The sequence below is a fragment of the Rhopalosiphum maidis genome, chromosome 3 (assembly GCF_003676215.2).
Source record: "Rhopalosiphum maidis isolate BTI-1 chromosome 3, ASM367621v3, whole genome shotgun sequence".
NCBI lineage: Eukaryota > Metazoa > Arthropoda > Insecta > Hemiptera > Aphididae > Rhopalosiphum > Rhopalosiphum maidis.
The window spans coordinates 69,552,304-69,624,392 of NC_040879.1; the positions used below are offsets into that span (position 1 = coordinate 69,552,304).

The following is a 72,089-nucleotide window of genomic DNA, read 5'->3' on the forward strand; positions in this document are numbered from 1 at the left end:
AAACATGGACTCGCTGTAGACTCGTTGAAGTAGACTGAAAATGTTATATCAAAAGGCTTCCTTATATACGTGTTCTCTCCTGGTCTCAAGTAGTCTGAAGTTCATTATACGACCACACCCTCGTTATTACATTCTCCAAAAACAGGTTTCTTTTTTTTACCTATTTAATACATTAAGCAATAATAACGTTTTCTTATTTGCAGATATGCAGATTTCATATTTAAGTATATAATATGTAAATAACTCAAATTAATAATAGTTATGATAATTGACAGTATTCCCGAAACATGTTTGACGATGTTTTTGTATAAAATTCATTATTCGACCACGACCTCCTCGTTACTATAACCTTCAAACCTAGGGTGTTTTTATCTATTTAATATATTTTAGAATTTAGCAATAATCACAGGTAGTTATTTACAGATATGCGGATATCGTATTAATAATAACCTCCTACTCTTCGTGAATATATGAATATCATAAAAAATAGTATACTTTCTATTAACACAATTGATTATAAGATTTTAAAGAGATGGAAATTTTAGTATACGAAACGAAATTTATGGGCGATACTGTAATGAATTGAATTTATTTTTACAAAAGTGGATATATAATAATGAAACAAAACCACGGCAAAGCGATATATATATATATATATATATATATATATATAAAAAAGCACAGCGGAGTTTAAAAGAGGCGCACTGACGGAGGAGGGAACGTGACGAGCGGCTTGACAACCGGTGCAATGCCAGAATAACTCCGACTATTGCATCATAGGATGCGACAGGTGAGCCGGTCGGTACAATGCCGGAATTGCTCTGACTATTGCACCATTGATCGACTCACAAACCGCTCGACAAGTTAGCGGGGATGGCTTCTTTCCTAGTCGCGTAAGTCTGCCCGGGTGGGTCTTACTACGACGTCGGAAAGAAGCGTAATGGCTAAGTACACGCTCCGTCAGGCCTTTTATACCTGGTTCATCGGCGATTACACCGGGTCGGTCCCGTGTTCTGTGACAGAAAACACGAAACCCCCATAATGCAATCGCCGATGAATGCACAAACACAATATAATAATAACAATATCATGCATAGTAATTAACATAAGTATATACAATATTAATGAGGTTTATAATAAAAATAAGTAAATAATCAAAAATAAAAATTATAATGAGGGTCATGCATATAAAATAGAAAAATAATATATTATTATATAATAATAATAATATTTTAATGAGGATCATGCTAATCAAAAGATAATAATAATAATAACACGCGGCCTTATCGCGCACGGCGCAAACAAGTACTATATAATAAAGAATTCATTTTTTTAAAAAACCGTCAGTTTTATTGTGAACACAAGTGGACGCAGAACATCAACATTTTTTTCAAACATATCTACAGAAACCAAAATGTAAGTACTTATTGCTATTATTTCAGTTTTTATTCTAATATATAAAATTATTTATAATGAATCCAAAATGCATCTAAAAAAAATTAAATAGTTGGATATAATACCAACTTTTATCATAATAACGCTACAGTAATGTATTTATTTTGCCTATATTATACGCCATGTAACATTTTATTTAAAACAAAGTAAACGATAATAATATGATAAAATTCGATATTTTCGTTCTTAAACTGTGATATAAACTTGTTTTTTTTTATTATTATTAAGGATAAAAGAAATATTGATAATATTATAACCAATAAAAGAATATTAAAATGATCTAATAAAAGTTTTTTATTTTTTTAAATTTTTTCTATAGATCTATTTTATTTAAACATTGTCTTTTTATTAACGAAATAAATTAAACATTTTTTTAACAATTTTTATTACTAGTAATAGCCTCAATCTATATGTAACAATAAAAACAATGTATAATATATATATATATATATATTATATAACTAACAATGGAATCTCAAATCGAATATGTCAACACACTAATAGAGGAAAGATTAAATCAAAGACAGCAAAATGATGAATTTTCAAATAGGGAGGAAGAAATTAAAAAAGAAAAGATTAGAATAATAAATAAAAAGATTCGTCAGGTATATAAATGGAAAGTACCGAACCTAGTAGAAATAATAAATTTGAGAGATGAAAAAAATAACATTTTAAGCGAATACAATTATTTTAATTATATTGGTTTAAACTGCGATAGACGCTTACGCAAAAATCTATCATATTTGTATGATCAACTAGATGATCTATAAAATGGTAATTGCGAATTTGTTTCTAGATTATTCTAATCAACCGGTTTCAGTTCACTGGTTATTCAGTTAACCATATTTAATTCAGTTTTACTTTGATATTATTATTGTTTAAACTATTATTAATTGTTATTTTATAAATAAATATATCAACATTCTGAATTAATTTTTACTTTAACAAAAATAAAGAATATTAAGTATACACTAAATCTAAACAAAAAAATCTTTGCTAATGATATGAAACTGTTTTAATATATATATATATATAATTATAAAGATAAAGATAAAAAGTTTTTTGAAAAAAACAGAAATTTAAGTTAATCACGGAATAATGAGTACTATTTGTATCAACAATAATAGAAATATTAAATATTATAATTATGTTTTAATTTTTTTATTTGGTTTTTCAAAAAAATACTAACAGAACGAAGACTATAACAGATGAGGCTATGTATTCATGTGTCATTCCATACGAGCTATGGTGGGTTATAGCATATACATTTGCGTACAAATTTGATAAATACCGTCCATTCATAATATATAACATGTAATACATTTGGTTATACATTAATTTTTAATCATAACTCGTCAACTATTGATATGAATAAGACCAATATTGTTTTTGTAAATAGTTCATATATATGCAAAATTTTCATAGAATATGACCTTCTGTAGATGTGGTCGGTTGTATGAATCTAGCGTACAGATGGCAAAGCTCCAGTGACTTTTATAGTACCATATTACACTCGTTTTGTGTATCGCTTAGATGATTCGTTAACATTTATAACCGACCCGAATCCGATAATTCGGTGGCTACAACGGCGTGGAATAACATATGAAACTATTATATAAAAACTAAGTTTTATTCAAATTAATAATTAGTTTGTAAAATATATTTAAAAAAAAGTTTTTATAATTTTTCGGATAAAATATATGGTAATACAAAAAATAATTTTTATAGAAACATGGATATAGAAATGGATTATTCGCAGGATTTAATTAATCACATCAACAATGAAATTAAAAGATTAAAAAACAAAAAACGAGGATTGAGAAATACAAGATCAACGAGAAAAAATAAATACGTTAACTTTAATTAAGAAAGATTTAAAAATGTTAAAATATGAAAAATACTTAGCTAAAACAATTTCATTTGATAAAGAAAAAATAATAAAACTAAAGGAAACACAACAGCATGTAAAAAATTATTATGCTCTATATTCTTATACCAGTTTTGAAAGAGATAATTCAACCTATAACCTACACAAAAAATTTATTGTATTGTTACGTGACATAAAAGCACTAACAGAAATATATGATTAAATTAAATTGAATTAAATTGTTATAACTAAGTATTAATTTTATTAAAGTATCATTTATTTTACTTAATGCTTTTTATTTAATAAAAATAAAATATACATATATATTTAAAGAGAAAAAAATATGTTTTTTTATTATAGTCTCATTATGAAAAGAAAAGTAATCACAAAATATCAGCGTATGAATACGTATGGAACCGGACTGATTGAAATCGAAAGATTTAAAAAATGTGCAAAAACTTTCATCATCAAGAACTATAAAAAATATACAAATTATAAATCATTTTTTAGTTATATTCCAGATATGCTAATTTTTAAGTTGAAATAATCATGTCTAAATACATCCATAAAATTTAATATATATGTTGACACTGTTTACGAACGTCCAGTAACCCATGATATTCAGGATATTGCTTTAAAACTTTAAACATTTTAGCATGTAGTTCATCTGATTTTACTATTTTAGTGAACAGAATGTTTAATAAAATATTAACCGAGGAATCAGAATTTATTGCAAAAGGTTCAGGTTGGTCACTTGTATCAATAGATGGGTTACAATTAAGAATTAATTTAGTAAACCCTTTGAAAGGAAGTTCATTCTTGATTTACCTATATTTATAAAAAAAAGGCGATTATAAATGTTAGAAATAAAGATGTATATTGTTTTAAATATTCTATACTTAGCAAATATGATAAACGCTCGAATAAATCACGATTTAACTAAACGTATTTCAATATTCTAGAAAAAAAGTGGATTAAATTTTAAATGAATTATTTTCTGACACCAATAAAACAAATAAAAAAATTTGAACCGAATGTATGTGAGTTGTGCTGATGAATTGTCAGTGTATATGTTTGTAGTAAATCGTTATTTAAACGCGTGAATTTTTGTAAAAATTATAGCTTCAGACGCTCGTTAAAATTTTTTAATTGAATCGATCGCGAAATTTTTTTTACTTATTGTAAGAAAAACTTATAAACAACCTTGTATTCAATTTTCATTTCTTAACTTTGAATGTAAAAATATTTATATATTTTTATTTTTATATTTATTTTTTTTTTTTTAAGTTGAAAATTTTAATTAAATACAATATAAAAAGCTAAAAAAAAGTCAAAAGATTTCAAAAATTGTACCACGTATAGATGATTTCAATATAAACATTTGGTGAACATTTGAAGTATCTACAACTTTTGGTTTTTGAGAAACGGCTAAAAAAAATAAAAAAAAAAAATTCCGTCGAAAACTGGTTTTGCACAAAAATTACCATTTTTCCTTCATTTTTTGTTTGTTTTTCCTGCGGAATTTGAAAAGTTTTGAAATTTTTGCTTTTCACCTTTTTAAGGTACCTCCGATATAAGATTTGCTACCGAAAACCACCCATGAAATTCAAAATTGAGGCATTATTTCGACTAGTTATGGTGTACACAGACAAAAAAAAAAACACACATCATAGTAAAATCAATACATTTTTCACTTCGTTCAGAATCTAAAATTTAATAACTCACGCGTAAAGTTAGATTATACAGTTTACGTTATATTATATATTTAATTGACCTACTCTATGACCAAGGTCCACTTCACCCCTAACTGTACAGCAGAGAGAGTTTCCAATTTTTTTTTTTTGATTTCAGCAGCCGAATGCAAAGAGAAGTGGCGAAATCTACGTACAGTTTTCATGCATAAAATGAAACCACCTCCAAGTGGAGCTGGAGCAAAAAAAAGGCATATTATTAATTATAAAAACATTCGCTCCTCCATCAACCGAAAATTTGCCACCAGTACCACTTAACTCACCTGGTGAAGTTGTAGACGACACAGAAATATTTGAGGATAGTGCATCCTAAATGGATTTATCACAAACATCATTCCCTGACTCTCCAGTACATTTACCGTTTCAACTTATTCATTCAACCGAGAATTCAACACCATTTCAACAAACAATTGATCCACTAGTAAAGTTATCATCATCCACTCAAGCCAGGAAAAAATTGACTTTGGAAAAAAAACATCAGCAGCAGCCGCAGATCATTCTGTAGCTGAATATTTTAATGCCAAAAAAGCAAGGTTGCAGATAAATGAAGTAGAGAATAGCTCTCAAAAAATTGATAAATAACAGGGTATCAAAATGTTTCTACTCAGTCTAATACCAGAACTGGAAGATTTAAATGATTCTCAAATCAAATTATTTAAACGACGTTTTTTTAATATTATTGACGATATATCAACTCCTTTGCAGTACCAGCCACAGGTATCAACTTTCCAAACAATGATCCCATCAGCGTCTAATTCTTCTCAAATGTCTCACGTGCCGTGCCGTCGCCGTCTTATCAGTGGCCTACGTGACTAGACACGCGTATTCATACTTCACGGTTTTTAGTCGTCTACCGTCTGTTGTCAAAGGTACTTGTTGTCTATTTTTTTAGAAATAATTATTAAAAAAACATGGATATCGACACAGACATTTTAATCTCTGCTGTGGAATGCAGACCCATCTTATGGGATAAATCCCAAGAAATGTATAGGGATAGGAATGGAACAAAAAACGCTTGGGAAGAAGTGTGTGTTGAACTAAAATCTAATTTCAACAGCTTACAAAATAGTGAAAAAAACGAATTTGGTGAGTTTGTATATTTATTTATTTTTGAGTAGTTTATTTAATTTAATTTAAATTTAAAATATTTATGATATTTATGATATTATAATATTATAACATTTAAAATATTTACACTTTTGACATTTGCCACAGGACTGATCCAACGTTTACAAAATAGTCGCATAATTTTTGTCGTATATTGTTTGCTGATAAACCTCCACGAGATAAATATTCTGGTTGTAAATCCTCCAACCCTGTAATTGTTGTACTATCTTCAAACAATATTCCATCCCTCTCTCTCACAAAATTATGCAGAACAACACAAGCCTTGACGATATCAACTGCAAAATCTAGTTCCACGTTTATTGGTCGGTGGAAAATTCGCCACTTATTGCTTAAAATTCCAAATGCACATTCAATATATCGCCTCGCTCTACTTAAGCGATAGTTGAATATTTTTTTTTCTACTGAGAGGTTTGATCCTCCAAACGGCCGTAATAAATGTTTGTGTAATGCGAAGGCTTCGTCTTCAACGAAGAAATAAGGCACATTAGGACTATCAGTACCCGGCAGACATTTCGGTTCTGGAAGCTGGTGTGTTCCCATTGTAATAGATTTCCATATCTCACTTCGCTTAAAAATAGCAGAATCGCAATCTTTCCCATAACTTCCAATATTAACATATAAAAACCGGTAATTTTAATCAGCTATTGCCATCAATACCAGTGAATTATATTGCTTATAGTTATAATACATGGACCCACTGCCAGATGGGTAAATTATCCGAATGTGCTTCCCATCTACTGCTCCTATGCAATGGGGAAAATTAGCATTTCTTTCAAAATCCAATGCGATTGTTTCCCAGTTTTCTTTTGAAGGTGTGGGTAGAAATTCCGATTTCATTACTGATCAAATAGCATTGCATACTTCTTTTACTATCATGCTTGCTGTTGAAATACCAATTATATATGTATAGTGAAGATCTGTGAAAGTGCATCCACTTGCAAGATATCTAAAAAACGAAAATTATTAAGTTTTATTAACCTGCATTACATGCAAAATTAGTAATATAAATTCAATATAATAAAATATAATATAATATAATTGTGCTGAGTTTTATACAAATTCGAACTTCAAACGCTAATAAAATATATTTACGGGATATCGTTCAACTAATGTTTATATTTATATTAAGGGGCCTGCTCCCGACCTATTATTTTGCTCAAAAACACCCCCTTAATATCAACTTATGTAGAACATAAAATAAAATTAAATCGTAACACTTATTTTTAATAAATGCTTTCCTATAATTATATAGGTAAAGAAGTAATTAGAAGATGGACTAATGTACGGGATGCCTTTGCAAAGTCTTGCAAAAAAGAAAAAGAAAATAAAAAATCCGGTTCTGGTGCATTCAAACACAAAAAATACGTTTACAATGATCAACTGTTGTTTTTAAAAAAATTATATATAGAACGAGATGTAGTTGAAAACTTCGAGAACGATAACAATGATACCCTGAATTCTAATATTGATATTGATACTGATATTAACAAATAGTCGAAAACTTTGGATGATTAAGTTTCAACTCAAGCCACTCCCACTAGACGTGCTAGTCAAGATTTGGGTTCTCGCTCAAAAAAACGTAAGCCTGATGAAATCGAGATGAAGATGCTGAATGCTTTAGAAAATGATGTTAATCTAAACAGACATCTGTCTTTCTTTCGTCGAGTTTTGCCAGCATTGGACAAATTTGACGAAAACGAGGTTTTGAATTTCCAAATGGGGGTTTTACGACTCATTTCGCAAATCAACGATGAAAAACAAAGAGTTTCTCTACCTTCATTTCCTCAACAACATGCGTCAACTTCTCAACTATACCATTACATGATGCCTGTTAGTTATCAATCTCCACAAACTGCCACCCAGTGTTCCCCAAACTATGGTCAACCCTCCAATTCAAATACTATTACACCGCTAAATCGACCATTTCAAAGTATATCTCCAGCCCAGTCAAGTTCTTCCTGTTATAGTGAAATAGATTTTTCAACCAATTACAGCCAGACTTAATCTATGTTTTACGTTTAAACTTTTAAAGTTTTAAAATTTGACCTAAACAAGAAGCTTAAAATATTATTTTTATTTCTTAATAAAATGGTTTTTACACAGGAAAGTTATTAAGTTATTTTTAAATGAGTTGTATTAGGAAATATTTCAACTCACCTTTTGTTATTTCTTACTAATATGTTTTTTTATTATATAAAGTTATTATTTTATTTTTATTCAATAAACGAGTTGTAACTAAAAACATTTTGACTTACTTCAGTGTCACAGCTAACATTTCCTTAGGTTGAATACAGTCCCTCATTTTAGTATTCTGCCGCTGAATACTACATTTCAGCCGGTTATGGAGTTCGTCAAAGGATGAAATAGACATGCGGAAATAGTTGAAAAATTTATTTTCATCTGCAAGTAAATCTTCAAATAGCGAGTTAAATGTGCCCACGACATTTCTTCGTTCATTAATTGGGTGCACCCAGTACTTACGAACACGTTGTTTTCTACGTAATCGCAAACGACGGTACAAAAGCCACATGGCAATGATGCGTTTTCGACTCATGTTGAAATCCAACTGAGTTAAAAAAGATAAAATATAACCAAACGTAGACGATTCACGGGGGAAAAACCGTCTTGTGTGAAAACAATGTTCGTGCGGAGAAAAATCGTACGAATAAAATCCGCACGGACAAAACCGTTCTGTGTGAAATGGGCCTTACGCTCGAGACTGGAGAAAATTATGGCGGCCGTGTTAAACTGCGCGCATCGGCGACCGGTACGGCAGCAGATCATAGGCGTAGAATGGTGGGGGCTAAGGGGGCTATAGCCCCCCCAGAATTCTTCTAAGCCCCCCCAGAAATTTTTGTGTAATAGTTTACTGTCTTATACAGTTATACGTCCATATGTGGGAACTGAAAACATTTTCTATTATTTATTTTGATATCAGAAGAATACTTTATTTGATAATTCAAATTTTAAATTATTCATTTATTTATACATTACCTACAATATCATATCGACATTCGACATCAATAACAATAATAATATTTTGTTGTATACCTAGTTCTATCTTCTATATTATAAATTAGTAGATTATAATGACGTTATCGCCGTCCATCGATGTTTCTGGAAAAAATACTTATAGTGTTTACTGTTTAGGTTAAAAATAGACGGCGATAACACAGCGTTGACGATACGAGAGTATTCGTTAATGGTAAATCCGCTAAACTTGTAAACACTAAACAGTATAATGGTATAACTATTAACTACAGTCTACACTCTATATTATATACGCTGATTATTTTATAGCAAAATAAGTTTTCACCGTGTTCTCATCTTACGTTCAGTTTTTCTTAAAGTGCATTTAAACATAAAATATATTTTTTTAAATACCCGCAAGTTTTAACGATTGCGATGTTTAGTATATTTAAATTTAATAAAGTAAAGACCACGATTAATAACCCACCCGTTAAAAATGCCATTCAGACCACTAGTGATCTTGATAAACATGCTGATGAAGAATATGAAGAAGACAATCCAAGTTTTAATAGTGTTGACAGTGCAGAGGAAGAATCCAGTCGAGAAAAACTAATTGTATCCACTTGTATAGACTCAAGTGATGTAAAAACTTTAAAATTAGATCTTGGAATTTTAGACTCTGGACCAAAACAACCGATTTTAAAAGTAAATATTATATTATAGTTTTTATTAATTATACGATAGATAATACAAGATATTAATGATATTATACTTTTTAATTGTGTTATCTAAAATTTTTAATTAATTGTCTGAAAAATAAAAAAATTATTCATAGAACATATTATAGTATCTATAATTTAGTATTACGTTTAAAATATTAATTAGTAAATTAATACTAAATTTAATTACATAAATTAAAATTTAATAAATATAAGGTATAGGTACTTAACTAATAAAACTACTCAGTTTTCACATTTATTTTTTTTTTCATAATTACTATTTTTCAGAACTATCCAAAAACACTTTTTGGAAAGCAAAATCGATCATTTTCAGATGGCTATTTTAATCAGTATTCATGGTTAGAGTATAGCATTAAAATTGATTCTGTGTTTTGTTTTTGTTGCCGAATTTTCAATACAAATAATATTTACATAGCTGATAATACTTTTACAAAAACTGGATTCAGAAATTGGAAAAAAGTAATATTGTAATTTTTTATTGCACATAATATTGTATTTAACTATTAATTTTTGTTTCTCATGTTTAGCTAAGTGGTAATGGTTCCAAGTTAATGAGTCATGAAAAATCAAAATGTCATTTAAAATGCATGGCAAGTTGGTCTGGATATGTAAGTGCGAAATCTATTGGTAGTGTAGTAACACAAGTTTCAGCACAAAATAAAAAAGAAATTATAGAAAACCGAAACTATCTTAAAAAAATTATTGACATTGTTTTATACTTGACTCGTCAAGGGATTTCATTTAGAGGCCACGATGAAACAAAAGATTCTTTAAACCAAGGTAATAAGGTACTTAACCTAAGTGTAGAATGTAGTATTTTATGTCTGACCGTCTGCTTGTTATTAATTTGTTATTAGCTTATTACCACTATTATAAAAGTTTTATTTAATAATTTGTTTATTCAATATTAGGTTATTTTAAAGAAGCCTGCCAGTTAATGGCTAAGCATGATATACAATTTAAAATAAAACAAGAGAGTAAGTTTAATTTTACAAGTCCTGACATTCAAAATGAGTTGATAAATGTTTGCAGTGATGTTTTAAAAACTAATATTATTTCTCAAATAAAATCAGTTGGTTTTTTTGCTATTATGGTTGACGATGCCAGGTACATGACACTACTTGTTCATATATTATTAAATCATGTATTATACTATTACCATTTTAACAGGTGTCATAAAGTAGAATATATGTCTATATGTGTACGTTATGTAAAAGATTTAGAAGTCTATGAAAGGTTCCTTGGTTTTATGGATGTGTCTGAAAAACAAGATGCACAGACACTTGTTAATACTATTTTTCAATTTCTTGAGCATTCAAATTTGGGAAACATACCAATATTTGCACAGTCCTACGATGGAGCGAGTGTTATGAGTGGTAAAAGAAATGGTGTCCAGAGTAAACTTCTTGAACGATACCCATGCGCTATTTATACGCATTGCATGGCCCATAGAATAAATTTAGTTGTAGTAGACATGTGTAAGAATGTTGAGGTAATTTTGTTGAAATATATAAAATATTAATTAATTATTTTCTCTAAAATTCTTTGTTTTGTTTTTAGTATGCAAAAAGTTTTTTTAACAGTCTGGAAGCATTATACGTATATTTCTCACGACCATCTACAAATAAAAAACTAAAAGATATGCAATTAAAAATGGACATTAAAGCATCTTCTATTACTCGAATTTCTGATACTCGCTGGGTTTGCAGGTATAAAAACTGTAAAGCTGTTAAAGATAATTTTGAAGTGATACTAGAGGTTTTGAGAGAAGAAATTGGTGCTAATAGTAATCTAGATGTAGCACAAGCAATAGGTATATAATCTGTTTGATATTTTATTGTAATTTTGTATGAATTAATTATAAAATGTTATTAACATTTTATTTTATTTTTAATTAAAAAGGAATTGAAGCTATGATAAAAAAAGGACATTTTATACTATTTTTAATTATACTTGAAGATATTTTAACAAAAATCAATATTCTTAGTAACCTAATGCAAGAGAAAAAAGCAACTTTGGGAAAATCAGTAAATTTAATCAATAGTATTATAAAAACATTTGAAAATGACCGTTGCTCAGAAAAATTTAAAACTGTGTGGACAGAAGTTATAGCATTGGCTAAAGAGTTCAACATTTCATTAGAAATTCCAGCTAAAGGTTATTTAAAAATATTTATAAATTATATTTTATATTAGAACGAAAAGATAGTTTTTAACCTTAATTGAGAATTTATGTTGAAGTATTTTATGTTTATAATATATCTTTATATATTTAATTTGATACTTCACAGGCTCCAAACGTAAAAGAAAAGAAACAACAAATTTACAAAACTATTATGTTAGTCATACTACTGGTGCTGAATGTTCTTATGCTAATGTAGATGAACTCAATGAAGGAATGAATGATGAAGACACCCAGTTTGAATACTGGAAAGTTAATGGTTATTTTAGGATACTTGACTGTGTTTTATCAGGTTTGAGAAGCAGATTTTCAACAGAAAGCTTGAAAATTGGACATAGTATTGATAACTTTATGAAGTTAAAATATGATGAAAGTTTACATTTTATTGAACATTACGAGGTTAGTAAAATACATGAAAATATATTATATTAATGTTAATATAAGGTTTTTGTTTTTAGAATGCTTTATGTATTGATAAAGACCAACTTAAAGCTGAAATGCTAATTATGAAGAACTGTATTAATAAAGATGATTTTGACATAGGTGCTCTTGTATCAGAAATCAACAAAAAAAATTTTCCAAATTTATACAAGCTTTTACAAGTAGCACTTACAATTCCAGTAAGTTCTGCTTCTTGTGAAAGATCGTTTTCGGTAATGCGGCGAATAAAAACATGGCTACGAAATTCTATGTCTAACGATCGATTTTCAAATCTATCATTACTTCATATTGAAAGGGACTTTGCTAATAATATAACATCTGAAGAGGTTCTAAATATATTTGCGCAAAAAAGCAGGCGTTTAAACCTTACAATATAGTAATTAGTAATAATTTCCTATTTAAAATGTTTTTTTTTTTTTAATATTTAATTCAAATACAAAATATGTATTTGATAATAATATGATGTATGGTATATTATTTATTTTTATTTTACTTAATAATGTGCTTCTTTTGTCCTTTTAATATTTTGTTCCTTTATATTTTTGTATAGTTATATTTGTAGAATATAATATGTTCTGTACCTGAATCATTATAGCCCTTATACAAAGTGATTCGCAAGCAGTTTCGGCAGCGTCGTTGATACCACAAAAAAAAAAGGCTATAGCCCCCCCAAAAAAAATCATCACGCTACGCCTATGCAGCAGATAACACGCCGTCGTAATTTACGTAATACAATATTATATAAATCACACGAAAATAAAAATTATAATTAAACGAACAAAAACAAATATAAAAATAGTGGTTGTGTGTGTGTGTGTGTGTGTGTGTGTCGGACGGCGACAAGGTTTACACGTTGTACGTTCGCTCGAGCACTATCGATCATTATTGTTTTAGTGAAATTTATAAAAATCAGCCAGGTTATTTCAAAGATGAAATGGGAGAAAAGTTTTTAAAAGAATTTGTTTCATTAAGACCGAAATTATACGCTAACAGAACTGTAGACGACATTGAAGTAAAAAAAGCTAAAGGTGTGAAAAAATATGTAATTAAAAACATATGCAATTTAGACATTATATAGAAATATTAAATGTATACATAAACCATAAAAATGTTGATGATAAACAAACACGTAGAAATATGAATTTTATTCAATCTAATAAACATATTGTTCATTCTAAAACAATGAATAAACTTGTACTAAGTGCTAATGATGATAAACGTCATATAATGAATGATTGTATTAAGGCGGCTCTCAGACCGGAGCAATAGGCAACGAGCAACTAGCAATTAACAATAATCAACAGACAATACGTATTGCCCCTAGCTCTCAAATATAAGCAACGCAGTAGCAACCATGTCATCGTCTGATGAAGACGATATTTTATTATTCTGGTGGAATTTAAGAAGAAGAAAAATAAAAAATAAAAAACGTAAATATTGGATTAACCCAGCGTTTAAACAGCTTGCAAAATATGGTGCAAATGTCTATGCAGATGAACTTAAACTTCATCCACTGCAGTTCAAAAGCTGTTATAGAATGAGCCCAGATACATTTAAACAACTTTTGAATTTAATTGAACATAGTATTACAAAACGTGATACCAATTTCAGAGAAGCTATAAGTGCAGGAGAAAAAATATTAATAACACTCAGGTAATGTTAAATTTTAATATTTATTTTTATTTAAATAATATAACATACTATTCAGTAAATGTATGGAGGTAATTTTGTACTGTTGTCGGATTATTATTAATTCGTTCGTAGTCTTCTGACTGAAAATTTCCCAACTGTTGAAATCCGACCGTCCCCACGAGTGGCTCAGGACTCAGTGCTGAATATGAACTTCCGGAATAGCTGGATAAAGGTCGTTGAACATATGAAATAGTGTTCTGTGTTGGCGAATCGTCCAAAATTGAATCTATAGTATCAAGTGTTCTTCTCTTAAACTGTCTTTTTTGATAATCTGTCATTTTAGATATATCAGGTAATAAGCTTTTGAAAAAATCAAGATCGCTATTATTTTTGTTTGTCTGAGAATCTTTTTTTGAAGTAATATAATCAATGACGCACTTATCAACCTCATCCGTCGATGTTTTCATATTATATAATGCGCGTTTATTTATAGTATTCGGAGCATTAAATTTATCTTGTGACACATCTAGATTCCTTTTTTTATAACTTTCTTTTGATGTAGATTGTGTTTCATCGTGTAAAGATACATCGCTATTGTCTTGATTAATATCTGTATCTACAATATCAGTGTCACTATTTTGCTCGTCCTTATCTTCGGTATCTTTTAAATTGCTACTTTGAGACTTAACCTTCATGAACGGAAGAATAAACTGCATGACATCTTTCAAATAATAGTCTTTAGATCTTTTGTTATTGGCAGCACTTCCTGACGGGGGTTTTTTCATGCTTCGTGCAAAAGCTGTTCGTAGATTTTTCCATTTCTCCTTGCATTGTACTTCTGTTAAAATATAATATAACATATTATAATTGTAATATTATCTTATTATTATTATTATTATCTTATACTGAAAATTTGTTACAGATATTTGGCTACAGGATGTAGTTTTGTTGCTTTGTCACATATATTCAAGAGAGGGGACAATACGATAGAAATAATAGTGAAAGAGTGCAGTGAAGCTATCTGGCGAATTCTTCAACCTTTATATATGCCTGTTCCAAATGAAGAAACATGGAAATCGATAGCAAAACGATACTACGAATTATGGGACCTCCCCAATTGTTTTGGTTCCGTAGATGGCAAGCATTGTCGTATAAAAAAATTTGACAAAACCGGTTCACTTCATTACAATTATTACACTAGCGTATGGACATTATAAAATTAATAAATAAAAATAAATTACATACATTAAAAAATCTTTATTTTAAAATATCTGCTGACGATATCAACGAATTATGACTTGAATCGAAACCCATCCATTAACAAGCATTTTATCTTTAACTATTTTATAATACGCTCAATTAAAAAGGTGTTCAGGAAATCAGTTAATTTAATTTCTTGTTCATAAAAACCTCCTAGAATTATATAATTTGATTCATCCTTTAGTTGATAAGTAATCGGGTTTGTATGTAAAAACTTTTGTTATTGTAAAAATTTCCGTTGTCCAATTCGGTGTATATCCTTTACTAAATATATGTTTGTATTTTGATATTCTTACTTTATCATTATTTTTAAGTTTTGTTTTATTATCTTTTAATACATTTGATTTAATTTTACTTGTATTCATTCGAGCTTCATACGGTGTACACTTAATTGTTCTATGTTTTGTATGATCATAATTATAAATAATTTTTGATATTGTATTATACCAATTCCATGTAATAACTACGGTTAATTTTCAGACATGTTATTGATCAAATAATTATGTATTGTATTCCTCTTGGTTCACTTCACTCAAAGCTTCATTTACTGCTTCATAAAACTGTGCTGTGCCTAGACTGCTTGAGGTTCCTAGTTTGTTTAATTGCGATGTATTATTCACATTTGCATCCTGAGGTGTATGTATATTAAGGTGTCCCTTATTTTTTTTTTTCGCAATTTTGTCAGTCTCACCCACTTAATTTGTGTAAATGCATAAAAAAATGAACTACAAAAAGTTTCAAGTCAATATATTAAGGTTAACCCGTGCCGACTTTGACTATTTTAATTCATTCATAATTTAATGATACATTTTACATTTTTATATATATCTCATTAACAATTAAGAAAATTAAAATTTGTTACATAATATGTTTTAAATATAATAACATTGTCTATAAATTATGTTCTTACATACATCTTCTTATTTATTATAATTTACAAGATATATTGACTTTAGTGTATGAAAGTACTATTTTATCAAAATTATATTATGAATTTTTATAAATACACATTACACATTGCACACAATCACAGAAATCATCAGATTATTTGAACATTACAAACATCGTTATGTCAAATATTATAGTATTTTTTCTAGATAAGAATGATATGGATTACAATTCACGAGTCTAATAAATTTTTATTAATAATATTGTGCAGTCGTGTTCGTTACGGTGCGTGATTAGTTGAGTACCTCGTTTGTTGTTACGTTTTTTTTTTATTTTGCAAATATGTCAAGAAAATTACGAGCTGATGATCAAATATTTTTGATTGAGTCACCATCTACCCAAATATTAGGCTCAAAACTCCCGTCGATTGGACAAGTGCTTTCAGTATTTTTTTATAATGTGAGAACAGTAAAACTTAATACTAGAGAAAGTGCTTCGTTAGCCGTTCGTGAGTGCAATATTTTTTGGGAAAAAGCTCGAATTCCTGTCCGAGCAGTTCAACATTGCATTAATAAACTTTTGAATGTGTACGAAGAATGGCGTGCTCTACAAAAAAATTTACAAAAAGTAGGTGATTCATTTAAATTAAAAGAAACAGAATTCATAAGCAAACTGAACAATTTATTTGATATTGCACATGTTAATGCTTTAAATATAATAAAAATTGAAAATGACAAACAGTTTTTAATTAATCAAAGACTTCCTGGTCGAATTGGTTGTCTTGGTGGTATAGACAAAAAGTTACTTGAAAATGAAAACAAAGCAAAAAAACGTAAATGTAGTGAAATAGAAAAGCTAACAGATCGAAAACTTCAATTATCAAATTATAATGCAACTGAAATTCAAAATCAGTTATCTGATATGTCTTTAAGTTCATCGTCGTCATCGTCAGATTCTGAATACACACAATGCACTAGTATACCGATGACACTATCAGAAAAAAAAAAGGGGCCGCAAAAATTTTATTTCTCCAAAGCTTGTTGCTGCATCGATGTAAATTAAGTGTACGGGACTCAGTTTATATTATTCAAGCAACAGCTGAAGCATTGGGTAACAATGTTGATAATTTGGTTATAAATAAATCGTCTATACATCGATGCCGCGATGCTTTACGAGTTGAACGCGCCAATAAAATTAAAACCAATTTTCAAAGTTCTGTTCCTAGTTATATAACTGTACACTGGGATGGAAAAATACTACCGACGTTAAATGTTAGAGACTCGGGTATTGATAGATTACCAATTGTTTTAACCAGTAAGAATCAAAAATTTGCTTATTGGTATCCCAAAGTTGGAAAAATCAACGGGAAAAGAACAAGCTAATGCTATATATTATGCATTAGAAAATTGGGGCGTAACAGATGTTGTTCAAGCTCTATGCTGTGATACCACCGCTTCAAATACAGGGCGTTTAAATGGTGCATGCGTTTTATTTCAGCAAAAATTAGGAAGAGACTTACTTTACCTACCATGTCGCCACCACATATACGAAATAATTTTACGTGGCGTTTTTGAAACTGTACTTCCTCATACAACGACAAGTCCTGATATCCCACTATTCAAAAAGTTTCGAAACAATTGGAATAAAATTGATATTACAAATATAACTTCTGGTATAAACGACCTTGAGTGTTGCACTGCTTTAGAAGATGTACGAAATTATATTCTCCACTTTTGTCGATCTATGTTGCAAAATAAATGTTACAGAGATGACTATAAAGAATTACTTGAGCTATCTATAATTTTTTTGAATGGTAATTTGGACAACAAATTTAAAATACGTCCACCTGGAGCAATGCATCAAGCTCGCTGGATGAGTAGAGCTATTTACTGTTTAAAAATATATATATTCCGAAATTAATACTCTTTATCATCTTCTGAAAAATACGCTATTCGTGATATTTGTGTTTTTATTGTTCGATTTTATTTGAAAGCTTGGTTCAGCTGTACCGTAGCAGCTAGAGCACCGGCAAACGATTTAAATTTTATAAAATGTTTAAAACTATATGAAAATGAACACGCCAAAATTTCAAAAGCCGCTACAGCAAAAATTAGTAATCATTTATGGTACTTAACAGAAGAGACAGCAGCATTAGCTTTGTTTGATGACACATTATCAAACGAAATCAAAAAATTAATTGTACAGTCACTTTACAATGATGGAATTCTCCAACCAACTAAGCGTCTTATTGTTTCATTTCAAGATCTTGGTGAAACTTTTTCAGGTATATTATACTATTTATATTATCGTTTTTGATATTTAATTACGTAAGTAATATTATTAATAGAAAAAAATCATTTTTTTTTGTAGAAAAAACACTGGCCTCTTTTATATCAAAGAACAGTATGCAATTTTTTTCTCGATTTAATATTAATACGGACTTTTTGAATGATGATCCGAGCACATGGGACACTCAAATTTGTTATTTACACGGGAAAGAAATTGCATGCTCACTAAATGTAGTAAATGATACAGCGGAAAGAGCAGTTAAACTTATGGAAGATTTTCACGGAAGTTTAACCAAAGATGATAAGAAGTCTGCATTGCATATACACAAATTAAGTGGGTGAGACTAACAAAAATGCAAAAAAAAAATTTTATAGTTAAATAAGGGACACCTAATGTATATACATCATTTCAGAGTGTGTCGAAGGTGTAGATGAGGCTGAAAATGTATTTGAAGGTGTGTACTCTAAACTGTGTGATAAGATGTCATCAACAGATTGCCGGGCTCTTCGCTTGAAAACTCGTACTCCTTCGTCTGACATTTTGAGAAGATCTGGTAGCATGCTAAGTAAAAACATTTTCAAACCTTCTGTTTTTGGATCCTGCTTCATATGATCAGATGAATTTAGCACTCTGGCTCTTTTGGTTTCGAAGTATTCGAGGAATGCTTTATCAACTGGGTTCTTAAAGCCACGTTTTCGGTTTGGCAGATTTGATGGAAAAAGGCTCAGGCTGACTGTGAGTAGTGTTTTTCTTGCTTTGAGACATTTCAGTCATGTGTAGTGGTGTAGGTGACGGTGACGGTGAAGATGGATATGGTAGAGATGGGGTTGGCGGTTGTTGAAATGAACATTGCGGTTCCAAAACGTTTTCTTCGTTGGCGATCAAATCATTTCTTCAGATTCCTTATCTTCTTTTTGTTCTGGTGGGTTTGGTAGATTTCCCGAAGTTGCGCCTAATACCTTTATATATGGTACTGTGAATTGCATAGATTCCATTAAATAATATGGCCTCTTTGTTTTCGCTCCTGCGCCACTTTTGGCAGGTTTCATGTTTCGCACAAAAACCACTCGAATATTCTTCCATCTTTCTTTGCATTCAGCTGCTGTCACAAACAAAAATTATTAAATCATTATACAGGGTTTCAAATTCTTTTTAAATATTTTTAAAAACCCAATAAAATTATTAAGTTTAAATTGAAAAAAAGCCATGAACATTTTTGAAATATTGTAAATTATTTTTCAGTTAGAAATTCATAAAAGTTTTAATTTTCACAGCTTATATTAGGAATTTTAGTAGAAGCTCTGATAATATAATATTTACTATAGAAATTGTCTTAAACTACCCAATGTATTTTTAACTCTATGTTACAGATAGCTAAGTACTAGTGGGACATTTGCATCACTTGCAGTTTATTTCGCTAGAGGGGAGTCCACAGTTAGTAGGATTGTGTCGGACACATCAAAAGTGATTTGGGAAGTGTCGAAGGACAAATACAAGCAGGTACCTAATAGAGAGCGATGGACAGCAGTAGCGCAACGTTTTGAGAGTCTCTGGAATCTCCCGAACTGCACAGGAGCAATCAATGGCAAACACGTCAGAATTGAGAAGTTTGCGAAAAGTGGTTCTTCCAATTTTAACTACAAATCATATCATTCGACAGTGATTGGCTTGCTGTGATGCTGACGGTTTATTCACAATGATTGAAACAGGTTATGCCGGAAGAAATAGCGATGGAGGTATATTCAAGGCCTGAGCAATGAAATATTGGATACATCGTGGTGAACTTGATATTCATACCCTCTCACTATTGACTTATGATGAAAACTACAGCTCATTTCCATATTAATTTGTTGCCGATGAAGCATTTCCGTTGTCAAGATATCTAATGAGACCTTACCCTCGAAGAGTTTTGGATAATATAAAAAGAATATATAACTACAGAATTAGCAGAGCAAGGAAAACCATTGAATGTACTTTTGGCATGGCATGTGAAAAGTTTGCTGTTTTAAATGGTCCTATTCGCATTAGAGAGCCCGAAAATGTGAACTTCGTCATCAAAGCCGCATGCGTCCTCCATAACTATGTACGTAAACTAGAGGGACTTCCGTACGTATCTACTTATCCCCAGGACTGTGAACCCAATGACCACATCGATGTAAGAACTACTGCACAAAATATGACAATAAACGAAACCTCTTCTCTAGCCGCACTTAGAAATTATTTAGCAAATTATTTTCTTACCTCACGAGGATCTGTGCCTTGGCAATGAAAATATGGTATTAACTAACTTACTTATAATTAATTTTATTAATTTACTAATTACATAATTTTCTTGTTTTCATATGTGAAATTCATGTTAAACACAAATTAAATGTTTTACGTATTTTTAGCAACAACAGAACTTGTTTTTCCTTAAATTAGTATAATAATTGATAACAATAATCTTCGTAAAATAAAATAAAATAATAAAATAATAAAATAAATTAAATATTATTATTATTTTTTTTTTAATCAATTGTATCTATAATATCTAATATATCAATATTGGCGCCGATTCACGGTGTTCAGTCCTGGGAAAAACATATATTTAGCTGAAAATAGACGAAATTCAGTACCAATGTATGAGTGAACGATAAATTATATTATTACGTTGAGGCATTTGTAAGTTTCACTAATTAAATCGATTAAATTCTATATTTAAAATTAATATTATGAATAATATTTTTGTTACTGATGTTTATAAATAATATAATAATATAATATAATTACTAATGCCTACTTTAAAATAATGTAATATAACACATTATGTAGACAAGTATTACATATTATTATCTGTTTCACTTATTTATAACCAATAAATTGAAAAAAAAATTAATAATATTATAGGTTTATTATACCTGGCATTTCACAGTTTTTCCAACTTCATTCCGTGCTATTTTCGTCTCATCCTTCCTAGAATAGCCAGGAAGAGTGAAATTGTACAAAATCGGATGTTTCTCCACTTCTTCTACAAACTTTATGTTAAATTTTTGTTCGTTCATTGTTTAATTTATAAAGGAAAATTAAACAAGAAAATATTTGATTTTAAAAAAATCACACAATTTGAAGTGACTCGACAGAAGAATCACTTGGAACTGATCACTCACGCGTTAGTAACTAATTAGTAACCAGTAGCGCCGTCTGTTGTGTTCCATTGGACAACATAGTTAGTGACTAAACGTAAGCTGGTTAGTGATTTGCGTCAGTAATTAGTTTCTAATGAATAGCTCCGTGTGTAGAAGGCCTAAATTGACGTGTTCTCACAGGTCGAAACCGGACTGGAAAACAACTCAACTGTTTGAAAACTATTTTTGAGCAACTCGACGTGTCAATATCTCTGTCTAGTTGCTAGTGTGAATATTTGCGATTTTGTGAATATTTCAATTATTTGATTATTACTCTGGTTTATAATAAGGTACAATCAATTTAATATTTTGTTAATAATTTATTTAAGATGGCAAATGAACAAGCAGAAAATATAGCTTTCGTACAACTTATAGAAAGTCACCCATGTCTCTATGATATAACATCATCTAATTATACTCGACAAGACATAAAAGAAAAAGCATGGAATAACATTTCAAAAAAAAACAAACAATTCTAGTAAGTAAAATGTTGTCAAAAAATCAAAAACGTAATTACTAATTTGTTTTGTTGTGCCTCTGACAACGATCTTATCTCTATTACTCGTCTCTCGTGATTTTATTGTGCCTGAACTTGTCGATTTTCTTGTTGTGTGTCAAATATTTAAGGATGAGAAAATATTCCTTAATTGATACGAATATAATTATGTAGGACACAAGCAGCTTTTATAATATTATTTATAGTTTCTTCCTTACAACAAATTGGCCCTTCAAATAAACGAAACTTGGATACCAACATACCAAAAGCACACTCGACGCTTTTGCGGCCTCTAGAAAGTCTATAATTAAACACCCTTTTTTTATTATCCAAACTTCGTTTTGGATAAGGCCTCATTAAATATTTAGTGAGGGGGAAAGCTTCATTTGCGACAAAATAAAATGGAAAATTATTTTCATTAATACTTGAAGGTAAAGTTCTAGGAGGAGGTAATTGTAATATGTTTAAATTTAAAGCACGTCCAAGATTTGAAGTTCAAAATACAGCACCATCACTATTTCTTCCTACTTCACCAACATCTATCGTCATAAATAATCCATCGGCATCAACACAAGCCATGAGCACAATAGAAAAATACCCTTTATAATTGAAATAGGATGATCCTGTATTCGGTAAACATTTTATTCGAAAATGTTTACCGTCAATCGCGCCCACACAATTCGGGATATTCCATAGCTCAAAAAATCTGTCAGATATTTGTAACCATTTTTCTTGTGATGGCGAATCCAAATACTTTGGTTGTAGAACAGTCCAAATATTTTCAGTTGTATTTGAAATAATGGTACTAATTATTGTAAGTCCTCTCATAAAATGATATATCATAGCTCTATAACTTTCACCTGTTGCCATAAACCAAAAAAAAGTTTAATATATTATTTAATATTTATTTTTATTTAAACTTAATTTATTGAGCTGTGATTTAAGTTTTTGATAATCAATTACGGTTTTACTTACAAATTTCCAATTTGATTTTAGTTCAAACATGTAAAGAACGATGGAAAAATATAAGAACAGTATTCCTACGTCATTTGAGACAAAAAGTACCGAGTGGATCATCAGGCAGCCAAAAAAAAAATAATATTATTTAGAAGATAACATGCAATTTATAAATCCATTTGTTAAAAGTGGCAAGAAACAACAAGGAAATATATCGATATCATCGGATTGGAAAAGGACACTAATATGGAAGATATTGAAGACGAATCGAATGATGAAATAATAGAATCTGTTCAAGTGCAAGGATCATCTGAATTATTGAGTAGTCATCAAGATAAAGCAGAAGATCATGATAAAATAGCACATAGCGCAAAAAAATTAAAAGTAAATAGTAAAATAAGTGATGTCGATAATTGTTTTATGGAATACTTCGAAACGAAAAAGAAAAAAATTTCAACAACACCAGAATGTGCAGAATCAAAAATTTTTGTTGAGCTAACTACCGGATATACAACAAATAAGCCCCATACAAAAAAGACAATTCAAAAGAAAAGTTTTGGATGTCATCGGTTGCATTTTAGAGGATCAAGATTCATTAAATCCACCTTGTCATTCAAGTTCTTCTAGTTATTCTACATTATCGACAGTACCAGAGCCAAGAACTGATAATACAGGTAATCAATATCAACAATATGATCCAGAACAGAGTGGTTTTGAATTTTTTAATATATAATAAAAATATTTTTTTTCGCTTAATTTGTATAAAAACTGTTATGTATTGTGTGTTTTCACGGTAATTTATATTCAAATATTTCTAATTTTTTTTTTTTAATTTAATAAAAGATTATTATATTATTTTTCTTGATTATTCTAAAAATAAAAAATATAATAAAGTTTAGTTATATTTAATTTAATTATTACCTCATTGTAATTAGAAGTCTTTCCTCAACAGACACTGCTTTCCTATAGTTGGTATCTTTTTTTTGAATTGAAGTCTTAATTAGTTCTACTAGTTCTTGAAAACTTTCAATACTCATTCTATAGAAACCATGAAATTTAGCAGGGTCTTGGTCTAATTCTCTCATTAGTATAAATGAACTGTGGTTGACGTTAAGTGAATAGTATGGATGAACCCATTTTCTTTTTTTTTTTTTATACCTCAAATACATAAATGCTACAACCATATCCTCATCGGATAAAGACATTTTGATAACTGAATATGCATTGAAGTTTCATATTAGTTTCGTATACCTAGAACAACTATAAAATAGGCAACTCAACTAAAACTAGACTTGAATCTCTATCGCGTTACCGTCATCAGTTGCTTTTGGTGAGAAAACGGCCTAATATTTAATTTTATATTTTTTCATTAAATCTTGAAATTGATTATTACAAAATTCTGTACCATTATCTGTTTGTAATGATTTTGGATTAGCTTGTTTTAATATATTAAACATACCTTTTGTACATTCTTTTCCTGTTTAATTTTTCAATGATTCTACCCATACATATTTTGTGTATGTATCTATAACAACTAAAATATATTTAAAACCAAGATATTGATTAGAATGAGATTGCATGTCCATTAAATCAGCTTGCCAAAGGTCATCTTTAAATCGTGTTATTACACTACGTCTGTGAAATATTTTTCTTGCAGGTCAATGTAGCTCATTAGCTATACACTCTAATGTAGACATTATAATATTATATTCGTTTGAAGATTGTATTTCAAACTATTAGTATTAAGAACATGGTACGAAATTAAAAAGAGACTAGATTGTGGTGATAAAGGAACAAACGCGTTGGATACTGCATGTCACGATCACGATACTTTGCATGCAACTAGTAAAAATTTAGAAGATAGACATAAAGCGTTAAAACTTCGTGCTTGGAAAAGATACGCCTAGAATAGGGTTGCCATACGTCCCGGTACACCGGGAAATGTCACCAGTTCATGACTTCGGTCCCGGTCGTCCCTACAAAAGTCCCGGTTATGTGTAAATAATATTAGTACCAATAATTATATTAAATTATATTTTTATAAAAATTATATTTGTATTCTAAAACCATAGATTTCACATCGGACACTCTTATCTTATCTTCACTGATAATAATAATTGAACTGTGCTATTATGCCATTATGGTTAGTTAAATATAGAACATACAAAAATACTAATATGATACACCATCGGGCATCACTTCGTCAGTCAATATACATATAATGAGTTTGCATTAGTTCATATTAGTTCGAATCTAACCAACGTCGTGTGATGTCTATTCTCGTTTATCGTGATTTTGTATTTTTGTATGACGTTAGTTTAGTTTATGCGTTATTGTTTAGTTTTACAATTTACAAATAGTCAACAATACCAAAGAGAAAGTGTCATTTTTCAGATAATTACACCAAAGAATGGTCGTTCATAAAAAGGGGTCGAAATGAATACGAAGCACATTGCACAATATGCAATATATTTATTTCCATTAGTCACAGTGGTAAGACTTACATGATCACAATAAGTCTAATACTCATAAGTCCAATATATCGATAGCGTCCTCTTCACAAGATATTTCAAAATTTATGGTTAAGGAAATACTCCAGAAGATATTTTAGTTTGTGCCGCAGAATTAACAACAACTTACAAAGTTGTTATTATTTTATTCTACATATATATGTATATATAATTTTAATATTATAAAAAATAAAATGTTGTTCAAATTATTTTTGTAAATGTCCCGATCAGTACTTGAATTTTTATGGCAACCCTAGCCTTGAAAAGAGAAAATCGTTGCGTACACCTAACAGACGCAATGAAAGCTAAAAAAAAATAGGTATGGGTTGTAAACGTAAACGGAAACGTACTACAAAAATAAATGGCATACTATCAGCGAAGAAAAAAGAACGTTTAAAAAAAAATGTTGGTAAAAAGGTTAATTTTAACACCAGGTCAGACAGGAGGTGCAATTCCCTTAATACCTATTTTTGCAGGATTATCAGCACTTGGTAGTTATCTGGAAGTGCTAGTGTGTATAATGCAATACAAAATTCAAAAAGAAAGAAAGGTAATGGATTATATTTAAATAATAATGGATCAAGGAAAAAAAAACTGATGAATACGCTACCTAACAGACCACTAACTTCTAGAGATATTATAAAATACGTTGTTAAGTATAATATCAGTCATTTCCGCGGAGTCTTTTCGCGTTATAACTTACCTAAAAAACCTCTCACAATCGAATGTGGTATATTAAACTTCCGGTAATGTAAGTCATTGGGTGGCGTTTTATAAAAATAAGGATAAAGTTATATATTTTGATAGCTTCGGTGATTTACCTCCACCAATTGAATTACAAACATATTTTAAAGGAAACAATATTATATATAACTATTCAAATTATCAAGATTATAATACATTTAATTGTGGTAATTTATGTCTTAACTTTTTACAATGCATGAATCAGTCACTTTAAGTTTAAGTGGTAATGATACTACATTATCTACAAATTATTTTCCATTATTAAACGATAATGAAGATTCAGAAATAGCTTTGTTATGTTTACAAACGTTTAATTCATTTCCAAACATAAATTCGTCTAATAACAAATTAGAAATAGAAGTTATCCGGGACACAGTTAATAGATTTATTGAAGATACGAAATTTATATATATTTGAAGAAGGATATTATGGCATTGCATATATTAACAATAAAATTGCGAAAGAGTTATTAACCTTTAAAAAACTAAACGGGACTTATTTATCATTCAGTATAATTATGGATCATATAGATTTTAGATCATTTATAAGATGTGATCGAATACTACATTTTGATATTCTAAACAGTATAAGCTCTGTATTAGAGTTGAAAAATCAACGAAAAATATACAAAACCCTATATTAAGTCCTTCTACTTCTCTATCGAACGCTCCAATTGTAGTTATCGATACTTCAAAACAGAATAATTCAGCCACAGCATCATCAATAGATGTTCAATTGAAAATTGAAGCATCAGAATCTCTTACTGGTGTAACTACTTATTGTTTATTAATTCATGATCGCATTGTTGAATATGTACCTTTTACTAGAAAAGTAAGAAAACTAGTGTGAATAATATTACAAAATTGATTTATTTAAAATACTTGATGTTAAATACTATTAATTTATTTAAAATAAATAAACAAAATGATAATAAAAAAAATGTGTTTTTATTAATTTCAGAAATTTTAATGAAAATGATTCGTTTAACTAATAACTAATCATTTTTTATTTTCAGTAAAAGTAATGGGAAGATTGGTTGGAGAGGACATTCTCGCTTAAACTTTTTTCGTCTCCCTGTAAAAATGAAGACGGACGCCCCAAATTACTACTATTCTGAATAATCGTTGCAAATAGATAATAATGCAGATTTTTCTTCCGCATTAAGATGATCTATTCGTAAGGCTTCGTGTAAACGAGTTATTCTATTACTTCCTACATGAGTTTCTGATTTTTCTTGAATTTATGTTGTATGAACGTAAGCTTTGCTATATTCTTCGTGAACCAACTGTTCTAGATTAGGAATTCGAATTTGAACAGGGTTTTCTGTCGGGATTATTAGTGATATAAAAACGGATTTGTTTTTAACTTCCACATGATATAAATTCCAAATGGTCTCTGCTAAGTTTTGATTTTCAACCAATATTTGTATATCTTCTGCTATGTCCGGTGTTGGAACTGCCACAATAGTTTCTGTACGCAGTCGTAGTGTAATGTTTGAACGATCCTTGAGTGTTAACTCGTTGGTCTGATAATTTAGAATTGCTCCTTGTCCTACGATAAATGGTTTCCCTAATATTCCTTCATGTGGGACTAGAAATAATGGTTGTACAACATGGAATTGAACAATTCGTTTGACACCTCCAAATTTAATTTCAAGGTCTGTGAACCCTAAGGTATGAATACAATGTTCTGTGATCCTTTTTAGTTGATAAATGGTATTATCATACACCATTACGTTGCATTTAAGAGCTGAGAGTTTGATTAGATTTAAATCACTACCCGAATCGAACGAAAATCGGTTAGATGTTTTTATGGTCTGGGAGCTTTGACAGGTAATGTGATTGTCGTCGAGTTTTTGTTTTATAGTAGTCATTATGTAACAAAATTGAAAACATGGTTGTTTTCTGTATTTATTAACTCTTTTTTATTCAAAGCAAAAATTATTTCAGTCGTACAAAATACCAATATTATTTACAATCGTTTTAAATAATGAATACAATCAAAACAAAATAATACGATGGAATTTTTATAACGTAATATTTATATAAATAATAATAATAATAATATAGTACCTAAGCGGATGTGATGACATTAGGTAAGGAAGAAAATATATATATATATAGAGAATAATAGTTTTATGAAATTATTAGGCTTACCTGAATATTACGGGAATTTATATGAACACGTCGGTGTTAGTGATACGGGCTCGTAATACGGACGGTACTTTATCGCCTGCACTCACATACACGGGCACACCGATATATCAATGTCGTCTTGCAACACACGCTAGTCGTCGTTGCCGATACGGAAAATGTTGCGATCGAAGGTGTAGTGTGTACGGAATGTTATGGTTTTTAGGTCTATAGTCCCGTCTTGCAACGGCTGGTACACGTTGTCAGGACTATAGACAAAAACGGGTAAACGAAAAAAGAAAAGAAAAAAAAAAGAACGAATATAAATTTACGGTTTCACGTTTGTATTCCGTCTTACAACGGCTAATAACCGTTGCCAGAATATAAAAATAAAACGGGATAAATGATAAAGTAAAGGTACGTTTTCCTAGGAGCGCGTTTTTTGCGTCGTGTATAACGTATTACGCTTAGCGCAGTACGTCATCCACTTATTCTTTTGAAATTAATCACACTGTTTTCCTACAGAGCGTAACACGTTGCGTGTCAGCGTAATAAGCTCGGCGCGATTTGCCGACTGACGAGAGAAGCAGTCTATTGCGTTGCGCGCAGCGTTTTATAGAAATTGTGGTTTTCTATTTTGCTATTTTATATTATATTAAAGTGTTTTCAAAATAATAAAATGCATAAAAGTAGTTGTGTTGGGCCGAGCGTTCGTTTTTCGGGTGACGACGACGATCAGTTGATTGCATTTGTTAGTAATCATACAATATTATATGATTTGAAGAATCCGGATTTCAAAAACACATTAAAAAAAGATCTCATATGGGAGGAAGCTGGAAAAATTCTGAACAGAACAGATAAAAAGATATGTTTATATGTAGATTTTTTAGAATTATAATTGCATATTTATTCATAAAAACAACTACATTTTTTCCTCATTTCGTATTTACTTTTCAATTTACACAATTTAATTTTATCAATTCATATATTTAGTCTATTGTCGCAATGAAACCTGTTCCATATAATCCATATAAATAAAGATATTTTGTATTATGGCGATAATATTATATTCTATAATTAAATAACCTAAATAGTTTTAAATTGTACAATAATATTTTGCTGACCGTCGTCATATTTTACATGTGTGCAATGATTGTCACTTGTATCTATATAATATATTTTCCCAGAAACGACTGTGGTCTGCGATAATGCAATAACAACAATATTTATATGATAAAATAAACATTAAGTATATTATTACGTCTTGTTTTGTATTTATTATTAAAGTATTTATATAATATGAAAAGAATTACTTAATATTATTATTAATATTAATTTTTACACTATTTGTAACATTAAAAAATTAAGGTACTATACTAGTATATATACACCACATATATACCACTTATATTACTACTATTACACTTATATTTATATTTATATTTAAAAGTATGAATTTTATTGTAGTTAAGTATTCAATCTTCATAATTAGTAAAATCCTGGGTACTGAAGTAATCAGTAAATCTACTTCTCACTTGAAATCCGTCAGACTTGGTAAAACCACCTGTACCTGCTAAAGGAATCATATTTTGTGTAGGGAAATCTTCTACGTCTTGGTATATAACCAGTTGGGAGGGATTTCTATGTATATAATCATCTCTGAGCATGTTATGCAAGCAACAGCACACTACAATGACCGAGTCTACAGTTTCAGGTTTCAGATTTATGGGAGTGAAAAAAATTCTAAAAATCGCACACATAATTCCAAAAGCATTTTCAGATACTCTTCTGGCTTTGCTCAGTCGGTAATTGAACTTCCTTTTATTCGGATCTTCTAACATCTGTGCTTTGGAGTATGGCTTCATTATATGCTCACTTAACCGGAACGCTTCATCACCAACTATTACGTGAGGCAGCAAGATGTTAGAATGCGGGAGGAATTTCGAGGGCGGAAATATAGTTTCATTTTTTACCAACAACCCCATTTTCGACTTATTAAAAATGCCTGCATCGTCCTCCTTTCCATACGAACCAACATCAATAACTACAAACTTGCAATTAGCATCAATCATTGCAAGAAGTACAATAGAAAAAAATCCTTTGAAGTTGAAATACAAACTTCCTGACTTAGAAGGTGCCACTATTCTCACATGTTTGCCGTCAATGGCTGCAACACAATTAGGGAAATCCCAACGTTTCTTAAATTCTTCAGCCTTTTGGTTCCAGTTTATCTGGTCTGGTGAAGGTAGAAAAATAGGTACAAGTTGTTTTTGTATCGCAGCCAAAACCTTGGGTACAAATGTGCTTATAGCAGAAGGAGAGATGCGGTAACCAAATTCCAGCGATCTAAAGGATTCTCCTGTGGCTAGAAATCTGAAACGAATAGTTATATGTATATGAATTAGTTAGCACCATTTTACAGAATGTACATTTGCTATTTTTTGAATTTTGTTATATACGTTATTTTGCGGATTAATTTTCGGTTTTTGCGGATTACTAGTTTTTTTCACAAAATAATATATATAACAAATATAATGAGTATTATGTACATTGTACATTAGAGTGGTCCTTATAATGGCCAATATAAAAAAAAAAAAGAATAGAAAACTAGGTGTATATGTATCTTTGTGTTTGATTGTTATAGGAACTGAGTGCAAGAAGCGATAGAAAAGTGTGCGTGATCATTATAGGAGAGAAAAAAAGGAAGGGAAAGGAACAGGAAAAGCTGCTAAAAAAAAGAGAACTGTTTACTGGGATTGCTTGAGATTTTTAGATGTAGTGGAAGATGAAAGAGACAGTTTTTCAAACATATCCGAGCATGAAGTGACTGGCGTTGGCGATGAAGAAGATAAAGTAGTGGAAGAATGTGTTTCAACCGAGCAAGAGTCAGACCAATCAACTCTTCATATAACTTCTGTACACACTCCTCCTGAACATACTCAGATGTCAAGTGGTCTAAAGACTCCTCGCTCTGATGATTTTCAAATACCAAAATCAAATAAAAGGAAAGAAAATGCTTATATTAATAAATACTTAAAAGAAAAAAAAGGAAGATAGGGATCATTTTAAAAAGTGCTTAGAAGAGCTTACAACGAAAGCTTACAGCTTACGGACCTCACCACTAAGACAAAAGCAAAAATTTTTCAAATCACAACAGAAATGGAACTTTTGAACCAGCAGTCACTAAATATCGGATTCACTAACATTATTCACGGTGATAGTGAAAATTCCTACCACTCATCTGCAGCATCATCTACATGCACTACCCCATATACTTTTACCCCTGCGGGCACCGACTCGGAAACTTCCAATTTTTCCAGTCACATAATTAGTGATGCTATGAAGGGAATTTTAGATGATGAAGATTTGTAATATTTTCAATATTTTATAAAATTAATAATATTTTAATTTTTATTATAATTTTCATTCTTAACATTATTTATAATAATTTAATGATAAGCTACATTTATATGCATATATATATATATATATATACCTTAATGATTTTTTTATATGGAGAGTAAGATGTTCTAATAAATAATTTTAAAGATTATTTAAATTAAATGAATTATCATTTTTCATAGATCACTTACCTAAGAGTAAGAGCCAATTTTTCCGCAGCAGTTATAGGTGTTTTTACTCTGTTGTATGAGGCAGTTGTCAAATCCCCTTCTACAAGGTTCAAAATGTACGCAAACATCTCACGAGTTACTCGGAAATAACTTTTAAATCGTTGCTCTTCATCGACAAGGTGGTTATTTATCAACATTTTGAAAATTCCCTCGTTTTCTCGTTTATTATAAATCTCACTGACTTTCTTTCTTAAATTCCAATGTTCATGGAGCATATATTCTTCATCTTCGTCATCTATTGTTAAATGTCGAAGAATAAGCAGTGCAATTAGTTTTTTCTTCCTTTCAAGACGATTCATTGCAATTGCAAAATTATTAATTAATAATTATAATAATATAATAATAATTAATAATAATACTGTACTAGTAATATTGTATTTACTTAATAAATTATTACAAATACACTACACACTGATCACACTTCCAGTAGTCAACTGAATTGTTCAACGCGCCACCACTATATTTTATAGGAAAACACTTTTACGCCGCGTAATACGTTTTACGCTCACACCGACGTGATACAGCTATCACGTCAACGTGATCGGTTTCTGCGGCGCAAAAAACGCGCTCCTAGGAAAACGTACCTTTAGGGGCGTAGTTTGAAATAGCTGGGGATACGTTAAGCTTGTAAATATAACTACCGTATTGCAACGCCTTTTTTGGTCGTTGCCGGTATTGAAAATACAAGTGACCTCACCGTATCGCTTGCTCTTAGTCTAAGAAGGCTGTGGTGCCGAATATCGCAATTCTGGCCCACATTTGTAGGCGTGTTCGAGGGTACGGCCGGTGTTGGCCGTTTGAAAATGCAATAGTCGGTTTCGGAGTTTTATTGGGAGTATTTTTTATAATAATATAGGTATGATTGCCGGATATTTTATAGAATTAAATTTTCATATATTTGTTAGCTGATTTATTGCGAATTTCATCTGGTATTTGCGGATATTTATTACGAACTTGACCCTTAGGCCGGCCGCACACCAAAAGAGCAAAACTGTGTAAGTCATTGTTAGTCGTAAAATTTTAGTTCAGTATTTCAGTCACCTACATGTTTTCCGACGAAGAAGAAGTTATTGTTCCTATTTTGTGGTCTTTATTGTTAAATATCGAAGAGGATGAAAAACAAAAAAGAATGTGGGTTCATCCTTTAAATAAAAAACGTACAACAAATAATTTAATCAAATGTTTTTTACGTGAATTACGTAATGATGATTTAAAATTTAAAAATTTTACGAGAGTAAGTCCTGAAACATTTGATTACATTTTGTATATAATTTTTGAAGAAATTCAAAAAGCTGATACTAACTTCAAAAAGAGTATCAAACCGGATGAACAATTATTAGTCACTTTGTGGTAAGTAGAATTTAATTTAATTAGTATCGAATTCAAGCTTGAGAGGAAAAATAATTTTTTTGTAGACTATGGGTACCTATTACACCTTTATTTTAATGTAATAATCTAAATTATAATTTTATATAATTACTTATGAAATACATTTAACTTATTTATTTTTAAATTATCATATACATCACTTAAAAATTATTTATATGAGTTCTTGATATGAGTTTGAACTTTCTGAAGAAGACAATAATTCTGGACTTTGAGAAAAGAGAAACTGTGTAGTTTGAGGTGTGTTTTGATTTAATAGTTGGGGCTGAATAGTATGCTGTTGATTTGGCTGTACATTGTTTGAATATAATGTCGAAAAGTTACTTGTATATATCGATGTTGCAGAAGATGAAGTTTCTTGTTCATCAAGTAGTTGATCTAATGTACTTAAAACAGTGTTTTTAAATCTACGCTGGTTTTTGCTATTGAGCTTTTTAAAAGCTGGTACTAAACTTTTTAAAAATAATAGTTCTGGTGGATCTTCAATTGGATTGACTTTTGGAGTAGTTTTTGATTTTAAATAGCTGATCGTTGGTTCTGCAATCATCTCGCTTGTCAGAACTTTTTTAATTTTTTTTGGTTTCTTAAACTCGTGTGAACTTGAACTTTGTTCACTATCTATTTCTTCATCCACATTTACATCTGGGTTCAACTGAAGTGTTACATCAGGTTCTTCCTCAAAATTTGGAACTTCAGATTCTTCAACATTTTTATAAGTTATTTCATCCAAATCATCCGCAGTAAGGTTACTTGTCATAGTTTTATGTTGCAACATATAATCTTTTAAAAACGCCATGTTATCGTATAAATACCATTTCCTTTTTTTCGTTGCACCGGAGCCAGATGTAAATTTTTTTTCCTCGCGTAATTGTCTAGAAAACGAATTACGTAAAGTTGTCCATTTGGTTTTACATTCTGAAACTATAAAGAAAAATAAAGTTGAAGACCTTATAGTATGTTTTATTTATAATACATTAATATGTACTTAATGAATAAAAAAGTTACACAATATGGGTACGTTTAAAAATTAGAAAAAATGTTTTATATTAATTCAAAATGACTAAAAAATGTAATGGATTTAATTTAAAAAAAATTACTGCGTAATATTAGAAAATTATGTCAAAAAACGAATTTTTCTATGAATTAAATGTTTATAAAAATAAAACAATATTGTTGAGTGTGCACAAGTGTGTCACTTTTCCAGAGTTTTGTATTTGTGTAAAAAATGATCCATTATTATTTTATTTTAATTTATTCCTCATAATTTATGTTGTAATAAATGTTACAGTTATTTAGCGTCTGGTGAACGTTTTTAACAATTGCACTACCATTTTCGTTTGGGAGCTACAACCATTGGAATAATTGTTGATTCTGTATGCTTGGCGATATGGAAATTACTATCTCCTATTTATTTGCCATCACCGAAAAAAGAAGACTGGATAAAAATATCGAACGATTTTAATGAAATATGGAATTTTCCAAATTGTGTTGGTGCAATTGATGGTAAACATATTTCTATTATTTGTCCTCCAGGTGCCGGATCGGAGTATTACAATTATAAGGGCTATCATTCAATTGTACTACAAGCGGTAGTCAATGCTCACGCAAAGTTTGTTGTAATAGACGTTGGTGATTATGGTCGATCTAGTGACAGTGGGATTTTTAAAGAATCTTTATTTGGTAAAAAATTAATTAATAATAAATTAAATTTGCCTGAACCAAAAAAAATTGACCAGAATATAAACGAAGACTTCCTTTTTGTATTTGTTGGGGACGAAGCTTATCCACTTTTACCAAACCTAATGAGGTCATTCACTCGCAGACAGTTAACAAATGAAAAACGTATTTATAACTATCGTTTATCCCGTGCAAGAAGAATAGTAGAGTGTGCATTTGGAATTATGGTAAAACGATTTAATGTATTGGAAAATAAGATGTTAGTTGGCCCCGAGAAAGCTACTAAAATAACTCGGGCCATATGTGTACTTCATAATTTAATTATGACAAGGGAAGTAAACCTTATAGAAATTCATAATGAAATTGAAAATCATCATAATCAAATAGAAATAAGAAACGAAGCAAATATTGTTCATCATAACAGATCGTCTATAGCAGCTATCGAACAACGTAATAAGTTTATGGATTTTTTCAATTCAGAAGATGGTTCAGTTCCTTGGCAAGATAGATATTTAGTTTAAAAAAATAATTTTAGTTCTAACTTTTAAAATATAATGTAATTATGATAATATGAATAGATTTAATAAATTTATTTTTTTTTAATATAAGGTTAAAACGTAAGTTGAGATCCATTTTTATTTAGTACATTTGAAGTGCTTTATTTTATTTTTTCTATACTTTTATTTTATAACTATTCAATATAATTTACTACCTACTTATTTTTATAAAAATATATTGACCAATAATCAATTTTATTTTGTCCTATTTACTATACTAAATTATTTGTTTAATTATGTAGTGTGTATCAGACATATTTCATACCATTAAAATGGAAATTGAAAAAGTGAATTATTAAATGTAAAAAAAAAAATCTAAAAATATTTGATAATATATTCGGCTCAGCGGCGTATACCTACTATAAAATATAGTATATGCATGCGCAGGCGTGTCGCATTATTTTGTACAATAATAAGTTAATAATTTTGATTTCATATAAAAACATAAAATAATTCAAAATAACATAAGGGCTTGAGCAGGAAGGCGCTCAGCTGCGAAACCTAGAATTCAGTGGCGGCTCGTGCTATAGGGCACACGGGCACGTGCCCTACCTAAAAAATTGAGAAGAAGAAGAAAAATGTATATTCAATTATTAAAATTAATATTGAATAAGTATTTCTTCCATCATGATATAAGTTGGTACTTGGTAGTTTGAATATTATCGAAAACAATGTTTTATCAAATACGGGTGCTCCTAGATACGATACGTGTATACTATATATACGCATTGGGCGGCGGGCACAACGAAGTTGTTCCCGGATAATCCGATCAACAGTACTAGATTTCCCCCACTTTTCGACACGAATTAATACGGCATTGCCAGGCACAATCGGATTGTGCCCGAATTCTATTTTTATTACGATTTATAATATTTTGTCGGCTCTATTGCCTTCGTATTGTTATTGTCGACCGTCGCCGGTTTTGAAAACATGATAAGATAACAATTAATTATTATTTGTTCATTCTAATAATTCTGTTAAGTGTGTTTTGTTTATTTTATTAAACGTTTAGTACTTTTGTACTGTCATTTATCGCCTTATCGGTGCATTTTTCTATAATATTATAAAATAAGTATTTTTACTATTTAGTGTATGGTGCATAGTGTATAGTGATTAATACATAATTAATTAAATATTTTTATTATTTGTCATCATGGATACATATATTACGGTCGAGCATTTACTGAATATCCACTTTTCAAGTTTACCTCTTGAGAAAAAGATTGAAATAAAAAAAGAAGGTAGGCCAATGCCAAATTTAAATATAATACAAATTAAGAAAACAAAGTCTAGAGAATTTAAAAGAAGTTTTAATAAAGACATTTATTCAAAACATGATTGGTTATGTAGTTATTCTAAAACGAACCGTTTGTTTTGCTTTCCTTGTATACTTTTTTGTCGTACTTCTGGTGATAAAAATTGGTCACAAAACGGAATAAATGATTTAGCTCATTTGAACGATAAAATTAGTACACACATAAAATCAAGTTTACATTTAAATGCTCATTTAAATTTGAAACTTTTGGGTAAACAAGATATAAGGCAACAACTTTCAAATGCATTTAGGCTTAGTATACAAAAACATAATGAAACTGTAACTAACAACCGTTATATTTTATCTAAAATTATTGATTGTATTAAATTCTGTGGTGCATTTGAACTTGCTCTTCGAGGGCATAATGAGAAGTCAGATTCTGAAAATCCAGGAATATTTCGCGGACTTATTAATTTTAGTTTTGAATTGGATAACACTTTAAAATTACACCTCGAACAGTCTACAGTATTTAAAAGCCTTTCTAAAATAATTCAAAATGAAATGTTGGAATGTATGCTATTTGTTATTCGACAAAATATTAAAAACGAAATAAAAAACGCTGATTTCTTTTCTGTTATATCTGACGAAACGACAGATGTATCAGCACAATTTCAAATGTCCATAATATTTCGTTATATTTTATCCAATGGTACGCCAGTTGAGAGATTTTGGGGCTTTTTTAATCCATCTGGACATGATGCAAAGTCACTATCAGAGTGCATAAAATATAACTTAAAAGAAGTAACAGAAAACCACGACAAATTAATCTCGCAAAGTTATGACGGAGCTGCTGTGATGAGTGGTCGACTTTCCGGCGTTCAAAAACTCATAAAAGATGAATATAAAAATGCACATTTTGTTCATTGTTATGCCCACCAGTTAAATTTAATCTTAAGTCAAGCTACAATGCACAACCGTGATGTAAGAATTTTTTTTCCAACTTGACTGATGTAACTAATTTTTTTTCTAATTCTCCGCAAAGAGTTGCCGTTTTGGATAAAGTTGTTAACCATAGAATCCCTCAATCATCAAATACAAGATGGAACTTCAAAAGCCGTATTGTTAATACTGTACACGAAAATCGTGAGTTATTAATAGAATGTATGGAAGAGATCGAAAATACATTTAATCAAAATATTGCAATTAATCAGGCGTGCGCTATACGTAGAATGTTAAATGATGAAAAATTTATATTTTGGTTAAATGTTTTTCATTGTTTAATGCCACATGTAGATATATTATATAACCAGTTGCAAAACCGGAAAATTGACTCTATCGAAGTGAAAAATGCCATTTCTCGATTTGAAGAAAATATTCAAAAAGAAAGACGAAATTTCGATAATTTTCAAAATGAAATGCCAGGTGAAGTAACTCAATGTAGACAAAAAAGAAAACGTGATGATGATACACTACTTTCTAGAATTTGTGTTGCAAAAGAAGTCTGTGATATTCTTATTGTCTGTGTTAAAGATAGGTTCGAATATAAAGCTCATTTAAACGCGTCTCTATTATTTATGTCCACTGAATTTCCTTTGTATGAAAAAAATTTTCCACAAACATATGTTGATGAAACAATTGAAGCTTACCCTTTTTTAAATAAAAGTAAGCTTCAAACTGAATTGGAACTTATATATAAACGAACAGATTTTTGTAGCGTAATAGGTGCTGTTAATTTACTACAGTTTATTATTGATAACAACTTGGAACAAATATTTTCAGAAACATTTAAACTTATACGTATTATAGCAACAATACCTATGACATCTGCAAAAGCAGAAAGATCGTTTTCGACATTGAAGAGGATAAAAACATTTCTTCGAAATAGTATGGCAGAAGAGCGATTAACAGCATTAGCGATGTTATCAATTGAAAAGAAAATGGTGAACCAAATATCAAATTTTAATGAAGAAGTCATCAAAGTATTCATGAAGAAAAAAGACAGACGGATCGATTTGGAATTCAAAAATATAACTACTGTATAATATTGTGTTAATTGTTAAAAGTACTTATAAACCATAATTTTTTTTTTAATTATTTGTTTTGCAAGATACTTTATAAGAGTATAAGGTTTTGGTAAAAATTTTTATTTCATTTAAAAAATCAACAGGAATTGATGGTAAGTTCAAAGTTCTCATAGTGGAAAAAGAAGGAAATATTTGTGCCCCACCTTCAACGAACCCCACGAGCCGCCACTGCTAGAATTATATTATTACCTATAAAATATTATAGGTACCTGGAGCTTTTAGTATTCTGGAGATTTCTGTCCATAATTTTTCCTGAACATCTCGGTTGCTATGTTGTTTGTCTTTATAATTATAGATGGTAGATCTTTGTTGAACAAGTGTAATGAGTGTTTCCAGGTCTATATTTTCAGTGGTCATAGTTAAGACTGAGTAGAAAATTTAAAATAATACGTTACATGTTTATTATTTGTTAATATATTATGTAATATGTGGAATATGTTTATAATTACCTTTATATAAGTATACAAAATGTATAACGTATAAAAAAATTTTAAAATATATATGATAATATGAATTGTAATTAATTATATTAATGATATTAATTCTGAAATAGTGGTGGGTAGTTACTGCTGTATTCGGTACAATGTAACGATTACATTGGTGGAACGAGTAGGAACGAGTACATTTATCGTTCCACGTTCGTTCCATCGGTACATTCGGTACAAAGTTTCCAACTACAAAATGGTCCCCTACCGTCACTATCCGAGTACCGAATACCGATTACCGACGGTGGTCGAATAGTAACGAGTTGTCACGATAATATATTATACGTCTATGTCGTCTCGGTTTCGGGTTTACTATTTACTTTACTTTATCTGCTGCTGTTGTTGTGTAGTTGTGTTATTTGTTGATAATCGTTGTGAGAGGGTGGTGACTGGTGATGGAGGTGGACACTGAACAGTGAATGTTATAATTATAGATATAATGCAAAATCATATGAGTACGATAATAATTTTATTGTCTTTTTATTTTTATCATGAGGTTTAAATAATATTTGAAGTAAAATTATTTTTAGATTATTATGTAGTGTATACATGTTGTAGAAATTATTTTTATGTAGGCTGTATAATAACCATAGGTTAACAACGTGCGTGTTTAGATTGTTTAGACCTATTCATTTTTATTCATATTTTCGTAAATATTATAATAATGGACAGAAAAAAAAGCGATGTATGGAATCATTATTCGGTTATTAACAGTGGAATGGCTAAATGTTCGTATTGTTCAAATTCGGTGTCTTATAAAGGCGGATCAACTACAAACTTAAGTAAACACTTAAAACGAAAACACATAATTCAATATGAAAGTAGAAAACATCCGCGTATGAATGAAATGATTGAACAAATTGCTGACGAACCGAGTAAGCAAAATACACCAGAAACAAATAATGATCAAAACCAACCTTCTACATCAATCAATGCAATTAATGTCATAAATAAATCTCATCTCATACAAAAAAGTGTAGAATCGTATTTTATTAACAATAAACCACTTTCTGTTTCAAAACAAAAAACAATTGATGAACAGCTGGGAGTTATGATTTCAAAAGAATTCCAACTTTTCAGTTTAGTTGAAAATGTTGAATTTAAAAAATTCATATATTTATTAAATCCTGAGTATCAGTTACCATCGAGGAAAACTGTTTCGAAATCTATTTTACCACGGTTATACGAGAAAACAAGATAAAAAGTTAGAAATAATTTATTGAATGCCAAATATATTTCATTTACAACTGATGGCTGGACTTCCATAAATAATGATAGTTTTATTGCTGTCACTGTACATTTTATCGATCCAGAAGAGTGTGTTTTAAAAACATTTTTACTTGGATGTTTTAACGTGGTAGAATCCCATACAGCTGTAAATTTGTCATTATTTTTAAATAATTGTTTTAAACACTGGAATATAACAGAAAAAGTAAAAGTTGCTGTGAGTGACAATGCTGTGAATATAACATCAGCAGTGCCGTAAAAACCGGGCGTGCAGAGTGTGCATTGCACACGGGCCACGGGCCTCATACTTAATTAAGGGGCCCCAAAAATTCAAAAATCTAATGACATAAAATAATATCAAATATTTATTATTTATTTGGAAATTAAACCAATGTTATTTACTTATACTATACACTGTGGCCCTTATTGAAATTAAGAAGTAAAATTATAGCTATTTTAGTCTGACTTTTCGTTATTATGACGTTATTATTGTTGTTATTATTATTATCATATCTATTAATAGTTTTGGTATTGTAACGTATTGGCTGCTTATCGGCTGGAATTTCTGATACTGCCGTTTTCCCTTCCCTCCCAGTCTTACCAAAACGCATTCAAACTATTTGTATACAGCAGACTGCTTGCTTTTGATCTATTTTGAATGCGCATCGGTGTTAATGTACACTTTTGAATTAAGTTCTAAGTACAGTCTAGTAAAGCGTGTACCGTGTATACTGTATTTACATTTTATTTATAAGTTCCTTCAATTATGTCAAAAAGAACATTTTTGAGTGGTTGTGAAAAACGAAAAATAAAATGTAAACGTCAGGAAGAAAATAAAAAATTGTCAAGTTCCTTACTTTGTTGGGCTAAAGGTAAGTTATTTTATAATCATATTTTTGTAGTTTACAATATTAAATGGCTAAGTTATTACCTAAGTTATTAGGTACTAATCAAGAGTTTTAACCACTAACCAATTAAACATGAGTAGTTGACTAAATAATTATATAAAAAAATTCAAAAATGTATACCTACCTATGCTTTTTGTACAGTTTTATTCTGTGTTTTAACAATTTTGGGGATTTGTATACAATTATATTTCACAGATTAACAGTAATTTCAAGTATGTTTTACTAGCTACTTTTACTGTGTTCACCTGTGAAAAAATTCTTACTATACCTATTTATTTTTAATTTTTAATATTCATCAACTAGTTCAGCCAGTTCATGATGATGGACATACCATCAAAATATAAAATTGATTACTGATTCTTTTTCAAAATTGTAACTAAATTACTCTTAAGTTACTTTTTATGAAGGGGAGTCAAATTATACTACTTTTGACTATCTAATTATACTAATTTTACTAATTTTAGATATTCATGAACTAGTTCAGGATGATGCCGATGGACAAACATTAACATCAAAATATAATATTGAAACTGAACAAAACAAGAATACAGGTATTTTTTTGAGTAATATTTTATGTTGACTGATCTGTTTTCTATTTGAACCTTTTTCTATCTATCTTATAAATTATAATCTAATATATTATCTGTTAGAAAATAATGTTTGCGGTATGGGCTATGAACTAGACTTAAAATCAGATTACCCAACCGACTGTGGAAAATTTGATGAAGCAGTAACAGATACATTGAAAAGAAGCATACTGAAATTTGGCTCATGTAGGCCTAGCATAGAATTTCCCAGGACTGAAAACAGATGTTTTTCTTTACATTATTACTATATGGTAACAAAAGGTGGTTTAAAAATTCCACGTGATTGGCTATGTTATTCAGTGTTGTTAGATGTGGCATATTGTGAAACGTGTTGGCTATTCGCTGATCGAATGAGTGGGAAATTCAATAAAGAATGGATAGAAGGTGTGAGTGATTGGCAACATTTATCCCAAAGTATACAACGGCACGAAGCATCCATACAACACTTGTATGCATCTAAAGTTAGATCTTTATGGATTAAAAACCAAACTATAGATATAAATATAGAAAATCAGTACTCTCAAGAGGCTATGTTATGGAGAAATGTATTAAAACGTATAATAAAAATCATTTTATGTTTGACTGCCGGTAATTCAGGATTGCGTGGTAATGAAGGTAGTTTGAAGATAAAAAATCCTAATGAAGGTAATTTTTTACGAACTGTTAAATTACTTTCAGAGTTTGATCCCGTCTTAAATAATATAATGAATGACGAAAAACAAAAAATTAAGTATCTCAGTCCATTGATCCAGAACGAAATAATAGATATTTTATCTTCTGATCTTTGTCGTATAATTTGTGATGACATTAGATCAAGTTGTTTTTTCTCAGTTATCATAGACTCAACACAAGATATAACTAAAGAAGATCAAGTTAGTCTTATCATTCGTTACACTGTTGTTGATTATGAAAAAAAGCATATAGAAATTAGAGAATCATTTTTAGGGTTTTTTTTATTAAAAAAACACGGTGCCTCTGGTTATGCTGAACTTTTGCAACATACTTTATCCTCATATCGATTAAATATAGAAAAATGTAGAGGTCAGGGATATGATGGAGCAGCTGTCATGAGTGGTGCTAACTCAGGTGTTCAAAAAAGAATTCTTGAAATAGTACCAAATGCCACATTTGTACATTGTTGCTCTCATAATTTAAATTTGGTCATAAGCGATGCTGCCAAAAGTACTAGAGAAATATCAACGTTTTTTGAAACTGTTCAAGATGTATACAATTTTTTTAGTTCCAGTGCACCGCGATGGTCTCAACTAGCTCTTGGAGAAGAAGAAAGTTCAAAATTAAGAAAAATAACATTAAAAAAGGTATGCGCTACGCGTTGGGAGGCGCGCCACAATGCATTATTTTCATTGAAACAGCGTTTTGTGGATGTTTTAAAAGCTTTTAATTAATAAATTAATAAATTCTTATAGAAAAATTGTCTCCTAAAAGTTGGACATGGAAAACAACCTTCAAAAGCAGTATATAATTTATTAAAACAATTAATGATAAATAAAGTAGCCGAAACATTTATATAACAATATTTTTACTTATATTAGTAAATAAATTTAAGTAATAAGTATGTAGTGTATTAGTATAATAATTAATAATATGTAGTATACTCAATAATGTGTAAAGTTAATAGTATATATAGTGAAAAAGCACTCTCTATATAGCTAAGACTTATACTGAAATTTTAGGTTAAATTAGAACTTTTCATGTTTATAGATACTATGTTTCATATAACCTGTCCATACTTAAGACATTATATTGTCACTACCTATGTAAAGGATTTTTGTTAACTATTCTCTATTTTTGAGGAAGCAACAAAGATAGTGTTGGTTTATTGTAATAAAGTATTAATTATAATTAATATAAATGCAATAAACTATCAATATTAAATAAAAAAAAATTGAAAAAATAAATTTTACACAATATTTTTTAAAATATAATACCTATTAAAAATGTATATCTTTTCAATCTTTATTTGTATTGTTTATTATCATTATAACCACCGGCATCTTAATCAATTTCTAGTTGTGGCCATCCCATAACGCTATACCTAGTGGTAAATTAGCTCAGTGAAAATAATTTTCTTATATGCAAAATATTAAAAGGAAAAAAATATGCAATTGCATAGAAATTCGCGCTCTAACTATAACACTATAGATTTAAAAATTCTAAATATATGGAATATGTGACAACGCTTGTTATTTTTAAATAAATAATAATATTAAATTATTTCAGTTACTTTTGTGTTCAAGAACTTAAAAATATCCTGATCAATTTCTCTCACAGTACCTTCAGCACTAATTATAGAAAATGTTGCGCTACGATCAGGACGACAGCTCTTACGAGGACAGCGGTTGTCGTCAGCGACTTGAGAGATGCTGGAATACAAGGGTTACCCACCAGTTGGTAGGTATAAGCATAACAATCATATAATCAATTTAAAACGCCACGCACAGAAGGTTATAATAACTAATAAATAGATTGGCATATACAATAAATAATAATTAAATAATGGGCGCCCAAAATATATAATATTAGTTTACCTAGCGATGCTTCTAGCTTACAACAGAGAAAAGGTACATAAAAAAAACGTTACCAATGACCACGGCTGCGATGGTGACACAACGGTCTACAATTCCGAAAGAATGCGGCTGGGCTACTAGGCTGGTCCTTCACACTGGTTAAGCGACAGCAGCTTGAGATGACTCGATGTGAAACGACACGTCTGGGGTGTGGGAGGCACACGCGAACACGGCGAATATCCGACGACGAAGTACATATATACAATGTTTTATCGCCGCGACAAATCTTACAATATAGGCAGTTATTTGCCGCGACTCGCGTGGAAAAGATATAGGTGATCAAAATAATAAAAACAAATTATTATGACAATAAATTAGTTGCAAATTTTCAATATATATATATATATAATATAATACGACACTGTCGCAGTGTTACAAATATAATATTACAATAACACGGGGCCCCAAAATAATAATAATAATAACATATAAATAATACAACAATATGAATTTTACAATAAATTATAACATGAATAATTAATTTAACTTTAAGGCAAAAAGTGGTACACAATATAAAAAAATAAAGACCCGATTCCGGTAGCGGTGTTGATCACACGATCCAAATTGGTAATCTTCACTGGTATGATGGAATATTAGGACCAGCTTGACGACGTAGCAAATATAATAATATAGTATGTATATATAAAAAATACGGCCGTGACGGTTATTGTATGTATTATAACGACTGATAAAAGGTACGCTACACTCTGGCCGATAGATGGGCAAATTAATTATATATTTCGGGTCGCACACGACGCAACGACATTAAATAAAGTTATGTGACTTAATAAGAACCCGAACTTGCCGGCATAAATCAGGTCACACACAACGCATCGATAATAAAAAATAACGTAAATTAATAATGACGCGAACTTGCGTGTAATAAAAAACATGTGTTTCTTTTAGTGTAATCGCACAACAAAACCGGGCACACACGTTCAGAAATGTGTAGAGCCTACCGCGGCAACAACACAGCACGACCGGTTTTTGACGAATGTGTCAAAGCTGTGGAGATGGCGCGACTAAGTTGACGAGTCGACCGGGACGGCAGCGACAGGTCCGCGGCGATCACAGCTTGACCACTCGTAAGGGAAAATGGACAATTGTGTGATGACCGGACTGTCACTTTGATGGTCACTGCGATGACCTTTGACCCGGCTGAAACGCCCCAAGAGGGTCGGTGTTCGAACATACAATACTGTCCCGATGCAATTACCGCACACCCGACGAAACGGCTAACACTGTACGCCCAGTGCCCCAATCACCCGCGCGATTTACTTATTACGACAAGAATAAACGACTCTCGACGCACACACGTCCGACACAAAGTACGTGTTCATTCATTTATTTACCTCCACGCCTGCTAGCCTCCAAAACCTTCTGCACACAGAGTCAAATCAACAACGACATTTAGGCGGCAAGTGTATTGGGCCGGTTGACCAAACTTACACCGCAATCGCGGCACCACAAACACTTGTGCGCACGATTAAAGATAATACTGGTTACACGTCGAAATTGTAAAACGCGACTCGAAATGCGCGATTGTAAATGTACTGACTAGTAGCACTATCTAGTGGTCTTCTCAACTTATTTTAACCGCGTACGTTTATCAACTATAAAACTTAGTATCTACTAAGTATAGTGGCGTATTTAAGGTTTTTCCGCTTATAGGCACTTTCCAATTTGCCGCCTCCCCCCTCCTCTATCCTTCCTAAAATTATTTATAAAACATATTTAAATATACAATTTATTATATTATAATATGATATTAAAAAACATACATTATTAATGGACATTAAAACTTTAAACTTTTTCCTTTTTCCTCGGCAAATGCATCAATTGAATCATCGCAAGTTTAAGTCGACAGTAAATCCGCTTCGATATTCAATATAGCCAAACTATTGAGTTTTTCACTACCCATAGTCGATCTTAAATAATTTTTGATTCGTTTAAGACATAAAAAAGAACGCTCAGTAGTACAGTTAGAAATTAGAGTACAAACATATATTCTAAGTGCTATATATATATTAGGATACACGTCTGTAAGAAAATCTTTTCGTAATAATTTACACATTTGTAGAGAAGAAATGCAATTAATCTGTTTATTTGAAGATTCCAAATAGGATTTAAAATATATACATTCTGTAAAAAATGCTTTTTCAATATCAACTTTGTAACATTCTTGTAACTAATTGGCAAATTCTATTATTTCCGAAACACTTAAAGAAATAAGCTTGTGGAGTACGATAAATTTAGTGTAGTAAAAATCATAAGCCTGTCGCCTTTTTCTAATTCACTTGCTATTCGATCAATAACCACATAAAATGTAAATATTTTAAACTTTTCACCACCATTCATTGATGTATCAGTATCGTTTTTTTCATCATAAAATACTTTCCTCTTTTTTAGACGGGACTATTCTTATGACTAAGAAACCCGACCATGTGGGTATTGACCATTATTGATACTGTGCACGCCCTGGGACTTAAAATACTGCTTTGGATTTGGTTTTAATTTCAATATTATTATTCCTTTAAATTTTAAAATTTCATTAATTTTACAGCTACACATGAGCTAGGTATATAGTTTTAATAGTTTTGTTTAGTAGGTACTTTCTACTTGCTTAATTTAAATTTATAACATCTTTTTTGGTTAATATTTAATATGTTAAAATGACCATTGATATTTATAATGAACTTCAATATTACTAGAATAATTGATAAACAGAAAAAAAGATATACATTTTGTGACTTGATTCCAAAATGTATATTTAATTAAACTATAATACATAGGAAATTAATGTTACACATTTTTCATCCTATATAAGTAATTTAGATAAACAAATAAAATACAACTGAACATTTTATTAAAGTGTAAAACATCTAACTAGTAATATGTTTTGAGCTGTTTTATAACAGTTTTGACAAAACCAATAAGATTGACTTTTTTTATAATTTCCATTAAACTTGCACAATCAAAACAGTGCCGCAACTAAAATTTTTGAGTTCTAAGACAAAAGATTATTTAGGGGCCACTATGTAGCACCACTGCACCAGGGTTTAAATTAGGCAACAAATTTATTGGTGTTAGATAAAATTCAACAAACAAACATAACCTTTATCAAAAGGTATTTCATACATGTAAAACATACATTTTAGTAATGAACATCACTTTTTAATATCTATCATATTAATTTATTATAAATAAAAACACATGCTAGAATAAGTTCATTATAATATTTTAGAATAAAGTAATACATTTTATAAAAAAAAATATGATGTTAATATTTTAAACAAATTTCATTTTTCTTGCTTTCAAATTAGAAAAATCTTTAATTAATTTGTCTGTTTTTAATTCTGAAGTCCGTTTTTATTCTATATTGAGTATTGAGTATAGCAATGTTTGTAAGTCAGTTTTGGCCACATGAATTTCTTAAACAATTTTTAATGATTTTTAATTTTGAGAATGATCTCGCAGCTGTTGCTACTGTAACTGGCAGTGTTAAAAATAATGTACAAGTTATTAAAATTTCCGAATTACTTGTAGCTATATTATTGGTAAGTATAAAAGTGGCCATTTCATTTATAGTTTTTAAATTTTTATTTTTTATTAATTATTTTAATAATAAAATCTGAACTAATTTCATCTTTATATGTTTGAATAAAATCATATGACTCCTTTACAATATTATCTTCTCTTAAACGTAAGAGATTGTTTGGATTAAGAAAATCAAATGTAGTACATACATTGTTAATTTTATCTTGTACAAACTTGTCACAAATCCTCACAATACAATAGGTATTTTAATATAAAAATTAAAAATTGCAAAAATTATAAATGGAAGGCGTATAGACAAAAAAAAATGCAACTACAAGAACATAGTAGTATTTACTAAATATGTTGTATTATTTGCAACTATTTGCTTTTTTAAAAATTCAAAAGAATAAGAAGTCAAGTATTTAAAATTGGTTTGCAAGTCTATATCTTCAAATCCAATAGTTGGGTATTTTTGTACTATTTTTATAGCTACGTTATCTCTTTAAGTTCATACATATTTTAAAATTATAAATAATTTTTGAAAAAATTCTTCTAAATTAGAAAATGTAGGAATGACTGACTTAAGTTTTCTATTAAAGCTTTCAAGACTGTTATTAGTCGTGTTTAAACAATTTTCAGTATTGTAAGCCATGCCTAAAACCCATTGTACTCTGATGTTATGCCAGTTTTTGTTGAAATAGTCAATAAATTGATGAGGGGCTTGAGATGTAAAGATGAAAATATAATGTATTATACTCCTCTTAATTTTTAGAATAATATATTTCCTTAATTTTTTTTTTAGTGAAATCTTTTTTATCGGGAGTTATACCCATTTTATCGCATGTTATTTCTCTATTAAAAGTTCTAAGAGTATGGAACAAACATATTATATTATTTATTATTTATTATAAATTATACGATTTGAGCTCTTGTAACGGACAAAATTCAATGTCAAAAATTTTTATTTTTTTTATAACATATTATATGATGCGATTATGCTCTTCGTCCCGCGGGCCCCTCTGCCACCGCCCGAAGACGACACCAATCTATAAAGACGTGTACACACACACTATCACTATTTCCCAGTACCCGTGGTCCCGAGTGACCGGCCATCAAGATATTAATTAGTGCCACCAATTAAAAGATTAGATATAACATATTATACCGGCCAAGTATTATTATATAACCATTGTGTAACATCGTCGACGTACTATGTTCGGTTCATATGCCCAACGGTCTTTTATATGTCTCTTTTGTTTTTCCACTCCACTGGACAACATGTCAGAGTAGCCGAAAAAACCGATCACCGAGGGCGTCTCGGGGACGACGCTCAGGACAATAACACAAAATAAAACTTGGTAACATGATATATATATATATTAGACTTAGGTTACAAAACAAACACCTTGACCGGTATGAATTATTACATTATATATAAATTGTTCATTATGATTTATTGATGTGCCCAACAGCCTTATTTATTATATTTCATATTATTTTATATGATGCTGGTGCTCAATGGCACTAAGTATTTATTATTAATGTAAATGTTGTGTTAACGGTATTATGTTTATGTATATATATTTATTATGATTATTTATTGGTATACGTGCCGGTAACCGATAATCGGAGCCGTGCCCTAATAATCTATTTTTATGCCGTATTACATTTTTGTGATTATTATTATTATTTTTGGTGTGACCTTTATTTGGGGCGAAGTTTTTATGCCGTTTGGCTTTTCTTGGCCATAACTTACTTATTATTCTCTTTTAATATTAATATAAATATCGCTAAAATAACCATACCTAAAGCAACGCGTTCATTATTCTTCCCCATTTGTTTTATTTTCTTCATCCATATAATATTATAAAATCCTACACGCTTCGGTTTAAAAATCTTGGCTGTGGATTGGAGACCTTACCACGTCAATGTACGCTCCACAAACCGAACCTGGGTAATAGATTGTGCGAGACGTTACACCCTTTATAAAATTAAGTAGAGGTACACAGAAAAAAAATAAAATATTGCAATTAATACAAGATGATATTAAATACAAAACAATAGAAATACATTTTAAATGTATGTACAATTAAAAATTAAGAAAGTTAAAGGAGGGGTCTATGTTGGCATGCGACATCAAACGTCTTATAGGTTCATTTTTCATGTAGTTGGTGGCACTAAAGGGTATATGAAATAATGCAGTAGAGCGGGAGGATCGTTGTAGAACTTTAAATGTAACTAGAGAAATTAAAGAAGGAGAATCTATAACACTAGTCAGTAGGTCTTTTAAAAATATATTACCGTGATTTCCAACATATTACCTTTATAGTTTACTTATTTATATATGTAGGCTTAACAATTTTGTCTCATAGTTCTAAATTAAAATACAAAAAATTATTAAGACAACATTTAGATTACTTTATTTTTTTTATAGTGCCATGTGGGGTAATATTCTCAAATGTATATGGTATAATAGATATATAGATGCAATTTTATTTATATTTAGTTGTTTAAGATAGACTTCAAATATTATCAACTTTTCTCTTAATATTGCTGTAAAATGTCTAAAACATTATTTTTTTTATATTTGTACCAAACCAACAGCTTTGCACAAATAAGCATACAGTAGCCAGATATTATAAATAACATAAGAATACCTATCCTCATACATTTATAAATTATCTACTCAGTTGGCAAACAGCTTTTCAATTTCAAATATACCTAATTTAAGAAACAATTAAATTTGGAATTAAAATTGTATGCCTCAATTATTATCATAATACATAACAGAAGGTTATTAAAAAATACTATAACCTAAAATCTAATAAAAAAAACATTATTATTATATTATACAATATATTAACACTAATATATAGGTAACCTTCTACCTAGTTATTATTTTTTGCACACATTTTGATATTTACATTCCTTCTTAATCAACAGAATGTAAATTTGTAAACAGTAAGTAACTATTTTTTTAGCAGCTACAGCTACTAAACAGTTTAATAACTTGATTCAATTATATGTTCTACTATTGTTTATAATATTTTCTCATTATCATATAAAAATAAAATTACAACCAAACATTCATAACCATCCTATATTTGGAGTGATCCTCTGAGAATTACTCGGTAGCTCGCTGCTCTGATTACCTACTTCTAACTTATAAGTTTAATAATAGTAAACTTCTTCAAACATTGCCTTATTTAATAAATTAATAAACATGCTTGATATCTAAAGGTGTTTAGTACTTTGGTTAAGAACTGAGAACTATTTTGAAGTAAATTATTTTATAAATAAAAAAGAATACATAATAATATTGAAAATGTCGTGAATTTCTTATCCCGTCAGTCATCAAGGGTTATTTTTACTGCGATACAACAACTATAATAAGACGTCACATGTGAGAGTCGTAAAATTCAATTTTGTAAACAGAATAAAAATAATTGAAAATTCCGAACGTTTATTAATGTATTTATGTATTTTGTGTACGAATGTATTTATTGTATTTAAACTGGTAATAATTAAACTGATTCACAAAAACCGATAATTTATTTTCAAAAATTAAAAATTTTGGTGATCACATATTCACATGCAATTATAACGAATTTAAGTAAAAATGTCCGCGGTAAAATTCTCCAAAACAAACTAAATAAAAAACCTCGTTAAAAATATTTGAAACTATGAAAAGTGTATTTATACAATATTGATTATAATATTTAAAAAAAATAATTAATAATTATTAATAATTAATAATTCTTTCGTAATTGAATAGAAAAATAAATAAAAATTTGATTATAAAAATGTCCAAATAATAGTTAATAATTAATAATTCTTTAGTTATTGAAAATAAAATATAAATAAAAAAATTACATAAAAAAAAAAATATATATTTTATTATTTATTTTATAATAAAATTCTATTGCTTTCGATTAATTCATTATTGTCATGGTTTGTGTTGGTTTCCTTCAAAACAGAAATCACTACATGTATAGGAAGATGCTTGCTAAAAATTTAGATAAACGAAAACGTTGCTCCAAAAATTGTTCTCAATTATTTGAATATAAGGTACAAAATATTATATCTTTGATTTATCGACAATCGTGTTGCTAAACATGACAAAATATATAGATATTTAGATATTTAGCCGACCACTACTTTTGTGTCTGTCTTACAGTATAGAGGTAAATAAATATGGTTTTTTTTTATTATATTTGTATATTTTTGGTTACATGCCATTGATTAGTCTTATTCTAAACAATGTTTTTGAATCCATTTTAAATAAATAACCAAATTGATTTGCTGTATAACAATTAAATTCGTCTTAGTGTCATGTTTTTTTTTTAATATCATATTTCCAAGTTTTATTACTTTAAAAAGAATAAATACTAATAACCATATTATGTAGATTCTAGAAATATAAACCCAACTATTTTCAACATAACTGAGATAAAACACTATACTTTCATTTGAGACAGTATAAATTACTTATAATTTCAGAAAAAAAGTAGTATTATTACAAAATTGTATGCACCATTTAGGCTGCTGTAATGGAAATTAGCAACCAAATTTGCACATTATAAAAAAAACAACATTGACTGTGCAACATTATTTTAAATTTTTTGATAACACTAATACAAAAAAAATCTTATTGTTTCAAAATATATTGTTTTTGTGATTTCAAATTTGAAAAATTTTTCTTTGTTCTGGTATAAAAAAATTAAAAACGATGTTGAACAATTTTCTTTCTAGTATGAAAATGTGGTTGCTTAATTTGAGCAGACTATAGCTTAAGTGGTCCTTCCCCACTAGAAACAGTTTTTAATATGTTGTACGTTTATAAAACGGGGACAAAACGTGCAAGTGAAGCATGCTCTTAAAAAAACCTATGTTATTTTTTTAGAATTTAAATTGTTGTACAACCTCAATAATTGCAGTATAGCCAAAAATGTTTAAAGATACTGACTATGTTCAAAATAATTCCTTATTGGTTTAAGTTGTCTGTGTATCTTGTTTGCTTTTAAGAAAAGCTATGATGCCACTCATATTTATTGTTTACAATGATATAACATTTTAAAATCTAACAAATGTATTTATAACATTTATCAATTGACATTGAGTTTTAGTTTACTTAAATCGGCACATTCCCACTACTTGATAGTTCCACTAAAATTTATAATATTGTCCATATCTACGATGATTGCACCAACACCAATAATCAATGACTGCCGCCAAATAATTATTAACCAATGATAGATTTGATTTCATATTTTTGGGGGTATCAGATTAACAGTCTTGCACAAAATCAATTTAATGTTAAGTTGAATAGGGTTTAGTTTTAATATTAGTGTTAAATTAAAATTAAAATTAATTTTAATCATTTTTAAATTTATTATGATATTGTATCTATACGTGCTTTAAAATTAATATATCAAAGTTAAGTTTATATTTAATTAATATCAAAACTAAATTATTTTTATGTAAATTACTCAATTTTCATTTGCTAAGTGACACATTTATGAGGTGAAGACAACAAACATAGGTATAGTGCACAAATACAGTAAACACTGTGTAAGATGTTAATTAATGATGAATCATTAAAAAAATATTTATTATATGAGTGTTATTATAGATATTTTATTCATCTATTCTGCTAGTATTAAATAAACCTATGTGCTAGTTTAACATTTATAATGTAATCTTTTTCAATTAATCCATAATTGTAATATTTTAAGAATTAGTTGAAAGAACAGTAAGATTCAGATTAGATGGAGAAAAAATTAAAGAAGCTGACACTCTTTCTTCTCTTGAATTGCAAAATGGTGATATCATTGAAGTATTTAAAATGCAGAAAGATGGTTGATTTTATTTTAACTATTAATAACTACATACTATTATTTAATATATAAGCTTATACATTTTTATAAATCATATTTCATGTAAATCATAATACTAGTTTTTGAAACCTCAGTACCAAATATTGTTTATTTTTCTGCTAAGCTAGCCATATTAATGAAAAAAAAAATTTTTAAATAAATTAATTTGTACTGTTATTATTATTTTCATGTTTCTCTAGCTAAATAATTAACTTTTGATGTAATCAACGAGGTTTTTTTAATTAATTGTTTTATTACTTTCAATGACTCATTAAAATGTGTAATTGCTAATATAATTGTTGTAATTTTTAAAATGATAAATTCAATACTATTTTTAAAACACGATGAGTGCCACACTATTTACAATGGGTATATATTGAGATTCTGCGTCAAAACTGAACCGTGACGCCGACGCCATAAATGTGAAACAAGAAGATGCAATTAATGTAAAGCTACAAGTATTTTATGCGATTCTAAATGCTACAATGGTAATACTTGTAAAAATAAATAGTTTCAATATTCATTAAAAATTAATATAAATCAAATAATCTTCTTCTCCTAATCAAATCAAATAAAATTATATACGTCAATAATATGTATATTGTTCACTTACCACTTTCAGTACGGGCCATTGTGTACAATGATTAGTCTATATGGGACTTACGTGTGTATTATTTACTTTGCCTTAATATCTTAGACATTGTATACAATGTTCCGGCATTGTATTACAATGACTACTTATCCACTTGGACTGTAACATATATACATGTTTTTATTTATTTATATTAAATATTGCATAGGTGCTTAACAGTCTAAGGTATAAAGTGATTAGAGGGGGGGGATTCAATTCCCTAAGCAGCCTTTTCTTTAAGCATGCCCCTGGTATTAAAGAAATAGGTGTTATAATATAGTAAGCATCATTTAAATCAAATGTTGTATTTATTATGATATAATATTATAATTATTATACATACAAATATGTAAATATTATATAAGATTATTACTATATGAAGAATGGATTATTATAATTTTTTCAAACGAAATGGTGCATGAATCAGCTGATTTTCAATTCAGATTTCAATGTCTATTGTTTGTACTGATATCCTTAAAATTGTGTGCGCGTCTAATTGCATCTAATAACAATCAATGAGATCTAACACTTTTCAAATATTATTTATTCATTTAACTATGTTGGTGTTTCAAAATCAAAATTTGAACTATAGTAGTTTTAGTTATTTAACTTTGGCTACTAAGTAAAATAGGTCCTTATTAATGGGTTTGAATGATATGAGGTCAATATGAAATTAATATGTTAGTAATTAATATTAATGTATCCACATTTATAATTTGTAAATATGGTCCAAGTTTAAAAATTGAGTACAATACTGACTAGATCAACAATATATAGAAGATATTTGTAAAACAATTTATAAGTATTTTTATATTTAGTATAAACAATTTCAATCACTAAAAAACTATTAGTTAGAATTTTGCATTAGGCACCAAATAATAGGAACCGATATTTTATTTTGTTATACAATTATTAAACAATTATTTATAAAAATTTGGATACTAACCATGAATTACACTGCATATTGAGAAACTGGAAAATTTCTTCTTTTTTTTTTTGTTTCTGCCAAAGTAGGAGTACTATGATTTTCACTTTAAATCCTCCAGACAAGGATAATTCTTTTACCTGAGAAATATATTAACAGCTATTGTCAATGAAATAATATAATTCCAAGAAATGTGTTCTAACCAATTTTTTTCTATAAGTTGAATAACTTCAAAACTTCAAATTGAATTTTAATGTTTATTAAATCGTTTTTATTTTTTAAAGGAAATAAACAGTCTAAATTTGGGAGAATTAACACCTACGCACCATCTGTTTATTTAGAGAGTGTATTTCAGAGTTGGTACATTTATCTTTTTAAAAAGAAAAATATTAAATTCAAACAAAAAAATCAGAATTATTTATATAAAATCAAAAATTCCAACTTTCTCACTCAATGATAAAACTTTTATATCTATCTTACTAAAAAATGATGTTTTAGATGTTAATAAAGAGTTTGTGGTTAACTATTAACCTAACTAAATAGTTTTAAAAATAATTGTTGTTATATTTTTAGATAATGATTGAATCAATTATTTTCAACTATATTTTACATACAAATAGTTTTAAGTATTAAATATTGGCTAATTTTTCTTTTTTAAATATTGAAATAAATATAAATAAATTAAGAAAGCTCACTCTATGAGTGTACTAAATTGTGTTAAGTGTCTAAATGTAATTTAAATTGTAAAATTTACTTTTAATTATAGTTTTAAAAGAATTTAGAAATCTAATATATACCTACAAACGGGTAGAAACTTAAATAAATTAAAAATTTTATGTCTACATAATTGGCTGAATATTTATAAAATTCTTAAACCTACTTTTTTTAAATTATCTAATATAAATGAATCATAATGAATAATAATATATCATAACATACTTCAATGAGATTATAAGTTGGATGACCAAAACTACTGAGGTGACTATTTTCAGGCGACAAGTGATAAGAAGCTTTTTAAAGTCATAAGTTTATTCATTTGCATTTTAATGTATACTACGCGCCGAACGTTATAATGCAAACCAACCACAAGATGGCGTAATGACAATAATATTATAGGTAGTTCTTAAAAGCACTTAAGAGGATGCAATCTTAGTATTTGTTATCTCTCTCCAACTCCCTACAAAAATGAACAATTTATAATACAAATATATTTAAAAAATAAATAGGTACATATTTTAGTACATAATATATTATACGATAACAAATTAACAATTAAATATATTTTTACTTATTATTAAAATCATTTTCATAGTTAATTATAATATCGTTACGAATTCGTGATATTATACGGATATATGGATTATACGCCTATGCATTATGCAACGCCGCAGCTTGTACGACACATAGTGAATCGCACATAAAAATATCGGTTTCCCGTATAAAATGTAGGTTTAATAATATTAATATACGAGTAATAATATCACAACGGTGCGGCGGCTATAGAAGCTTATGAATTATGAAGTGCGATAAATTTTGTCGCTCAAATCGGACGGCAACAACGTGTTTAATTTTGTATTATTTTTTTTTAATTTTATTTTTTTTTGTATGATATATTATAGTTCTTTAATTTGTCCATCGCTCTCCTGTGCTAAACTACTACAAACCACCACTGCTATAAGCCTATAACCATATTAATTTCTTAAATTAGAATTAAATTACCTATTATAGAATTTAAAGTTAAGAACATTATCTAGGGCATCTCATAAGCGTTTTATTATATTTTTATTTTAAAGCGAGTTACAAGTTTTTTATGATGTATAAACAATTTATAATTTTAAAATACTCGTAAGTCGCTTAAATAAATAGATTTATAATAATTTAAGTCGATATCTACTTATTGACGATACAATAATATATCTCGGCATATTAGCGTGAAACAGATTAAATGTGGATCGCACCGTCGCGCGTCGTCGTCAAATTAATATTCGACTACGACATTGATAATAAATGCCTATGTAAAATAATATTGAGTTTTATATTCAATGTTATTTAAAATATTTAAGGTAAATGTTATGCGTAGTATCATGTTCTGATATTCATATGAAGATAGAATGAAATAATATGCACTTTTCCCATAAAATTGATGAACTATGCAAAATATGCCGTTTAAATTTTTATTTTTAAGCTAGGGTAGGTACTATTGTATAATTCAGATTTCTAGCTTGGTTTGCGATAACCCATTATCTTTTTGTATAGATTAAATATATATAAGTTCCTACAATAAAAACACATACAAGCAATAATTTAATAAAACTATTAAATTTGGATACTTATTCGTGAATTTTATTTCATAGAACTTTTTTTACTGCCTTTTTCGTCGTAATTTTGTTCGGGAATTCTTGTGCAAGTATCTATACTATACAATGTTTAGCATGTTATAATATTAGGATCGGACTAGGTTTGGACGATCTAGACCTCCTTGCCTCCTCGGTCTAGTAACCAGCCGGTCGTTAAAACGATATGAAAATAAATCATAATAAATAGAATAAATCTATATACATATATAATTATAATAATATTATATTTGTATGATATATGGTCATATGGAGCTTAATTCATGGAGAAGTTCAACTAAAATTTAAAAAAAAATAGTAGGAGGAAGTAATTAAATTTTTTTATTTTAAATCGTGAAAATTGTATTGTTTTTTGGTGTTTTTACATGGACTTGCATAGTTGCTTATAATACGTGGCATTTTAATATTTGAGTTTATTAGTACCTATCAATATTATTTATGTTGTTGTAAATGTTTTCAATTGTAATTATTTAAATAGACGATCATATAATAATATGTACGTTTAGTACCTACGCAGTATCCTATAATGATATGTGAATTATGAATACGATTTTTTAAATATAATACTTTTATTATCAAGTACTTTAAAATTTGTTTTAAATACCTTTTCTAAGAATCACTTTATTCATGACTTAATATTAACAGAGCTTTGAATTTAATGCATTTGTATGTTTTCTTTTGCTAAAATTTGTTTTGTTTTGTTTTATTTATAATTCAAGTACGAAATCTAATTAAAATGAGTTAGGACATATGAATGCATGTCATGACTTTTTTCATATTTATGCTTTTTTTCTTAATATTTATATTTTTTCGGTCATCCGATAAAAATATTATATTTTTAGATGGGTATTAAACTTAAATTGTTACCCAATGATAAAATCATTATTGCAGTTCTGATATCTAATAATCTGTATATAAATTCGTAATCTTCGATAAAAATAGGCCTGTATAAATAAAGAATTTAAAATTTGATTAAAATATGATAATATATTATCATATTTTTAATTTTATAATAGGTATATGTCACTCTAGGACCAAAATTGAGCGAGTTCTACTCAGACTGCGTAAACGCGTTTTGTCCTTGTCGTACGTGGGACGTGTGTAATACAAAGACAATACACGCGGGTACGACACGCGACGTCCGATTAATTTTAATTATTTTTATAAATCATTCTTGATTATTAATTTCAACTTTTTTATTAATACAAACATTTTTTTTTGCATATTTTTGCATATTTTAGAACTTTTCAGTGCCTATTTTTTTTTGTTTTTAGTGTATAAATAAATACAAATTTAACACTTTTTAAGTGAGTTAAATTCACAGTCGTGCTTATTATATTAATATAGGTACAGGGTTTATAGGGTTAATATTTAGTTAAATTTTAAACTCGTTACTACCACCCCCGGTACCTTAATGTTAATTGTAAAAGATTATTTGTGTAAAATGTGAATGTTAGTAAAACGCTATAGGGTTGCTGCGGAGATATCTAGCACAATACGACAATGGTATGTCGGTATCGCCAGACTAAAAAATTACAAGCGTAATCTTATGCTTGAAATACACGTTACAGTATAAACTGTATTATAGTGCAACGGTTCTCAAAGTGTGCGCCGATTCTGAACGCAGACGATCTTTTTCTATATCACTATCTATTAGCTAAGGACATTTCGTGATGTTTTTTTTACCATTGAAGTCAGATTTAATTTTACTCTTTGTATGTCAAAATCATACGACGATGCGACAACTACCACGGATGATGAACCACATTCTTTGTTGACGCCTATTTCTGATAATAATTCTAACACAGGTATATTATACACTTCTCAATATTTTATTAAATCTTACATTTATTTCAGTTGTTATAATTTATCTATTTTCTTAAATGATGATAGTAATAAAATAATTCTGTATTTAATTCTTATATACAGATACTTATAGTTTAACGCCTCCTTCATACTTTAATAACACTACTTATATCAAACATGGTTTTTATACAAACTTATTGTATCTAATTATGGCAAAATAAACATTAGTTATAACTATAATTACATAAAAGTTAGTGATTAATATAATTATTATATATAGGGATAAAACAGGTTAGGTATATGTAGTTACTTCTATAAAAATAAACTAAATTTTTGTGTCATTGTTTAATATTTATTTTGTTTGAGATTTTTTTATAAGAAAATATAAACCTATAATATAATTATTATATAAAATATTTTATAAATAATTATTATTCATATTTTTTATTGTTATTTTATTATTCAGTACTGAAAAACTTAAATGTGTTTAAACACAGAATTGATAAAATAAAAAAAACATGATGAGCTTATGATGACACATATCATAATGATGAATTCTTCCATAGTGAAACTGCTCTAATTTTGATGATAAAAAAAAAAAAATTGATTTCATTGCTGATGCCTGTTGTGGTAGACAAACCAATAGTTTCCATCTTCTCCAAGTACCTACTCCATTTCTAAACACTCTACCAATAATATCTATTGCATCACTTGAAACTGTAGAATCACTTCTCACTGATGGTGAATTAGTTTCAAACCATTTTGAACTTTTAGTAAGTTTAATTTATGATTTATTTATTCATATGTTATAACTTATAAATACATGTATATGATGGCATAATTATTTTCAATTTTTTTAATAATATAATCTATATATCTGGGCTGGTGAATATAGTTCAAGATCAAATAAAGTTTACTCCAGAAGTAGAAAACTACTTGAAACATTCTAAGCCCACAGCATTAGAATTGTCATCTACAGCAGTCATCAGCACATAAAACAATATATATTTATATATTATGTAAAAAAGTTTATTTATTAATTGTTTATTAACTATTTAGTATTAATAACTACAGAGTTTGTTTTTTTTACTATTTATTCATACCCAAAAGATGGCTTCTTTCTTTTTTTCTTATTAATTTGTTCTATTATTTACATATATTTTATAAAACAGTATTATAATTTTGTTTTTAAATAAACCAGTGAACTAAAAATGCCTGGTTTAATTTTTGGATTTTAACTAAAATGGCACTGTTTTAATTTTAATATCAGAACCATAATTGCACTGATTAACTGTTCATAACTAAACTTAACAAGAGTTTCTTAATGATGAAATAAACGGTTATTGAACTATATCTTGAACTACTGGAACACAGTTTACTGTGTGTACATTTTCATATGCAAAATCAGCTTATGAACGTCCTACGACGGTTCAGTGCACCATGTTATTTGGTTTATTAACTAAATTTATAATGATGAAAAACGAAAATAACACCAATTATGTTACTCGGGAAGGTAACTTTAATAGGAATGATAACTCAATAGATACGGTAATGAATTGTATAGTATAATAGACTAATTATTAATAAATAACTAAATAGCAATAATAAATGTAAAACAATACGGCCTTCCTGGCCCAACAATATAGAAACATTATAACAGGCAGCTGCTATTGGAGCTGTGTATACATTGTATACACAATAATAATACATGGCCCTTCTGGCTCAATAATAATTACGAATAATAATTTTACAAAAAATAATAAATAGTTAAAAACTCACAATTTGTGAATCGCAGACAGGTCAGCTAGTTTGCTATTACGCTGGTAATAATAATAATACACGTACAACTCACGTAAATATGTAAACATAAAATCAATAAGTCACTTGTACCTAATAATTAATATAATATTTAACGTAAAATGTGGTGATTAGCTCACACAATTTACTATATATAACATAACGGCGATTCGCGCACACAGTAAACGCAATAGTGACGATTAGTGCTAATAATATACAAACAAAAAAGTAGTAAAAACATTGTGCATTGGTATGTGTGTAAAAAAAGACAAATACTATTATTTTGAACGGACTTCAACGACAACGGGTGGAGAACGATAAAACGGGCGGCCGTGCTAAATTTCGCACACCGCCGAAACGGCAGCAGCTGATAGCGCATTGTCGTAATTTTATGATTATATAACTCACACACGACAATATTAAAATAAACAAATATAAGTATGTAATAAAATAATTAATGAGTGTATTACTGTATTGTGTATATATGTGTGAGTGTGCGCGTGTGTGCCGATCAGTGGTTGAGTGATACAAGCACGGCACTAGAATTTTTTTCCAATAGGGGCAGTGGGGCAAATATTTTTTTTACACGGGCTAAGGTTTTTTCAGCAATTAATGAGCCATGAGGTTATTTAAATAAAATATAAATATTTTCGACTTTCGTATCATATAACATAACATAATGTAGCTATAAGCTATAATAATTTGCTATATAGTACAAACTTTTGAATAGTTAAAAATGTTTTAAGAATAATGTCAAATATTTTTTAATGTACCTTATGTAAAAAAATTTTTAATCAGAGGCCTTCAACAACTATATTAATAATGATGTAGAAAAATGAAAATTTCTTTATTAGGTACTTTAATATATTAAACACCTTTGTGAATGAATGATTATGTTTTTTTACTTACATTTCATAAATATAAATTAAAGTAATTGTGTTTAGTAATGAACAGATGAATTTGTTTGACTCAACTTTAATGCAATGATTTGTGATACATTTGTTTGTTTATTTTCATCCAGTAATTAGTACTCAATGAAGGTAATAATAAAAAAATAATAGATTTTTACAAATTTCAAAACATATTTTATTGAAATTGTAGTAAATTTTTTCCTTGTTAGATAATATTAGTAGGTTAATCCATAATAAAAATACCAAAGATCTTATTTTTTCAAACTTCATTAATTCAATTATTATAATTTATGATAAATTCAATTTAATATTTATAATATTTTATGACTTTATTATATCGTACATATTTTGTGGGGGGGGGGGGTCTGAACTGTTTTCTGGGGGGCTAGAGCCTCACCTTACACCCCCTTGGCGCCGTGCCTAGAGTGATAGTGGCAGAGTACTACGACATAACAATATAATTATAATAATTAATAATAAAAATACAATCTGGGCGCAAACATTAATATAAATGAAATTTAGGAGAAAACCAATTGGAAAGAAATTGAAAGTTGTTGTGGCGTCTACGGTACAACATATTATATCTATAATAAAAACGTGGCATCATCAAACAATTTTGTTGTCGACTTTAACTCATAGACGATTATAATTTAAAATAATAAATAAGTGTGTATTGAAATTAAATTAATACACAATTTAATTGTTTTATACATGTTAAAACTAAATGCATTGCGAACATTAAAAAACAAACAAGAACGTAGGTAGGTATTAAATTTAAATTGTTTAAAATACAATATAATACTCGTTATCATTATATTGTATTATAATATAGATCGTCAGGTCGATGTTATTACACTCGTGATATGTATATATGTCACTACTCACTATATTTATATATAATTAAAATTATATTATATTATAACTATTTTTATATTTTTAAATTCCATTCGTACTATTTAATTTTTATTATGATAGGGGGAGGGTTATACATAATTCGCCTCACTAAAAAAATACAACCAAAACAGCCCTTGCAGTGCAACCCATGGTTTGGGAACCGTTGCTCTAAGAATTTGAACCTTCTTCACTCAAGACTATTTAGATAAGGTAATATGTAACTAACAATCAATAGAAATAAAACAATATCATTTAAAAGGATCAATTTTAGTGGTTTTGAAACTTAAAAAAAAAATTTTAGTTATAAAAAAAAAATATCAAGATAAATTAAAAATATTTCTTTTTGTAATTCAGTTCACTATGTTAACCTGCATGGTCTTAATTTTGAAAAATGTTATATGCTTATTATTACCTAAATAATGAATGAATAATCCATATGACATTTAATATACATATATATATATATATGATATACCTATAAACACATGATCAGTATACTTGTTAGAACTGTTGAATAATTTTGTTTGAACTAATAATATAGCGCTTCAATAAACACTATTCTTGATATAGGTTTGAAAAATAATACAATATATGTATATCCTTTATAAGTACAATTTTCAATAACATAAAAAAAAAATGATAAAATATAAAGGCATATAAATAACGATGTTATACTATATTATGTTTATAACAACAAATTTTATCAATTTATTTCACATTTTCATGTTCATATATTAAAAATGTATCGTTTATATTTGACTTAGTCATACGATTACAATATTGATTTCTGTGATGAGTAAGATAATTTTATTCAGATAATAGGTATGTAATCATAATTTTATACAGGGATTATTTATTTATTTTAGTTGTATACGAGTATGCATTGATTTTAATTTATAATTTTCTATACACATTATTCGTTATAAATATAAGTAATATATTATGATAAAATAACTAAAACATTTTTTGATGACATAAGAACACAATACAAACATCTATATAAAAACTACTATAGTTATTTTATTTAAATATATATTACAGTTACTACCTTTGATTAGTATTAATGAAATGACTATATTTTCATATCAAACTGTGATATGGGTTGTATAAGAATTTAGTAAAATTTAATATTTGGAAATTATATTTAAATATGTTAAAAAAAAAATATTGTTGATGACATTGATAATATTATATAACTAAAATAACTAACTGTAATATCTTTTCTTCTAATCAATATTCAAATTTCTCTTTTATTTAAGTGGGGAAAAAAATTAACTGACTGCATTTATCAATTCTTTTTATTACATTACCTTGAATATTTTAAATGTTCTAAAATAAAAACAGATTAAATAGTTTTTAATTGCTTTTATTCATACAACAAATAGTTGATAATTAATAGCAAATTGTAATGAATAATAAATAATATAATACAATTTAGTATAATAACACTTATAAATAAAACAAATTTTAATAAAAGAATTCAAAAGGTATTAAAAACTCACTCTTTTTTTTTAGTTTAGTCTACTTAGTTTACTATTGTAAAACAGTCCATTCTATTACCCTGTGATCAAATATAATTTTAAGATTAACCATGCAAATCAATCAACTAATTAAGTATAGTCTAAGCACTAAACATAAATTAGATTAAAGTTTAAGAACAATCTATTAGAAAATACATTTTGCTTTATATTTCATTGATCATTTCAAACTCATTTGCAAATTCATCATAAGCGTTAATATTAAAGGCTTGACGTAATATTTCTGATGTGTCTTGCATTGACCATCCACGATTAATTCTCTCAATCGAATCTTGCACTAAATCGACTCGTATAGATGGAGATCTTTCACCATTTTTTTTGTCAACACACTGCAATAATAATAAGGACAAAACACCATTCATCCTTTTTAAGGTATTTATTTCATCTGGATATCTCCATGCATCATTTTGATTTAGATAGTTCAATAATCTTGTTCTCTCTTTTGAAATTTTATTGATCTTAAAACTTCTGTTTTTACAACCTTTGCATGGAATTATTACTTGGCATCCCTTATCTTGGCTTAATGAATCTGTATCTGTATTTAAAGGCGTGCATAGACTTTCATTGTTTTTTAATAGTTCCTCACACTTATTATCACCATCAATTTTATGAATTAATTTCTCTATAGGTACACATCTTATATACTTATGAGTGTTTTTGGTTTCTTCTGAAGTATTAGACATAGACAAATTAATGGATGGAATAGCTGAAACAATTTTGCATACTTGAGTATATTTTTAACTTTTAAAATAAGTTATTGATTTTATAGTATTTTAGATGGATATATTCACCAACCAGTTTTTTTCAGTTGTTTCTTAATTTTAATTTTAAGCATTTCTTCTTTTAATCTATTACATTCAAAGTCATCAGGAACAAAATGTTTGGAACAGACATAAGATGTATCCGCTTTAAGCTTAAATGGTTGTTTAATTTTGTTCATCCAAGCATTACGTAGTTGTGTATTTCTTGGAAAAACATGATAAGATACATCTTTTTCATGTTGCTTTGTAGCTTTCGAATCGCTACCACAGCCAATTATAATACATCTAGGCATGACGATTATAATTCTTATGCAATATTTAATTATCTGAAACAAAAAATTAACATGAAAACTAATTTATATTTTGTTATAATTTATTATTCATAGTTAATTGCAATAGTGTATTTTAAACTATATATTTTTCTATTCCAATGTTCTAAGGGCCCACAGAAATAATACAATTTATTGAAAACAACATTCTATAAGTACATATTAGATTTTTAAAAGTTGAATTATCATGGATATAAACTAATCATCTAAATAATAACAAAGTTAAGAATGAACGTGTTTAATATACAAGTATAAGTTTTTGTTTTTTTTTTGCAAATATATATTGAAATGTTAAAACAATATTAAAGAGTTTAGTGAATCCGTTGATAACTGGCTATTTATAAATATAAAAATTAAAAATATGTAGATGAAATATTTTAATAGTAAATATTAAAAACTTTTGTTATTTTAAATATAACATAAATATTTGAACACATTTTACTTTTTCGGGAATTTTAAATATTTATTTTTTATAAACTTATAAGTATGCATAACCTTTTACTATTCTTAAATGTCGGCATAGCATAAAAAATAAGTTTATAATATTAAACGATTGTGGTTAATGGTTACCCAATGGCAAGAAATAAAATTTGAAACAATTTTCAATTTCCTCTTATGTATAATTAATAATTTTTATGCATAATAATTTATTTCAAGTTGAATTATATAGATTTAATTAAAAGTAAATTGTTAAATGTTATGTATACTTTTAATATATATAAAAATTAATTAATTTTAACTTAAAAACGTTTATGCACAGCAGTTTAATTTACAATAGTAGTAGGTAATAGCTACAAAAAAAGTAGCAATAGCATTGTAATTTAAAATGATATTTTTGTTATTATACCATTTATATTATATACCCAAGAATAGATTTAATCTATTCGGTGATTATACTTTTAAATAGCGTACTATTATTATAGAAGTGTGTTGATGTACATTAGATTATGATAAATGATTTAACAATGTCGTTATTTAATATAATATATAATATAATAGTGGGTCATTATAATAAGTGTAATGGGTGGTGTAACATTTAAATTCAATGAAATAAAATCATTATTTACGAAAAACAATTTTGAACAAAGATGTTCTATCATCGTATATTATTACTAAGTAGGTTTGATGGTATTATTGTGAATAAAGTAATTTATTTTATTATTGCATTAGTACAGCAGTAGGTTAAATTCATTTTTGCGAGAAAAAAATGCATTTGAAAAGGCCATTATGTGTATATAATATAATAATATATTCTAAAAGTTTAATATGCATGCGAATATTTTTTTAATTATAAAAAAATAAAATCATTACTGATCTTTGTTTAAATATGCGATTTCGACCGAATATGAACTTCAAATGTGTATAACAAATAATTGTCTTTGATGATTTCAATCTTATGAACTATTATATACAATTTTCTTAAAAATACAAGAAAGACAACTTTTAACTACAAAATAGTTTGTTTTTTAAGTATCAAAATATAAACTTATAATACCTACTTATAAAAAAGAAATCATGACTTATGAGTATCCTTGTATTAAATTTTTAAGCTTTTTTAAACAACAAAATATTATGGAAATTTGTGATGTATGTTTTGTTTATACTTCAATAATTTTAGTGATCATAATATATTCATATGCTTAATTGATATAGCCAGGTTGTCAGATCCTTTCATTCTTCAATAGAAGGGGTTTATATAGGTAAGTTCTATACATTTTAATTATTTTTGAAATATAAAATATTGGTTGATTCTTCTATTATTGTATCTCTATGATACAATTTATTTTATCATACAGTACACCTCAAATAGTGACGGAATTTAGACAGTAAGTGGTGATATAAATGTGAAGTTATCAAAAAAAAAAAAAAATTGGCGCAAAATTTGGTTTTAGCGATTTCTTAATTTTAAAATTGAAATTCATATTGAATTTATACAATAGATATAGTAATTTACAAAACGACAAGTGCAATATTATGTTTTCTAATTTTCTATTAAAACTTTTGTCTTTGTCCGTTTGTGGATGAGATTAATCCCACATAGAAGAACAAGAAATGGTGAAATCTAAAGTTTATCGATAGAGAATTTTATGTAGATTCCAGTGTAATGAATTTTCCAGTAATTAAATAGATAGCTTTCAAAAAATATAAAAATTCCAAAAATCAATGCTTTTGCTAACAATCGCTTTATCAATATTATCGTAGATTAAAATAATGAATTATTAATTAGTTTTAAACAAGGCTTTAGATCTAAAGCCGTGGTTTTAAAAGGTCACCATTTCAAATGTCTGATAAAAAATTGCGATTATGTTCAATTTTTACGTGAATAATAACTATGGATATTTTGTATTTTTTTTTTTTTAATAATTTTAGTTTTTACGTTTTTAAGGTTTTAAACCTTTTAAGTACCTACCTAGTTTTTGTATAATTAATTAATAATATGTTCTTTACCTTGTACAGTATACAAATTACAGATCTAAACAGTTTTCCTTAGATGTGGTCTTCATTAGTCATTCATAGTTATTGGATATTACCGGTTTGCATATTATCTAGATTTGATTTTATATTACAGTATAATTATATCTAGGTACAATGTATCGACAAATAATTGAAACGATTGCAAAAAAACAAGTTAAATTCATGCTATCTACAACATTCATGTTCAAATCTTCATAACTCAAATCATGTAAGTTCTGTCTAGTGTTCCTATAATGTATTACTCATTTAAGGTTTATTACCTATTAGCACATCTGAAACAACTAAACAGATACACTGACTTTATCTTATAAAGTTGTAGTCAGGTGTTGGTTGATTACCTGTGATTTTATAATTGTTGGCTGTTCAATTTTATAGTATAGTAGTAAATGGTAATAGAATTACTATTTTATAATATTAAAAAGCTTATATGTTTATATTGTTATTTTTTTTACTTTTCTATATTAGGCATAGCGCATAGATAATAATAAATAATATAAGTATATACTATAGGTACACAATTATCACACAAGGATGTTTGCTATAATAATATTGATTGGTTTCTATTTTACATTGAATTTTAATATAATACTAAGCTATTGAAACAATCTTCAAAATAATTTAATTAATAAAATTGTTTTTTTTTCCAATTATAGTCAGCAAGATAAGTGATAGTAACTATTTTTATTTAATTTATCTTTTAATACTCATTAACAATCTACACAATTTGAAATATTCATTATTTAATGTCGTTTTAATTGAAAATACATCTTTAATTGTCTCATATTTATATAAAGAACTAATTTTAATATTAATTATAGTTATGAGTATCAAATTTAAAATAATATTATTTTTATTTTATTTTATTTTTTATGCAATTGTTAATTGTTATAAGTTACTAACCTTATGATATTGTATGATCAGATAATTAAGTTGTAAGTTATGATACAAAATACATACCTACTATATAATTTTATTTAAACTTACTAAAAAACTTAATTTTGCTACTTCTCAAATCTGGAAGGGGGAGAGGTGAAAAGGCCAAAACATGGTTTCGCCCAGGGCCCCAATACTTTTAGTGCTGGCCCTGTATATAGTACAATTACACAGGCATTTAAAAAGGTAATCTATATATTATTGTCATTTGTCATATTAACAATTTTTTTAAATTTAGATATAAGTAACTTTTAATAACTTCTTAGCCTGAGATAATATTCTTAGTAATAAATTAGTGTACTACTAATATTTATTTATTTATATTTAATAATTTTTAGTATACGCTAACTAGAGTTTTTACAACAATAAACCAAACAAAACATACATTTATACAAATCAATGAAAAGTGCATATTATATCTACATTAGTTGGTAAAATTGTATTAATTAAAGACATTCTAAACAGTTAAGTTTATACTTTATATTTGTGCCTAGATGAATGTATCGAACACTTCAACACTTGATTACCTAATGAAAATATTTATTTATAACTAGGTACCTACACTGGCTAATTTTTATAGTTTAGTTGTATTCATTATTGATAATTTTTTACTTTAAAATAAACATTTGTATATCATATTCAATAAACTTATATTTGTATTTTAAAATATAGAAAATATTACATAATTACATACCTTTGGTATATTTATAACTTCTGTATAATCTGGAGTGTACAAAATGTACTATAATAATGTATTATTACGGATACTTTATAGTGCTGGTAAAACAGTCTCAAAACACAAATATATACTGCACTTTATGCAATACATAGGTATGTTTTAAATATATTTATGACTATAAGTTTCGGTGAATAAAAGTTAAAGGAAAAATATTCCAATCTTATCAATATTCTTTTTAAGAACTTATTATTCTTGTCAAAAGTAATATTAATTGGATCTATTTTAATTTATTCCAAAAAGTCATATTTATCTAAACCACAACAATACATTAAAATTTGACATTTTGTGGAGTACTAATAATAAGACAACGTCTACCCACTAAGAAATTAGAACACAGGACAAGTAATTTTTTTTTATAAAATATTTACAAATTTTAACGTCATTTATATTATAAAAATGATATATGTTTTAATATTTATTAAAATTGGTTTTTCGTTGTACAGTTATAGTCTTTGAGAATTATTAAAATAGATTAGATGCGCGCAATACAGCCGTGCGGGTCATTCCAAATATTATATTATATCAAAGAGACGTTACGATGCAACGTCTCCAAAATTATGGGCGCGCGGGTATAGGGGGGATTTTAATGTAAGTGGGGTTTACTATCTTCGCTATGAGACACGTCTCGCTATTCGGATTTCCTCGATTATCGACATCGCCATCGCGTTGTCACGCCATCGTCCCCTGTAAATCGCTATTACTGATAGCCGATAGATGACTACGTGTTTCTTAATATTGTTGTTTTTATATTATAGTTTGTCCTCATGGCTGATGATTTCATTTATGTAATTTTGAACGATGGAATTATTAATTACACATACGAAAAAAATGTATTATCAAATAGGTAAAATAAAAAGAGAGGAATCCAAGCGTACTAGTGTTATTTTATTAAATGACTCCCCCACTAAAAACTCAAGATTCGCCACTGTTGATATGTATTTATTGTATTATTATTTTCGAAACAAAAGCGTAATATTATAAAACGACCTACGATTTTATTATATAACGACGATCGTAATAGAGTAAATAATAATTACCTTGTAAAGATGTAAGCCAAATGCAGGATGCGTAAATCGACTAGACTATGTATAGGTACAATGACCAAATGACAGCGAAGCTCCGTGTTAGGTACGTACGTGTTCAAAGGACAGGAACAAACAGATCCAAAACGCAGCGAACGCCGAACGACACGAGCCTGCCAAAACCCACCCATCACGGCCCCACCATCACCACCTCCGTCGTGTACACGTGCGTAACGGCGTCGCGTATATTTTTTGAACCCCTCGCCCCTCCAAAATTGTTTTGAAAATACGCGCAATTGTTATAGTACATTTGACGTGCCTTTAAATATTATGCTCGTCGTATTTTTCTTCGAAAACACAGTTGTTCGAACCGATGGGTGTCATGAGTGGTGTTACCCCCCCACCAACACCGCTCAGAAATATTTGATTTTCAGTCGACAGAATAAAAATTATTTTCGTCTGAATTAAACTAAATTGTATTATAGTTTGTACAGAACAAACATTTTAAACGTCCATAATATTGTTATAATGTTCAAAAACACATAGTTTGAATTCAGTATGACCAACCTT

At 28.5% G+C, this 72,089-nt stretch overlaps 7 protein-coding genes across 7 annotated transcripts; 4 read left to right on the forward strand and 3 right to left on the reverse strand.

The window, feature by feature from the left end:
* Window positions 1-5,984: 5,984 nt before the first annotated feature.
* On the forward strand, window positions 5,985-7,695 carry LOC113557621. Its single transcript, XM_026963189.1, has 2 exons — window positions 5,985-6,159; window positions 7,454-7,695. The coding sequence occupies exons 1-2, from the start codon at window positions 5,985-5,987 to the stop codon at window positions 7,693-7,695; spliced, it is 417 nt and encodes a 138-aa protein (XP_026818990.1).
* A 6,538-nt stretch (window positions 7,696-14,233) lies between these two features.
* On the reverse strand, window positions 14,234-15,025 carry LOC113557620. Its single transcript, XM_026963188.1, has 2 exons — window positions 14,669-15,025; window positions 14,234-14,626 (listed from the first exon to the last, which is right to left on the reverse strand). The coding sequence occupies exons 1-2, from the start codon at window positions 15,023-15,025 to the stop codon at window positions 14,234-14,236; spliced, it is 750 nt and encodes a 249-aa protein (XP_026818989.1).
* A 7,732-nt stretch (window positions 15,026-22,757) lies between these two features.
* LOC113557619 lies at window positions 22,758-23,105 on the reverse strand. Its single transcript, XM_026963187.1, has one exon. The coding sequence runs from the start codon at window positions 23,103-23,105 to the stop codon at window positions 22,758-22,760; it is 348 nt and encodes a 115-aa protein (XP_026818988.1).
* A 6,975-nt stretch (window positions 23,106-30,080) lies between these two features.
* Window positions 30,081-32,536, reverse strand: LOC113557618 (protein ANTAGONIST OF LIKE HETEROCHROMATIN PROTEIN 1-like). Its single transcript, XM_026963186.1, has 2 exons — window positions 32,199-32,536; window positions 30,081-30,978 (listed from the first exon to the last, which is right to left on the reverse strand). Exons 1-2 carry the CDS (start codon window positions 32,534-32,536, stop codon window positions 30,081-30,083), a joined length of 1,236 nt encoding a protein of 411 aa, XP_026818987.1.
* A 2,097-nt stretch (window positions 32,537-34,633) lies between these two features.
* LOC113557617 (putative nuclease HARBI1) lies at window positions 34,634-35,821 on the forward strand. Its single transcript, XM_028188668.1, has 3 exons — window positions 34,634-34,637; window positions 34,968-35,303; window positions 35,373-35,821. The coding sequence occupies exons 1-3, from the start codon at window positions 34,634-34,636 to the stop codon at window positions 35,819-35,821; spliced, it is 789 nt and encodes a 262-aa protein (XP_028044469.1).
* Window positions 35,822-37,010: 1,189 nt separating this feature from the next.
* LOC113557616 lies at window positions 37,011-39,785 on the forward strand. The gene is made up of 4 exons (XM_026963183.1): window positions 37,011-38,050; window positions 38,155-38,774; window positions 38,919-39,148; window positions 39,750-39,785. The coding sequence occupies exons 1-4, from the start codon at window positions 37,011-37,013 to the stop codon at window positions 39,783-39,785; spliced, it is 1,926 nt and encodes a 641-aa protein (XP_026818984.1).
* Window positions 39,786-41,674: 1,889 nt separating this feature from the next.
* On the forward strand, window positions 41,675-54,391 carry LOC113557615 (zinc finger MYM-type protein 1-like). Its single transcript, XM_026963182.1, has 4 exons — window positions 41,675-41,723; window positions 42,281-42,367; window positions 42,467-43,690; window positions 54,264-54,391. The coding sequence occupies exons 1-4, from the start codon at window positions 41,675-41,677 to the stop codon at window positions 54,389-54,391; spliced, it is 1,488 nt and encodes a 495-aa protein (XP_026818983.1).
* The last annotated feature ends 17,698 nt before the right edge of the window (window positions 54,392-72,089 follow it).

Coding starts and splice junctions, on each gene's coding strand:
- LOC113557621 (XM_026963189.1), top strand. CDS start 5,985: ATGGATATCGACACAGACATTTTAATCTCTGCTGTGGAATGCAGACCC. Junction 6,160..7,453: donor TAGTGAAAAAAACGAATTTG/GTGAGTTTGTAT, acceptor ATAATTATATAG/GTAAAGAAGTAATTAGAAGA.
- LOC113557620 (XM_026963188.1), bottom strand. CDS start 15,025: ATGTTATATTATATTTTAACAGAAGTACAATGCAAGGAGAAATGGAAA. Junction 14,627..14,668: donor TGTCACAAGATAAATTTAAT/GCTCCGAATACT, acceptor TATAATATGAAA/ACATCGACGGATGAGGTTGA.
- LOC113557619 (XM_026963187.1), bottom strand. CDS start 23,105: ATGATATATCATTTTATGAGAGGACTTACAATAATTAGTACCATTATT.
- LOC113557618 (XM_026963186.1), bottom strand. CDS start 32,536: ATGAATCGTCTTGAAAGGAAGAAAAAACTAATTGCACTGCTTATTCTT. Junction 30,979..32,198: donor AAATTGGCTCTTACTCTTAG/GTAAGTGATCTA, acceptor TATTCGTTTCAG/ATTTCTAGCCACAGGAGAAT.
- LOC113557617 (XM_028188668.1), top strand. Junction 35,304..35,372: donor TTTTAAAGAATCTTTATTTG/GTAAAAAATTAA, acceptor ATATAAACGAAG/ACTTCCTTTTTGTATTTGTT.
- LOC113557616 (XM_026963183.1), top strand. CDS start 37,011: ATGGATACATATATTACGGTCGAGCATTTACTGAATATCCACTTTTCA. Junction 38,051..38,154: donor GTTCATTGTTATGCCCACCA/GTTAAATTTAAT, acceptor TTCTCCGCAAAG/AGTTGCCGTTTTGGATAAAG. Junction 38,775..38,918: donor TTACCCTTTTTTAAATAAAA/GTAAGCTTCAAA, acceptor TACGTATTATAG/CAACAATACCTATGACATCT.
- LOC113557615 (XM_026963182.1), top strand. CDS start 41,675: ATGTCAAAAAGAACATTTTTGAGTGGTTGTGAAAAACGAAAAATAAAA. Junction 42,368..42,466: donor TGAACAAAACAAGAATACAG/GTATTTTTTTGA, acceptor ATTATCTGTTAG/AAAATAATGTTTGCGGTATG. Junction 43,691..54,263: donor AGCTCTTGGAGAAGAAGAAA/GTTCAAAATTAA, acceptor TAATATTTTAAG/AATTAGTTGAAAGAACAGTA.